General features: G+C 33.8%; 5 protein-coding genes across 7 annotated transcripts; 4 read left to right on the top strand and 1 right to left on the bottom strand.

Moving 5' to 3' along the window:
- The first annotated feature begins 31,523 nt into the window (after positions 1-31,523).
- Positions 31,524-31,958, top strand: LOC107637091 (S-protein homolog 3-like). Its single transcript, XM_016340540.1, has one exon. The coding sequence runs from the start codon at positions 31,524-31,526 to the stop codon at positions 31,956-31,958; it is 435 nt and encodes a 144-aa protein (XP_016196026.1).
- A 4,384-nt stretch (positions 31,959-36,342) lies between these two features.
- Positions 36,343-39,144, top strand: LOC107637090 (S-protein homolog 3-like). Its single transcript, XM_016340539.1, has 2 exons — positions 36,343-36,703; positions 39,086-39,144. The coding sequence occupies exons 1-2, from the start codon at positions 36,343-36,345 to the stop codon at positions 39,142-39,144; spliced, it is 420 nt and encodes a 139-aa protein (XP_016196025.1).
- A 4,211-nt stretch (positions 39,145-43,355) lies between these two features.
- LOC148569282 (succinate dehydrogenase assembly factor 2, mitochondrial-like) lies at positions 43,356-45,572 on the top strand. 3 transcript variants are annotated; one of them, XM_088483512.1, is made up of 5 exons: positions 43,356-43,629; positions 44,079-44,331; positions 44,406-44,532; positions 44,982-45,050; positions 45,158-45,572. In XM_088483512.1, the coding sequence occupies exons 2-5, from the start codon at positions 44,153-44,155 to the stop codon at positions 45,302-45,304; spliced, it is 522 nt and encodes a 173-aa protein (XP_088339638.1). In that variant the 5' UTR covers positions 43,356-43,629; positions 44,079-44,152; the 3' UTR covers positions 45,305-45,572. The 3 variants fall into 3 exon arrangements, with proteins under 3 accessions (XP_088339638.1, XP_088339637.1, XP_088339636.1); XM_088483511.1 differs by having other exon boundaries at positions 44,076-44,331; XM_088483510.1 differs by having other exon boundaries at positions 44,068-44,331.
- Positions 45,158-46,630, top strand: LOC107635001 (uncharacterized protein At4g14100). The gene is made up of 2 exons (XM_088483509.1): positions 45,158-46,121; positions 46,209-46,630. Exons 1-2 carry the CDS (start codon positions 45,641-45,643, stop codon positions 46,379-46,381), a joined length of 654 nt encoding a protein of 217 aa, XP_088339635.1. The 5' UTR covers positions 45,158-45,640; the 3' UTR covers positions 46,382-46,630.
- A 5-nt stretch (positions 46,631-46,635) lies between these two features.
- On the bottom strand, positions 46,636-47,844 carry LOC107635002 (uncharacterized). Its single transcript, XM_016338364.3, has 4 exons — positions 47,331-47,844; positions 47,183-47,241; positions 46,995-47,112; positions 46,636-46,920 (listed from the first exon to the last, which is right to left on the bottom strand). The coding sequence occupies exons 1-4, from the start codon at positions 47,576-47,578 to the stop codon at positions 46,842-46,844; spliced, it is 504 nt and encodes a 167-aa protein (XP_016193850.1). The 5' UTR covers positions 47,579-47,844; the 3' UTR covers positions 46,636-46,841.
- Between the last annotated feature and the right edge of the window lie 24,245 nt (positions 47,845-72,089).

The raw sequence follows: 72,089 nt of genomic DNA, 5'->3' as shown, positions 1-72,089 counted from the left end.
TATGGCTGTCATTGAAGAAATCAGAAAGTTATTGAAGTGGACAATAAAAAAAGTTAATCCGGAAAGACAAAGCATCTCCGAAGTCTCAACCGTTCTCATACCATTGATTCCCCACCTATCTAGTAATGTTTTATTTATTTATTTATTCTGTTTTATGCGTTTTTCGTGATAAACTATAATTTCTATCCGCCTAATTAAGATCTGTAAGGTAACCACTGCTTGCTCAGACCAACAATCTCCGTGGAATAAACCCTCACTCACCGGAGATATTACTTGGACGACCCGGTATACTTGTTGGTCTATCTGTACGAAACGTGCGGTGTCAATTTCGTCTACCAGTGACACAAAATTTCACAAAACATTCATGATCATGGAATTCAAAAAAGCATGAATTATCTTGTACAAATTTTTTCACACTATTGGGTAGGTGCTTGTGTATAATTTGCTTTAACAGATCCCTAGTCTGTTTTTCTGAATCTTTCATTCAAATCTTCATGAGCAAGTAACAAAGCTTCAACTTCAAAGAACAAGAGAGATTGAATCTGGTTTGGTCATAACTCGGGATATAATGCTTTATGTTCTTCAACTGTGTTTTCAATATCTAAATCTTGATCTTGGAAATTTTAAAAAAATAATCTTGAATTGTAGTCCAAGCCTGGTGACCAAATTTACATTTTAACATTTGACTCTTGAAAGAATAATGAATAAAAGAGAGTAACCGTGTCATTAATTAATGATCCTTCAATTTTCATTCTCTGTATGCTTTTGATTTTGTGCCTTGAATCCTTGCAGCTTCTGATTGAAGAAGATGATCTCCCAAATCATTTCCATTGATAACGTGTAAGGCAAGTTGTCGCCATGTTTGGAAAGAGTTTTCATCCAATTTATCTAACACTGGTGTTGTAAAACCAGAATTGGTTGTAGTGTTTGATTGATGAGGAATAAGAGCACCAGCCATGGATTCTCAACTTGAAGCTTTGACACAATGAAGAGATTCATGTATGAGATGCGTGAATTTGAAGAAGGATGAGATTTGTGAATTGAAACTAAACTGAAATTCATATGAGATTATAGTGTTGTAGTGACGTCAGCTTAGCTTTCTTATTATATATAAAAATGCGAAGCTGTTAATCTGTTACGAACTACTAGCTACAGCAGTAACGAATTCTTCTTGATTTTTTATCTTGAATTCTTAATCCGTTTCTTTATTAAATTATTTATATACTTTCTCTCCTGCTTGTTTAAATTTTTATTAATAGGAATATGAACGCCTGTGTAAAGAAACTTCAAAATTATATTCTGACATTCTATGCTATTTAATCCTAAATATTCTCTTTGATTAGCTCTTCTATCTTTGTGTGTTGCCATATACAGCAAGATTGTTTACATTGTTTATGCAGGTTTTTTAGCCTCTCAGTTCAATAATCTCCATATCACTCTATATTATTATTTTTATTTGCTCTTATATATATATAACAAACTTTTATACACAGCAATAATAATCTCTAGATCATTACTAAGCTAGTACTATAATATGGGTCGTATTGCTACAAGTTTTGTCATGCTATTAGTTCTTCTTTTAGGCAACACTTTCTTATTAGGAACACGTGTGAGCATCCAAAATTGTTTGGAAGGAAAAGAGGATCTAATACTTCATTGCCAATCCAAAGATGATGATCTTGGGGAGCAAAATGTGAAGCATCTCAAAACTTTTGAGTTTGAATTTCGACCTAATATTTTTGGGGGCACACTTTTCTATTGTAGCTTTCAGTGGCCAGGTGCTTGCAATTGGTTTGATATATACAATCAAAATGAGGAGTATAAAGCAGATTGCGATCTTTGCACTTGGGAAATCTTCAAATATGGACCATGTACTTATGTGCCTGATTCTCCTTATTACCTTTGCTATGCATGGAAGGAAGACACCTCATGTATTTGATTAATAATGCTATTTATATACTTAATTAATATAACTTTTTATTTATATACTCTTAGTTTAACTATATGCATGTAATAGTGATTCTATGTAATTCTAATAGAGAAAATAAGTGTAATTCATATTTTTTTATACAGTATTTTCTAACTCGCTATATAGGTAAAAAATTAATTCATATATCCGAAGTCCATTTATAAATTGTTATATATACATAAGTGGAATTTAATTTAAAACTCCTATACTTGCTTAAGTTTGTTACGGATAGTTAGTTAGTTGAGTGCCAAATATTTTAAAACCTTAAAAAAAATAAAATAAAACAAAAACCAGACGCTTATTATCATTGTGAATCAACATGAGGTGTCTTCCTTTCCTTACACTGCAATCATAACTACTACCCTAACCAACTTTTATAGATGTGTTTGAGAGTTTACCTTGGAGAAAAGAAAAGCTCGTTTGAGTGTCTTGAATGTTTTATTTTTATATTTGGCAACTTTTTAAAATTCTGAATAGAGAAGTACTTTTACCTCTGAATACATCTTCACGTAAAGCTAAAAATTGTAGCTTCTGTGTTCATCGTTGGAAAAGATTGATTACCATTAAAAAATTAAGTAAAAAATTTATTCATTTTCTATCAGTTCTACTCTTCATTTTCTTCTCTAAAAAGATATAAGTAACCAAATAACTTTTATAATAGTTCGTTGTGTTTTTTGTTTCAATTTTATTTTCATCAAAATCTTTAAATTTGTTTCAATAAATATTTTAATTTTTTTATTACTTTTAATATTCTCTTTTATATTTTGATTTTTATTTCATATGTAGTAAAAATAATAATATTCTTATGTACTAATTTTATATAAGATACTATTTTTTATGTATTTTATTAGTATTTTATTTTTTAATTTAATATTTATTAGTGTTTTTATATATTAAAATATATTTTGTCAACTTTTATATGTTATTTTAATTAATAAATAAATATTAATTATATTATAAAATTAATTAATCTCTATTCAAATATTTAAAATAAACTTATAGAATAATATAAAAGATTATTTAAATTAATATCTCTATTAATAATTTTTTATTTAAAAATAATTTTAAATATATAATATAATCTAAATAATATTTATTTTAGTATAACCTATTTTAATATAAAGATTGTCAAAACATATCCAAACACACACTAAAGATTCATAAAAAATATGTGTATTACTTTCTAGCATAGAGCTCAATACCTCTATATATAGTATACTGATATATCAGCTACTTAGCTGTACTTAACCGGCTTGACTCACTTAACATAATATTAAATTCCTAACCGCCTATTTATAACTAATTAACTGATTCTTAGCTTCATCCCTTCTCTTTATTTACTTTGATTACCCTTGACAAATTGAGTAATACTACGTATTTAAATTTTTTATAAACTAAATCTAATTAAATTAAATAATAATAAAATTTAAAATAATGTTAGTAATTAAATTTTGTTAATAAAAAAATTTAAATGCGTAACATTATCTAACAAATTAATATAACTTTTATTAATACTCTTAATTTGACTATATATGTTATAGTGGTTATGTGTAATCTTGAGAAAAAAATTAAGTTTTAATATTTTATTTTACAGCATTTTCTAATTGAATAGATAAAAAATTAATTTATAAATTTAAATTTTATTTATAAATTGTTACGTATACAAGTGAAATTAAAAGTTATAATATTTGTTTAAACATATATGAGTAAACTAGCTATTCAATTAACCAAAATTAGTTAAAATAAGTGTAATATTAGTGGGCACAAATAAATTATTGCTTGTACATGACTCCCCGTCTTATATTTCCGGTTGTTTGGGCATGGCCTGCCTAAAGTAATTCATTGTATATATGTTAGTTCTTCTTCGTTGGGTGTTTCAATAATCTCGTTGTTAATAAAAAAGTTAATTATATCTCGTTGTTAAAAACCTATTTGCTAGTAACTTATTTGTTATCATAATTCTTAATTAAATATTTTGAAAAAATTTTGTTAGAAGGTTATTAAATTTATAAAAAACACAATATATATGAGAAAATCATCAAATAATTAATATAAGAATTTAACTAATATATATTCTAAAAGCACACATTAAGGTTACTAATTGAATTTTTTTATAAAAATTATACAAATTTTAAGTGTTTAATATATTTGTTATGCACTCATCAAAACTTTAAAAAAAAATAATAATCATGTGTGTCTTGAGAATACACCTTAGTTAAATTCTTAATATAGTAAATAATAATAAAAAATAAATTCAACCTCATTTATAATAGATATATCTTTTTTTTTTTTAGAGTTACTTAAAATGGTGATTTAGACCTGAAAGTGAGATCCAAATTTTTATAAAGATTGTGTCCGACTTTCACTATTAGGATGCTATCATCGGACGTTTTAGTGATGATAGGGATGATACCTATAAGAAATTTCAATATTTAAGTTAGCATAGATTTTACAAACATGTTTTTAATAAATTGAATTCGAAGAATACTTAAAAGTGTCAGAATATTTATAAATATAAATATAAAATCAATAATCATCTTTAATAGTAGATTTATTACTTTTTTTTGATAGAAAAATTATTAAGATCTCCTTTGTAAATAAGTAAAAGAAATTGTAGAAATTATTATGATCTCGTATTTTATTAATAGAAGCCGTTCTAGTCCTGTTAGAGAGTCGGTCCAAAAAATTCAGACGTGTATTTTATGGCTTTGAGTTTTGTCAGTTTGTTGGGTTTGTAATATAATAAATGTTATTAGTCATAGAAATTTGTTAGTTGTTAAATTAACATTTTTAACATTTTAGTTAGGTAACACGGTACAGATGTCACTTCACAATTAATTAGTCTAGATCTTAAATCTCAATTTGTTAAAGCTAGTTGTGTATATATATAATAAACCTTTTAAAAACTTGTATTCTTTGAGATTCACCATTATTCAAATGATGAGTTAATCTCTTTCTCTCTTTTCCCTGCTTCTTCTCCAAGTTCATTCTCAATATGCTTGCTGCAACTTCCTGGTGCTCAGATAATTCTCAATGGGTGTTTGTATTAGAAGGATTTTCATGCTATGGCTTATTATGGTGATGCTGCAATGTTTAGGCAAAGCTATTATATTTAGTGAGAAAAGATACATAAACATTCAAAATGTTCTAGAAGACAATGAAGATCTAACACTGCATTGCAAATCAAAAGACGATGATCTTGGGGTGCAACATCTCAAACCACTTGAACATTGGGAGTTCCAGTTCTACCCTAATTTTTTGGGGCGAACGCTTTTCTTTTGTAGCTTTGGATGGAAAGGTTGCTTGCCATTGGTTTGTTATATATCCTAAATATAGGATATGGGGAATATACCTTGTGATAATCATTGTGATTGGCAAATATTCAAAAGTGGACCCTGTAGGTATATAGAACATAGTCACCGTCATGATCTTTACTTTGAATGGAATAAACCTACATGTTAGAAATTAATTGATTGTTATTATATTATGAATATATAACCATACAATAATACTATATTCTTTGTTTTGAATTTATGTATGTATTATGATGTTCTTCGATTTTGTAATAATAATATCTTATTGTTGGAATAAATTTGGTTTAGAGATTATGTTCGATTTTGTAATAAATTTGTTTTTAAGTTGGATTATGTATTTTTTTTTCTCTAACAATTAAAATCGTCTCCAATCTTTTTTTTATTAATATCATCTACAATACTACAAAATATTATAAAATTATCATTTTTTTTAATTTTTGGACTAAAATATCTTTCTTCATCGTCTCTTTCCCTCACCTTTCTCACTCTACTAATCACTTCACCCCTACTACCGCTGCTACATCCACTACCACCTATATTGTAATACCCTAACTTTTAGCACGTCATGATCGTACCAAAAGTAAGGCGTTACTAACTCGTTTTTCTTATTAACTATTTAATATTGAACCTTTAGTTCGATGTCGCGTTTCAGTTTTATAGAAAATGCCAAAAAATTTTGTTTTTAGTAATTAAAATCATATATCAAAGATCACCAAGTAATAGTAGTCACATAGTTATTACTAATAATAAATGCCATACAAAAAAATTCAATATAAAACTCGAATACAATTTCTATCCCCCTGGATAAAGTAAAATCCTAATCAATAAAAGCGAGGGAACTCTATGAAAATAACTTAACTTTGAAACAATTTCCAACTATTCGTCCGCGGCCTCGTACTGAGTCTTCGAACCTGTATCACTGAAAGGGTGGAAGATTTTGGGGTGAGAACAAACCACACGTTCTCACTAGGGAATGAGAATGCCGTAAAAGTAATGAAATAAAATGCAAATAATTAACTTTACTCAATAAAACTATATTTATATCAAACCCTTTGAAAATACTCTTGGTTCTACTTTAGCTAACTAATTCCCTCTTTTTTTTAAAAAAATCTCTAAACTCAAAATAAATTTTAAATATAAAACTGTCACATTACCCATCTCTCAGCCACATAATTAATTCTCAATCAAAACGTCAGTTCGTAATCACTTTAATACATTCACAAACAAATAGTACAAACAAGAGATTTAATTCAATGTACAAACAAGTCACAACAAGACAAACAGCACAATCACAAAGAAATAAGACAAGCAAACACAATCAAATGCAAATGTGCAAACAACATGATGCATGTTTATCCCTAACGCATGCCATGAGCTCATGTGTCGGTTGCCTACCAGTTCCTGACATTACCCGGGCACGAGTCCCAGATATAGCTTTCCAGATGCATACAATGTGCTTATAAGTCTTACGGCTAGACCGCATACAGTGTGACTTTCAAATCAATGAGCTTACATCTGGAAAATAGTTCTCAGTGTGTGGCGCGTTCCCACTATACATTTGGCACTAAGGCCCAAACAAAGTCGCATCTACTCTCCTGTGGCAGAAATTCCTTTAACTAATATATTCCTTTAATCTTTGTTCTCTGCTCTCCTGTGGCAGACTCTCTTTTCTTTACTTTTCGTTCTTCTTCTTTTCTTTCTTATCAAACTGAACTCAAAACATAACTTAAAGTAAAATTCCTTCCCAAAAAGATTGAGTTTAAAACACTATACTTTTTTTAATAAATCAAATTGAAAATAAAACTCTTTTTCCAACTAAATAAGTCTCAAATAATTTAACTTTCCAAAACCAAATCTTTTAAAATAGCATTTCAAATAAAGTCCCAAATTTTATAAAAATTTTGGCAACATTTCGCCTAAAATCCAGGCTTTACCACCCTTCAAGGGTCCCAATAAGTCATTTTCGATTCTCAAAGATCATTCCTAATAAACCAGACAATCCAAATCCAATGCCAAATCATTTTGTAAATCTGAAGGCTAACCAGGTTCAATTTTAAAATCTTTTCTCAAAATAAGCCTGTAAATCATATTTTTTATACAAAGTTCCTTTCTTAATGTAAATACATATTTAAATCAAGTTTTCAAAACAAAACCACTTTTTCGTATGCTTTTTACAAAAAATTCGAACCAAACATCCTCTTGGAAGTTAGACTTCACCGCCCCTTCGGGCTTCCTCATTTCCTCAACAATTCACTAGTCTGATTCCACAAACATCAATACAGCATAATTCTCAACAATCAATTTACTTTATTTTAATTTAGTAACCAACATTTCACTTTAACATTCAATACAATAATATCCAATCAAGCTAGCATCTCAGTTAACAATAATTTCCAAACCAGCTTGCAACAAAACCCACTATCATCAAATAAATCTCAAATCAACAACCAACCGAGAAATTGACATGACTAGAAATTTCGGTAACAATCACAACGTCAATCAAAACCAATTCATAAAACTTAATTCATATTTCAGTTTAACAAATAACACCAAATTGAACACCATCCACAACCACAATTCAACCAATCCTCATCAACTAGTCATACTATTTATAAATCGTTTGCAATTATTCAATAAGCCTTTTGGGCATTCTTAAATTGAAAACTATTAACTTTAAAATAAAACCCCCTACCTCAGTTAGTCAAAACCGTAGAATTTAAATGCGACAAACCCTCTTATTCTAAATTCACAACAGCAGCGGCTTAGAACCAGCAGCAGCAACAGCAGTAACATTATCAATAATCATAGCTATAGGGGCTGAAATGAAATAAAACGAGAATAGGGTAACAAATGAAATAGCAACAGAGCAAGAATGGAAACAAAGCAAATTACAGGAAGGGATCTAGACCATATCAAAGGTACTTCGACGGCATCTCTTTTTTTTTTGAAATCGCAACGGTGATCATTGCAGCAGCGGTGGTGGCTGAACAGCCCTCTGCCTCTCAACACAAGCCTCACACGACTCCTTTCCTTGTTCTCAAGGCCCCTCTCTCCTTTCGCACATGCAACAGATGATGGCGGCTATAGTAGCAGCGGCAGCGCTAGAGCCTTCGGTGGTGGCGACGGGGTCACGGCGTGGCAGTGGTGACGGAATACAACAGCAGTGACAGTTCTAACGGAGACTGGTCCCTCAGCGGTGGCAGAACGCGATGGCTCTTCTCCTCCGACGCGGGCTCTCTCCTACTCGCAACAACGCCGGCGACGACTACCCACGGACGGCGACTGGGCGGCGCGATTACTTCCTCCATTGCAGTCCTCTCTCTTACCTCAGTTCTGATCCGTGATGAATATGACTTCGCAGATAGCAGCGGCAGCCTCCCCTCATCCCGGTGACGGCGATGCGACAACCCTGAGCAGTGCAGCGGCAGCGAGCTGCGGGATCTCCCTCTCCCGTCAGCAATCTCTCTTCTCCGTTCCTTTTCCTCTCTTCTTCGTGCGTGCGTGCGTGCGTGCGTGCGTGCGCGCGCGTGCGCATGTGTGTGTGTGTGCACGTGTGTGTGTGTGCGTGTGTGTGTGTGTGTGTGTGAGTGAAAGTGGATGAGGGGTTAGGTGAGTAGCGGTGAGGCGATAGGGTAAAAGGGTTAGGGTTTTCAATTTGGGAATTAGGGTTTTGATTGGGAAAAAGAGTTAGGGCTAATATAGGTATTTTTAATAAAATTAGGGTAATAAAGTAATAATTTGAAATCAAATTTAATCAGATAATAATATCTAAGAAAATACTATTTAATTATCAACTTACAATTTATTTTTCAAATAAAGACTCTAATTCAATAATTAGATATAATCAAATTAATTTTCTTTAAAATTATAAAATAAAGTTCAAAATCTAATTATTCAAATTAGCGCATATAAAATTCTCATTATTTTAAATCACTCTTTAAATCAATAATAAGAAAGTCCTCAATTAATATAAAAATCTCTAAAAATATATTCTCAAATAAATAAAATAAATCATCAATAATTTATTATTTAATTTTTAAAATCTAAGGTCTTACATATATTGCCACAATTTCACTCCCCACTCACCACCATAAAAAATTTAGTTCACATGATTTCCATTAGTCCTATTTGAAATAAAAAAATCCATCAAAATCAAGCACTGCACAACTTGAACAAAAAAGACAGAAAAACAAAAGAACACTGAGAACTTAAACATTAAACCTATTAGAATATCACCATCAATGCCATTATATTATTGTTGCTATTGACGATGGTGATGGTGGTAATGTTGTTTCCCTTATTAATTTTGAATCCTACCTGTGCACATACAAATCTTCCTCAAAGATACAAGAAAGAGGAACAACACCACAAGGGTAAGGCTCACACAAATTACAAAAAGAGTAGATAGCGGAGAAAACCTGATCGAAGTCTTCTGGCTTATCTCAACCTCAAGCTTCGATTCGAATAGGTCATATGCAGATTTGCCACTTTGAACAGTACCAAGATTGGTATCGCCAACAACCAAGTCCCCCTTCCCCCTCCCCCCTCTCCGATTCCACCTCTGATGCTCGACTTCAACGGCCGCATTGACAAGCTCGACTTCAACGACCAGAACCAGAACCCCAACCTCTCCCTCGACACCACCGATCCCCTCTCCTCTACTGGATACTTCTATGACCCTCTCTCTGCTCCCTCCTCTATTGGATACTTCTATGATCTCCTTTCCAATCAACAAACCGATAAATCACATTCTCCACTTCGCCATTGTCAAATCCGGACGAGATGATCACGCTAAGGCTGCGTTTGGCTCTGACATCCTCCCCGTTGACGACAACGTTAGGAGATTGGCTGGTCAGGTAATCGCCAACGAAGACACGCTTCTGATTCGAAGCACTTCCCCTCTCAGGGGGTGATTGGTTCGAAAAAAAGTGTGTCTTTTTGAGAAAGGATAGAATGTTTAGAACAATTTCCGAAGTTCTGAATCCGAACAATAATCCACTTCTTCAAGATTCGGATTGTGTAAGTGCTTCTGGGTTCATTAGGGGTTATAGGATCGTGCAGAAACTTTGGGTGGAAGAAGATAGGAGCAAAATTATCATGTAATTAATATTTTATGAGTAGAAGATGATTTTAAAACGATTTATAATGTTAAAGATGATATTAATAAGAAAAAAAATCAGAGACAATTTTAATTTTGATTCAAGACGTTAGGGACGAAAAAAGTATTTAACTCTTTTAAATTCGTTTTTGACTCAAATGATTTATCATTTCTCTTCCTTACAAGCTCAAAGAGAATTCACGGAAAAAAAAAAAAGAAAAAAAATTAAAAATTTATTAATTGATATATCATGTCTTAAATTTTTTTGATCACTTATTTTATAACATATGATATTAATTTATTGTATTATCATCTCATGTAATATTTAGTATAATATATTATTATCTAATTAATAGAAGAATCATTTAATTAACAATTGTATTTTTTAAAAATTAGTATGATGAGTAAAATTTTTTAAAGACTAATTTTTTTTTGGTGACTTTTAAAGACTAATTAAAATAATTAGTTATTTTTTTAAGCATAAAGTTTAACATTAAACTATAATTTCTTTTCTACGTAATATCGTATAAAATCGAAAGTGTACCAACCCAGGGACGGGTTGTTCCCATTAAATTTTTATAAACAAATATTAAGTATATACATACATAAGTATAAAATGTCCCCCTTAAAATAATAAGTTTATCCCTATATTTAATTTTTTTTTTTTAAATGTATGTGTGAAATATCTAGGTTATTAAATAACAACACAATGATAAAAATTCTCGAATTATATAAAATAAATATGCTCGATTAAATAATAATAATAATTTAATTAGTTAATTATCCAAAATCAAATTTAGTTTTACAAATAAAAACGAGACTGTTAGTGTTTAATAGTTTTTTAATTTAATTGAGATAATATATATTATATATCGTTTATTTATTTTTATTATTTATTTAATTTAGTTTTGGTATTATGTATAATAATTATTTTTATAAAAAAAATTACCATGAATATTATAGAGTGTCTACAACAAAAGCAGCACTTAGCGGTGGTTTCTGGAGCCGTTTATCGGCGGTTTTGAACCGCCACAAAACTTTTCGTGGCGGTTTAATGAAACGCCGGAAGATGGGGCGCGAGTAAACGGATAGCGGCGGTTTTAGTTAACCACTGGAATAACCGCCACTAAACGTCTATCAATTTTGCAAACCGCCGCTAAATAACAAATAAACGAAAATAGCATTTGTTTTGCGGCGGTTCTAAACCGCCGCCAAATTTTAGTATTTTCGTATAGTTATCAGAATCGGACTCAATCATTAAACCCACGCTTCCACCAATAGACCCACAACGTGTGGATCACTGTAGAATATCAACTATGTAAAGCCTTCCACAAATGAAGAAGGTAGGACTCGAACCTGGAACCTGAAAGAAGGAAAAGTTTTAACAATGTCATGTTACCACCAAGCCAAATGTCTCTTCAATGTATATAGCGCTAATAATTATAATATCATATGAACACAATTGATTGCCACACAATTTTTTGTTGTATACTTTATATCTATTCATAGTTATTATAGGAACCATATATATTGGGTAAAATGCACAATTAAATCAAATGGAGGACCAAATTACACAATTTTACCAAATTGAAAAACATTACCAGGATCTTTCAAAAGCACATTCTTATGTAATTCAAATCAGTCTCATTCGAATTAGACAAACCAACACTAATTCGAATTAGTCCTATTCGAATTAGTAGTACTGCTTGTAATTCGAATTTGTCCAACTTGAATTATGCTTGCATGTAGTCTTAGGGTAGTTCGAATTAGGGTGATTCGAATTATGCATGCTAGGACGTCCGTAGTAATTCGAATGGGTCTGTTTCGAATTAATTTTGGACCATAGTAGATCGAATTAATTTACATCTATTTATATTTGATCCAAGCGTATATATAAAGAGTACAATAAAGAATACATTTAATAATATCCATAATGAATTCAATAAAGAGTACATTCAATCATAAATAAAAAAATAATTATAAATATTTTTTATAAATGATTAAAAATCATATATTTTCTAAAAATATTAATTAAGATTTAGAATTTAGTCTTTAATATTTAACATTAGTGAAATATTTGCCAAAACATTATATTTTGTTGGTCAGTTATTAAATCTATTAACCACGATAATATGCAGATGATTGATTGGTTTTTATATAAAAATATTTTTATTCTATTTAGTATTTAGTTTTGATAAAATATTAATTAATTTTAAATTTAGTTATTATGAATTCTTATATCTAAGAATACAAGTTAAGATTGTTATTAAAAAAAATTTAAATTTTTTATTTTAATAAATGCTCAACAGATTATTAAATTAAAAAAATTAAAATTTATAATTATAATTTTGGTAAAATTATAAAGTTTTGAATTTTTAATGACTTGTAGAAAATATTTTTAATTATTATTTTTAATATTTTATAGAAAATATTTATAATTATTATTTTTAGAAAATGTTAGATTTTTAATTAGTTCAGAGTATGATTTTATTTTCGTCTTTTACATCCATGTTTGAATGCAAATTTAAATGCCAATAAAGTAAACAAGAAAATCTTATTGATAAATTTGTTCACATGGGTTAATATATATAGCTTATTTAACTTGTGAATTTTTTTTACGTAAAATGAATGTAGAAAAAGTGTTACAAGTTTAAGTAACAATGATTTAAACATATGTAACTTAAGATAGTAGTGTTTAATTAACTAGATTATACCCAAATGTTTATTACTAAAGAAAACATTACAATATGTGGTAATACGTATTTTGCAGCGGTTTAAACAAAACCGCCGCAAAATGTAAAACAATAACTCACCCGACGGTACATTTAGCGACGGTTTGAGAAAAACCGCCAATAAATGTTGTCCTGATTGCAGCCCCAACCAATAACCGCCGCTATATGTGCCGCAGGTTGCTGTTTTGCGGTAATTTTATAAAACCGCCGCAAAATTTTTGCCACTATTTGCCGGAATTGTTGTAGTGATGTCAACTATGTAATTAAATGGCAAAAAATATTTAAATAATTATTTTATAGGAAAAAAACATTATTTGTATTTATATATAAAGAAAAATGAAAAAATGTGGTTGTTTGATTTGAATTTTCATTTTTTTTGTAATTATTTTTGTGTTTTTTTATTTTATATATTTTTTTATAGATTCTTTAATTATTGAGCTATAATTTCTTTCATATTATATATATATATATATATATATATATAATTAATAAAATATGAGTTGATGAATAGTTTGGGCTCCTAGAATATGGCGCCCTTGGGGCTTTCTATTTAATTGTATCGAAAGGCCCAATGAATTGGGATTTCCCTATTGGGCCAGGTCATTTCGGGGCAAGCGGATCATTTATGAGGAAGAGGATGAGCTTCAAGAGAATGATTCGGAGTTCTTGCAGGGTGGAACCATGCAGTACCAGACACGAGATAGATCTTCCAAAGAACAAGGCTTTTTTCAAAACCATGTGTACTTCATGCCAAACAAACCTGAATACCCTTCTTTCCAGCATTAAGTCATTAACCATAGAACCATAGCTATAGTCTGCTTGCCACTTGCAAAGAAAGAGCTTTTTAGAGTCAAGTCAGGCAGCAAAGCACAGACATGGCATGCGGAGAATCCGTTTTTACAGCTGATTCTGTCAGATACAGAAAATATTTGACAAAAAAATACTTTTAAATTAATATATTTTTTAATGTGTTAATTAAATTATTTAAAGTTTGATTAATATATTTTGAATTTTCAATACCTAAATATATTTATATTAAATTTTTTTATTTTTATATATTATTTTTGTCCGTACTACTAAAATTTTCGTAACAACCTAACATAAAAACCAAATATTTTTACAATGATCACAATGGGATGAATTGTGGATTTTTTATTTAAATAAATAAAATAAATGTAATAATTATTCAAATAAACAATTTTAAAAATATTTACCGTTTTGTATTCTCCAGTCATATCTCGTTTACAACACGTCGGATGCACCGTTGCTATCTCGTTTACACTGTAAACGAGATAAGGCCGTACCGCGCCTATAAATATAACTCATTTACAGCGTGTGTCTGGGCCCCAATTTGACTTAGTCAAGCTCTTTCTCCACTCTTTCAACCCTTTCCTACCCTATTTGAGACTGATACGGTGATGGCACACCAGGCGAGGAATGACGGAGACATCAACAGACTGAACGAGACGTCGCATTACGCCAGGGCAGCCGACTTCGAGGTTAATTGCGTACTATTTGGTTACTCTAAGTATGTGGACATTGTTAGGGTAGTCCCGTAGTGACAAGCATTGAGTAAAATGCTTTAGGGATTGGTCTGTAGGATGAATTTAGAATTGTATTTGTTTGTGTAAGATTGTTATGACTTAATTAGGATTTGTTTACTAGCATATGTGCAGAATAGAAACATGGAAGTATGTTCTTAAGTAGAAGTAGTTCTATGTTCTTAAGTAGACTACAGAAATTTTTTATTATCTCTATATAAGTAAAATTTTTTTTATTCCACAGAGGCCTCGCCTTCTACTGTCCCGGCGAGTCAGCCATACCCTTCCTCCACCGGACGCCATCGTCCCGTATCTGGATGAGGCCAGATTTGGCGATACGGTTCCCCTCAAGGACTTCACTTTTGACAATTCCCTTATATCGGCACTCGTGGAGTCATGGCGTCCGGAGACGCACACATTTCATCTCCCGTGAGGTGAGGTTACTATCACCCTGCAGGACGTGGCGTACCACATAGGCCTATGGGAACACGGGAACCCCGTTGGGGGTGCCTTCGTGACTTCGGTAGGTGGTACGGCACGGAGACGTGGGCCATGGTGGAGCAGCTGCTTGGTGCCAAGCCTCCGGTGGCCGCACAGTAGGTTGCGCAGAGGAAGGAGTCATTCACGCTGAAGCTGGTGTGGTTTCGTGATCGTGTTCGCCAGATGTCCGCGACCGACGATCCGAAGACCCTCCGACAGTACGCCAGGTGCTATATTATGTTACTGATCGGAGGGTATCTGTTGATAGACAAGTTCAACAACCTGGTGCACATACATTGGCTACCGCTTCTCCGGGACTTCGCAGAGTGTAGGGCGTTATCTTAGGACTCGGTTGTGCTGGCCTGGACGTACCGGTCACTCTGTTTGGTGGCACAGTGGGGCATCATGGACATTGCCGGTTGCACTCTGCTTTTGATGAGCTGGATTTATCAGAGATTTCCTCGGTGGTGTCCACCGAATAGAGGAATCTATCAGTATTCGCTAGCTGCGAGGTAGCCTAATATTATTTTTGTATTTGCATTAAATATTGTTGTCAATTCGTATGGTTTGTTACTTAATGAATCGTATATATCTCTGTTACTGTCAGATTGGTTGGATTGTAGCAGCAGAGTAGGGATCAGCATCAGGCCAGGGTCCTGCATTGGAAGGTTTCAATTGATCGGTTACAGTTCGATGAGGTTAGTCATGAAATTAAATATATTGTGATTTTAAATACTTGCTATGTTGTAATACAGTATATTTTCGACGGTTACTTATGTAGCGTATGGTTACTGATGTTGGACATATTTTTTTATTCAGTTTGCGTGGAGAGTATACGATGACCCTGTGATGCAGTCCCTGTGCCTGCACTGGTTCCGTGAAGAGGAGGAGTGGGGTACTTGGTTGTCGGCTGGCCCGCTTGTCTGCTTCAACATTGTCCAGTTTCACCACGTTGATCGGGTGAAACGGCAGTTCAATAGGGAGCAGCAGGTGCCAGGCATTCCAGGGAATCTTGACAGGTATGAGTGGTGGTTAATTTCTTGAAAGTTATATGTCCGTAGTTGTTTGTTATTCTGATAATGATACTAGTTTATTTACTTACTGTGTTGAATAATAGGTATCTGACCACCACTAGCCGTGGTGAGAATGTCTGGTGGCCAGATCGACTCCAACAGTGGTACGATGGTTGGAGGCAGAGGTTCGATCCCAGTCGCAGGATCACGGTGCATCATACGTTTGACACCAGGCCTACCGGAGAGTACTACGATTGGTGGTGTGGCTTGCCGTGTGCGGCATCTATCGGGGCAGGAGGTTTTGGAGGACCCCAGGCTGGTAGAGTTGCCCCCTAACGTCCAGCCCACTGCCAGCCAGCTGAGAGACAATCTCACCCTCCCGAGGGGTGTGCCGGATCGGAGGAGACGTGCGAGGGAGGTGAGAAAGGACTAGTGCACGAAAATTACTTCACACTATGTAATTCCACACAACTAACCAGCAAGTGCACTGGGTCGTCCAAGTAATACCTTACGTGAGTAAGGGTCGATCCCACGGAGATTGTTGGTCTGAAGCAAGCTATGGTTATCTTGCAACTCTTAGTCAGGATATTAATTAGTGGCTATTAATTGACTTGCAAATGAACAAGAGAGCATGAATTAAAGGTTACTTGTTATGCAGTAAATGAGAATATGTTGGAGTTTTGGAGATGCTTTGCCTTTTGAATCTCTGCTTTCCCTCTATCTTCTTCTTCACGCACGCACGTTCCTCCTATGGCAAGCTGTGTGTTGGAGGATCACCGTTGTCAATGGCTACCATCCTTCCTTTCAGTGAAAATGGTCCAGATGCGCTGTCACCGCACGGCTAATCATCTGTAGGTTCTCGATCATACCGGAATAGGATTTACTATCCTTTTGCGTCTGTCACTACGCCCAGCACTCGCGAGTTTGAAGCTCATCACAGTCATCCAATCCCAGAATCCTACTAGGAATACCACATACAAGGTTTAGACTTTCCGGATTCTCAAGGATGCTGCCAATGGATTCTAGCTTATACCACGGAGATTCCAATTAAGGAATCTAAGAGATACTCATTCAATCTGATGTAGAACGGAGGTGGTTGTCAGGCACACGTTCATAGGTTGAGAATGGTGATGAGTGTCACAGATCATCACATTCATCATAATAAGGTGCAAATGAATATCTTAGATAGGAACAAACATGATTGAATAGAAAACAGAAATACTGGCATTAACTCATCGAGGCACAGCAGAGCTCCTCACCCCCAAAAATAGAGTTTAGAGACTCATGCCGTCAAAAGGTACAAAGTTTTTTTTATCTAAAATGTCATGAGATACAAAATAAATCCCTAAAAGTTGTTTAAATACTAAACTAGTAACCTAGGTTTACAGAAAATGAGTAAACTATAACAAATAGTGCCGAAATCCACTTCTGGGGCCCACTTGGTGTGTGCTGGGGCTGAGACTAAAGCTTTCACGTGCCTGGGGATGTTTTGGGCGTTCAACGCCAGCTTTGGATCCTTTTCTCGCGTTGAACTCCAACTTGCAACTTGTTTTTGGCGCTGGACGCCAGAATTGGGCAGAGAGCTGACGTTGAACGCCAGTTTACGTCGTCTATCCTTGAGCAAAGTATGGATTATTATATATTGCTGGAAAGCCCTTGATGTCTACTTTCCAACGCAATTGGAAGCATGCCATTTGGACTTCTGTAGCTCCAGGAATTCTATTCCAAGTGCAGAGAGGTCAGAATCCAACATCATCAGCAGTCCTTTTTCAGCCTGAATCAGATTTTTGCTCAGCTCCCTCAATTTCAGCCAGAAAATACCTGAAATTACATAAAAACACACAAACTCATAGTAAAGTCCATAAATGTGGATTTTGCCTAGAAACTAATGAAAATAAACTAAAAACCAACTAAAACATACTAAAATCTATATGAAATTAACCCCAAAAAGCGTATAAAATATCCGCTCATCACAACACCAAACTTGAACTGTTGCTTGTCCTCAAGCAACTAGACAAATAAAATAGAAGACTAATAGGTCAAGAAGCAATAATATCTCAGAGTTTTTGAGTGAAGCTCAGATTCTAATTAGATGAGCGGGACTAGTAGCTTTTTGCTTCCGAACAGTTTTGGCATCTCACTTTATCCATTGAAGCTCAGAGTGATTGGCATCTATAGGAACTTAGAATTCAGATAGTGTTATTGATTCTCCTATTTCAGTATGATGATTCTTGAACACAGCTACTTTACGAGTCTTGGCCGTGGCCCTAAGCACTTTGTTTTCCAGTATTACCACCGGGTACATAAATGCCACAGACACATAATTGGGTGAACCCTTTTAGATTGTGACTCATCTTTGCTAAAGTCCCCAATTAGAGGTGTCCAGGGTTCTTAAGCACACTCTTCTTTTTGCTTTGGACCTTGACTTTAACCGCTCAGTCTCAAGTTTTCACTTGACACCTTCACGCCACAAGCACATGGCTAGGGACAGCTTGGTTTAGCCGCTTAGGCCAGGATTTTATTCCTTTAGGCCCTCCTATCCACTGATGCTCAAAGCCTTGGGATCCTTTTTATTACCCTTGCCTTTTGGTTTTAAGGGCTATTGGCTTTTTCTACTTGCTTTCTCTTTCTCTCTCTCTTTTTTTTTTTTTCTGCAAGCCTTGTTCTTTGCTGCTTTTTCTTGCTTCAAGAATCATTTTTATGATTTTTTTCAGATCATCAATAACATGTCTCATGTTCATCATTCTTTCAAGAGCCAACATATTTAACAGTCTTAAACAACAAATTCAAAAGACATATGCACTGTTTAGGCATTCATTCAGAAGACAGAAAGCATTGCCACCACATGTTACTAATTAGAATTTTTCTTATTAAAAACTCGAATTTTATTGCCTCTTATTCAAAAGATCTACTATTTTATTCATGTTTGCTGATGATGAGAAAAATAGACTATAACTTAATTGGAGATAAAATTAAAATAGACACTAATTACTACTATATGACTCCTAAGGTAAACTCTTATAACGACAACTATCACAGAGTTAAAGCAGAAATTGGAATTTAACAACCTTTGTTCTGGGAAGTGGATGTTCCTCGGATCTGTGGGGTGCTTGGTCCTTCAAGAGATATCTTCTGGCGCTTCAATTCCCTCAAGTCACGCCCTTGCTCCTCTTGTTCTTTAATCAAATAGCAAAGAATTTGACTTTGTTCCTTCTGTTCTTTTATTATTTGTTCCATAGCTTCTTGCATCTTGGTGATGGATGTTTCAAGTTACTCCCAGTATTCAGATTGAGGGATTTCTGGGAGAAATTCCTGTGTTTTCTTCTTGATGGGATCATCCTGTGCTTGTTGTTTTTCCATTGATGCTTTGGTGATTGGTTTCTCAACTGAGATATACTCAGTTATTCCCATCCTTACTCCAGCGTCCTTGCAGAGCAGAGAAATCAAGCTTGGATAAGCCAACTTGGCCTCTTTAGAATTTTTGTTAGCAATTTTGTAGAATTCAGTTGAAATCAGTTGATGAACTTTCACTTCTTTTCCCATCATGATGCAATGGATCATCACTGCTCTTCTAACAGTGACTTCAGAACGGTTGCTAGTGGGCAGCAGAGAATGCCCAATGAAGTCCAGCCATCCTCTGGCGACTGGTTTGAGATCTTCTCTTTTGAGTTGATTTGGGACACCCTTCGTGCTGGTGGTCCACCTGGCTCCAGGGATACATATATCCTCTAGAATCTTATCCAGGCCCTTGTCTGTTCTCATCATTCTCCTGTTGAAAGAGTCTGGATCATCTTTCAGCTGAGGTAGCTTTAAGATCTCCCTGATCTTGTCAGGGTTGGTATGAACAACCTTTCCTCTGACCACGGTCCGATATTCATAGAAGGCAGTTCCAGATAGTTTTTGCTTGTCTGTCTGCCACATATTAGCATAGAACTCCTGGACCATATTCCTTCCCACTTTCGTTTCAGGATTAGCTAGCACCTCCCAGTTCCTGATTCGAATTTGCTCTTGGATCTCCGGATATTCGTCTTCTTTCAGATCGAATCTAACTTCCGGGATCACTGATCTTAGACCCATTATTTTGTAATAATGGTCTGAATGTTCTTTAGATAAGAACTTCCCTTGATTCCAAAGTGGTTTTGGAACGCTCTCTTTCTTGCCTCTTGAAGTGGGTTATTTTCCCTTAGGAGCCATGATCTTAGTGATCACGGATAAACACACCAAACTTAGAGGTTTGCTTGTCCTCAAGCAAAAGAAAAGAAAGGAGAGGGATAGAAGGAGAGCTAGGTGCAATTGTTGATGGAAGGGGAGGGAGGCCGAACCCATATTTAAAGGGAGGGGGTGGGTTCGAAAATTTAGAAAAGATATGATAAAAAAGATTGATTTGGAAAAGATAAGATAGAAGATATGATAAGAGAGGATATAGTTTAAAATTGAAAAGATATGAAAGATTTTTGAAATACTGGCGTTCAACGCCCAGTGGATGCTTCTGTTGGGCGTTGAATGCCCAAAATAGACTTTTACTGGCGTTTTCTTGCCAGTGAACTCTTTTTCTCTGTTTTGCGTGCAGAATCCTTCTGTAACCCTGTGAACTTATACAATTGACTCTTTACCTTAGGATCAATAAACTTTATATAAACAAATAAAATCAAGAATAGGGCAAAATGCTTAGAGGAAGTGATGCCCCATGGCTGGGTTGCCTCCCAGCAAGCGCTTCTTTATTGTCTTTAGCTGGACCTTGCTGAGCTTTTAATCTAGCTTCAGCCTTGAGCACTCTTGCTCAACATTGCCTTCAAGATAGTGCTTGATTCTCTGCCCATTAACAATGAACTTCTTATCAGAATCAATATCTTGAAGCTCCACATAACCATATGGTGATACACTTGTAATCACATATGGTCCCCTCCACCGGGACTTCAGTTTTCCGGGGAATAGCCTGAGCCTAGAGTTAAACAACAGAACCTTTTGTCCTGGTTCAAAGATTCTAGATGACAGCTTCCTGTCATGCCATTTTTTATTTTTCTTTATAAAGCTTGGCATTTTCAAAAGCAGTGAATCTGAATTCCTCTAGCTCATTTAGCTGGAGCAATCTTTTTTCTCCAGCTAATTTGGCATCAAAGTTTAGGAATCTGGTTGCCCAGTAGGCTTTATGTTCCAGTTCCACGGGCAGGTGACATGCCTTACCATACACAAGTTGGTATGGAGAGGTCCCTATAGGAGTCTTGAATGCTGTTCTGTATGCCCACAGAGCATCATCCAAGCTTCTTGCCCAATCCTTTCTACGGGTGCTTACAGTCTGTTCTAGGATTCTTTTTAGCTCTCTGTTAGAGACTTCAGCTTGTCCATTAGTCTGTGGATGATATGGAGTCGCCACCTTGTGGCGAATCCCATACCGGACCATGGCAGAGTAAAGCTGTTTGTTGCAGAAGTGAGTGCCCCCATCACTGATTAGTATTCTGGGGACACCAAACCTACTAAAGATATATTTCTGGAGGAACTTCAACACTGTTTTAGTATCATTGGTGGGTGTGGCAATGGCCTCAACCCATTTTGATACATAGTCAACTGCCACCAGAATATAAGTGTTTGAGAATGATGGTGGGAAAGGTCCCATGAAGTCAATTCCCATACGTCAAACAACTCAATCTCCAAGATTCCTTGTTGAGGCATGGCGTAACCATAAGGCAGATTACCAGCTCTTTGGCAACTGTCACAGTTACGTACAAACTCTCGGGAATCTCTATAGAGTGTGGGCCAATAGAAGCCACATTGGAGGACCTTGGTGGCTGTTCGCTCACCTCCAAAATGGCCTCCATATTGAGATCCATGGCAATGCCATAGGATCCTCTGTGCTTCTTCTCTAGGAACACACCTACGGATTATTCTGTCTACACATCTCTTAAAGAGATAGGGTTCATCCCACAAGTAGTACTTTGCATCAGTGATTAATTTTTTCTTTTGTTTCCTGTTGTACTCTTTGGGTATGAACCTTGCAGCTTTATAGTTTGCAATATCGGCAAACCATGGTGTTTCCTGAATGGCAAATAAATGCTCATCCGGAAAAGTCTCAGAGATCTCAAGAGAGGGGAGGGACGTCCCTTCTACTGGCTCTATCCGGGACAGATGATCAGCCACTTGATTCTCTATCCCTTTTCTGTCTCTTATTTCTATATCAAACTCTTGCAGAAGCAACACCCATCTGATGAGCCTGGGTTTTGAATCCTGCTTTGTGAGTAGATATTTAAGAGCAGCATGGTCAGTATACACAATCACTTTTGATCCTACTAAGTATGATCTGAACTTGTCAATGGCATAAACCACTGCAAGTAATTCTTTTTATGTGGTTGTGTAATTTTTCTGGGCATCATTTAAAACGCGACTAGCATAATAAATGACGTGCAGAAGCTTGTCATGCCTCTGTCCCAATACTGCACCAATGGCGTGATCACTGGCATCACACATTAGCTCAAATGGTAATGTCCATTCTGGTGCAGAAATAACTGGTGCTGTGACCAGCTTAGCTTTCAGCGTTTCAAACGCCTGCAGACACTCTGTGTCAAACACAAATGGCATGTCAGCAGCTAGCAGATTGCTTAGAGATTTTGCAATTTTTGAAAAATCCTTTATAAACCTCCTATAGAATCCTGCATGCCCTAGAAAGCTTCTGATTGCCTTAACATTGGCAGGTGGTGGTAATTTTTCAATTACCTCTATTTTTGCTTGATCCACCTCTATTCCCTTGTTTGAGATTTTATGCCCAAGGACAATCCCTTTAATCACCATGAAGTGACATTTTTCCCAATTTAAAACTAGGTTGGTCTCTTGGCATCTCTTCAGAACAAGTTTCAGGTGATCAAGACAGGAGCTGAATGAGTCTCCATATACTGAGAAGTCATCCATGAAGACTTCCAGAAATTTTTCTACCATATCAGAGAAAATAGAGAGCATGTATCTCTGGAAGGTTGCAGGTGCATTACACAGCCCAAATGGCATCCTTCTATAACCAAACACTCCAGATGGACATGTGAATGCTGTTTTCTCTTGATCCTGGGGATCTACTGCAATCTGATTATAGCCTGAGTAGCCATCCAGAAAGCAGTAATAATCATGACCTGCCAGTCTTTCTAGCATCTGGTCTATGAATGGTAAAGGAAAATGATCCTTTCTGGTGGCTGTATTGAGCCTTCTATAGTCAATACACATGCGCCACCCTGTAACTGTTCTTGTAGGAACCAGTTTATTTTTTTCATTATGAATCACTGTCATGCCTCCCTTTTTTGGGACGACTTGGACAGGGCTCACCCAGGGGCTATCAGAAATAGGATAAATAATCCCAGCCTCTAGTAATTTGGTGACCTCTTTCTGCACCACTTCCTTCATGGCTGGATTTAGCCGCCTCTGTGGTTGAACCACTGGTTTAGCATTATCCTTCAATAAGATTTTGTGCATGCATCTAGCTGGGCTTATGCCCTTATGGTCACCTATGGACCACCCAAGAGCTGTCTTGTGTGTCCTTAGCACTTGAATAAGTGCTTCCTCTTCGTGTGGATTTAAAGCAGAGCTTATGATCACTGGAAAGGTATCACCTTCTCCCAGAAATACATATTTCAGGGATGGTGGTAATGGTTTGAGCTCGGGTTTAGGAGATTTTTCCTCTTCTAGAGGAAATTTCAGAGGCTCTTTCATCTCCTCTGAATCCTCCAAATCAGGCTGAACATCTTTAAAGATGTCTTCCAACTCTGATTCGAGACTCTCAGCCATGTTGATCTCTTCTACCAAAGAGTCAATAAGATCAACTTTCATGCTGTCTTTTGATGTGTCTGGATGCTGCATGGCTTTGACAGCATTCAACTTAAACTCATCATCATTGACTCTCAGGGTTATTTCCCCTTGTTGGACATCAATGAGGGTTCGTCCAGTTGCTAGGAAGGGTCTTCCTAGAATGAGAGTAGCACTCTTGTGCTCCTCCATTTCCAGCACTACAAAGTCAGTGGGAAAGGCGAATGGCCCACCTCTGACAATCATGTCTTCAATCACTCCTGATGGGTATTTAATGGAGCCATCAGCAAGTTGGAGACATATCTGGGTTGGTTTAACTTCTTCAGTTAAGCCAAGCTTTCTGATAGTGGATGCAGGTATTAGGTTGATGCTTGCCCCAAGATCGCATAAAGCTGTCTTGGTGCAATTACCTTCTAATATGCATGGTATCAGAAAACACCCAGGGTCTTTAAGCTTTTCAGGAAAGCTTTTTAGAATGACTGCACTGCATTCTTCAGTGAGGAGAACTCTTTCTGTTTCTCTCCAATCCTTTTTATGACTCAAGATCTCTTTCATGAACTTGGCATAAGAAGGTATTTGCTCAAGTGCCTCTACGAATGGAATCTTTATTTCAAGAGTCCTGAGATAATCTGCAAAGCGAGCAAATTGCTTATCCTGCTCCTCTTTCCGGAGTTTTTGAGGATAAGGTATCTTGGCTTTATATTCCTCAACCTTAGTTGCTGTAGGTTTATTGCCTACGGAAGTGGTTGAAGAAGCCTTTTTAGAGGGGTTGTCATCAGCACTTGTGTGTGTCTGATCCCTCACTGGCAATTCAGTGCCAGAGTTAGAAGCTGGAGTGACGTTAGACGCCAACTCCTTGTCTGTTCCTGGCGTCTGAACGCCAGAACTGTGCCCATTTTGGGCGTTCAACGCCAGATCCTTGCTTGTTTCTGGCATTGAACGCCAGTCCTTGCTTGTTACTGGCATTGAACGCCAGTCCTGAGCATGGTCTGGGCGTTCAGCGCAAGCCTTCCACCCAACTTCTGGCGTTTTGGCGCCAGAATTATTTTTCCCTGGGCTCTTACTGTCCTCAGATGGATTTTGGGTGGTTTGCTCATTTCTTGGTTTCCTGCTGCCTTGAAGAGGGGTATTTAGTGCTTTCCCACTTCTTAGTTGAACTGCTTGGCATTCTTCTGTTATTTGTTTTGACAGCTGCTGCCTTGTTTGCTTTAATTGTACTTCCATGTTTATATTAGCCATCCTTGTCTCTTGTAGTTTATCCTTGAATTCAGCTAACTGCTTTGTTAGAAAATCCAATTGCTGATTGACTTCAGCAGCTTGCTCTGCAGGACTGAGTTCAGCAGTTACTGTTTTAGCCTCTTCTTTCATGGAAGGGTCACTGCTTAAGTACAGGTGCTGATTTCTAGCAACTGTATCAATGAGCTCTTGAGCTTCTTCAATTGTCTTTCTCATGTGGAGAGATCCACCAGCTGAGCAATCTAAAGAGATCTGAGCTCTTTCTGTCAGCCCATAATAGAAGATGTCTAACTGAACCCACTCTGAAAACATTTCAGAGGGACATTTTCGTAGCATCTCTCTGTATCTCTCCCAGGCATCATAAAGAGATTCATTATCTCCTTGTTTAAAGCCTTGGATGTCCAACCTTAGTTGTGTCATCCGTTTTGGAGGAAAGTATTGATTCAGAAATTTTTCTGCCAGCTGTTTCCATGTCCTTATGCTAGCCTTAGGTTGGTTATTTAACCACCTCTTGGCTTGGTCTTTTACAGCAAATGGAAACAGTAATAATCTGTAGACATCCTGATCTACTTCCTTATCATGTACTATGTCAGCAATTTGTAAAAACTGTGCCAGAAACTCTGTAGGTTCTTCCTGTGGAAGACCGGAATACTGGCAGCTTTGCTACACCACGATAATGAGCTGAGGATTCAACTCAAAGCTACTGACTCCAATGGAGGCTATGAAGATACTACTCCCATATGAAGCAGTAGAGGGGTTAGCATATGACCCCAGAGTCCTCCTGGACTGTTCATTTCCACTTAGATCCATGATGGAGAAAGGGAGATAAAAAAAATATTTATTTTTATTTATTTATTTAATTATTTCGAAAATAAAATAAATTAAAATAAAAAGAGGTGAAAATTTTCGAAAAAAATGAGGAGAGAGAAAGTGGTCAGGAAGTTTTGAAAAAGATATGATTTGAAAAAGATTTAAAATTTTTTTTAAAAAAATCTAAATTTTTAAAAATAACTTTCGAAAATTTGTTTTAAAAATAGAGAGAAAAGATATTTTTGAATTTAAAGAGGAAAGAGAGAAACAATAAGATAGCCCAAGATTTAAAAATTTTTAAATCTAATGCTCCTTGTTTTCGAAAATTTTGGAAGGAAAACACCAAGGAACACCAAACTTAAAAATTTTAAGATCAAGACACAAGGAAAACTCAAGAACACTTTGAAGACTCACAAGAACACAAGAGCATGAAGAAAGAACACCAAACTTAAAATTTTTAGAAAACCAAAATAAATTTTCGAAAAACAAAGGAAAATCAACAAGAAAACACCAAACTTGAAGTTTGGCACGAGATTTAATAGAAAAAAAATATTTTTTTTGAAAAATTCTTGAAAAGAAAATAAAAGACTCTGACCCAAAAAAAAATTTCCTAATCTAAGCAACAAGATTCACCGTCAGTTGTTCAAACTCGAACAATCCCCGGTAACGGCGCCAAAAACTTGGTGCACGAAAATTACTTCACACTATGTAATTCCGCACAACTAACCAGCAAGTGCACTAGGTCGTCCAAGTAATACCTTACGTGAGTAAGGGTCGATCCCACGGAGATTGTTGGTCTGAAGCAAGCTATGGTTATCTTGCAACTCTTAGTCAGGATATTAATTAGTGGCTATCAATTGACTTGCAAATGAACAAGAGAGCATGAATTAAAGGTTACTTGTTATGCAGTAAATGAGAATATGTTGGAGTTTTGGAGATGCTTTGCCTTTTGAATCTCTGCTTTCCCTCTATCTTCTTCTTCACGCACGCACGTTCCTCCTATGGCAAGCTGTGTGTTGGAGGATCACCGTTGTCAATGGCTACCATCCTTCCTTTCAGTGAAAATGGTCCAGATGCGCTGTCACCGCACGGCTAATCATCTGTAGGTTCTCGATCATACTGGAATAGGATTTACTATCCTTTTGCGTCTGTCACTACGCCCAGCACTCGCGAGTTTGAAGCTCGTCACAGTCATCCAATCCCAGAATCCTACTAGGAATACCACATACAAGGTTTAGACTTTCCGGATTCTCAAGGATGCTGCCAATGGATTCTAGCTTATACCACGGAGATTCCAATTAAGGAATCTAAGAGATACTCATTCAATCTGATGTAGAACAGAGGTGGTTGTCAGGCACACATTCATAGGTTGAGAATGGTGATGAGTGTCACAGATCATCACATTCATCATAATAAGGTGCAAATGAATATCTTAGATAGGAACAAACATGATTGAATAGAAAACAGAAATACTGGCATTAACTCATCGAGGCACAGCAGAGCTCCTCACCCCCAACAATGGAGTTTAGAGACTCATGCCGTCAAAAGGTACAAAGTTTTTTTATCTAAAATGTCATGAGATACAAAATAAATCCCTAAAAATTGTTTAAATACTAAACTAGTAACCTAGGTTTACAGAAAATGAGTAAACTATAACAGATAGTGCAGAAATCCACTTCTGGGGCCCACTTGGTGTGTGCTGGGGCTGAGACTAAAGCTTTCACGTGCCTGGGGCTGTTTTGGGCGTTCAACGCCAGCTTTGGATCCTTTTCTGGCGTTGAACTCCAACTTGCAACTTGTTTCTGGCGCTGGACGCCAGAATTGGGCAGAGATCTGGCATTGAACGCCAGTTTACGTCATCTATCCTTGAGCAAAGTATGGACTATTATATATTTCTGGAAAGCCCTGGATGTCTACTTTCCAACGCAATTGGAATCACGCCATTTGGACTCCTGTAGCTCCAGAAATTCCATTCCGAGTGCAGAGAGGTCAGAATCCAACAGCATCAGCAGTCCTTTTTCAGCCTGCATCAGATTTTTGCTCAGCTCCCTCAATTTCAGCCAGAAAATACCTGAAATTACAGAAAAACATACAAACTCATAGTAAAGTCCAGAAATGTGAATTTTGCCTAGAAACTAATGAAAATAAACTAAAAACCAACTAAAACATACTAAAATCTATATGAAATTAACCCCAAAAAGCGTATAAAATATCCGCTCATCAAGGACACTCGACGACCTGTGAGGAGGGAGATGGGCCACAGAGAGCGCCGACCAGGTGAGCCGGTCAGGAGGGAGAGGGCCAGGCCTTGACAAGCTAGGGGTGATGTGGAGTCTGAGGAGGAGGCGGAGTACGACCACCAGGAAGATGACAGTGACATCCCACAGCACGATGTGGCTTCACCTACGGGACCGACTCTTCCACCTCCTCCCCGTCCTCCAGGGCACCGAGCGTGGCATTCATTCGGTTCCGATTGGCAGTAGTCTCGGCCAGCTTGGGATACATCACCACCAGGTTGGTATGAGGGAGGTCCATCCGGGACCCAGCAGGAAGAGGAGGTCCTCCTTGACGAGATCCTCATTGACGATGCCTTCCAGCTTCACACTGTCTCGCCCATCACGATGGATCGGTTAGCCGAGTCATTCCGCATAGGCAAGGAGGTTGGCATCGGGGATTCCCAGCACCCATCAGCTCCCGCCCAGACCTCCTCCTGAATTCCCCAGATTTAACTGGCTTTTAGCTCGTCATACGGGACGGGTCTTCGGTCAGGTAGCCAGTACGCGACACCCCCTCCAACGACTATGGTATGTACCTGACCCAGTCCCAGCCTCATGTGACCCCACCGGCAACTCCGCATTCCCAGACTCAGCTTCAATTACATTAGTATGCCACAGCTCCACCGTCCAGAGGGCTCCAGCAGTATCATGCTCAGATTCACCAAGATCTGGCTGCCCTGGGCGTAGATCCTCGACTGTCTCGACCTCGGCGCCAGGCTCAGCCTCTGCCATGTGGCACCGGGCACAGGCGCCACTACCAGGATCCCCACCAGTGATGATGACTGTAGTTTTGTATGTACTTTAGTGGGATTAAGCTTATGTATATACTTTTGGATTTTAGTTGGATTGCACTTTAGTTGGATTGTAGTTGTGTATATTGTTATTTATGATAAGGTTCTTTCTTATGAGTATTTCCGTATATCTTACTGTCGTAGTTAAGAAAAATACCAAAATATCATAAAGTAACACTGAATCATAAAATAGTTCATTTGGAGTTAAAATATTACACATCCAAAGTTACTAGAATATCACACTACAAGAAAAAGACCAACACATGCCAACTACAGTAAACATAGAAGCCTAGTACGACCTAGACATCTCCCGTGGGCTGATTAGGACATCCCTTCTTGAATGACCGACTTGCCTACATAGGCCATATCGCTTCTCATGTCGCTCGGTCTCGTCCATGTCATTCCGGAATCTGGTGGATGTTGCTATTCCCATCTTGTGCCACCGCAATAAACAACACTCCACCATACCTGCCATACAGATGCGTACCGTCTACAGAGACAAAAGGGTTTGCAATGCTTGAAAGCCTCAACACATGATGGGAAAGCCCAAAATACCTTGTCGAACATACTGCAGTCGCATACCAGGAGGTGTCCATCATAGAACAGTTTGATGCGTAGATCACAAATGGTACCAGGAAAACAGCTCTGCAGTGCCTAAAGCAACTTTGGAACCTTATTGTACGACTCTTTCCAATTCCCATATATATGTGCAATTGCCTTCTGCTTGACTATCCAAACCTTTCTGTTGGATGGTTTGAAGTGATAGCTTGCTTGGACCGCACCTTACAAAACCGAAATACTTATAGAGAGGTTGGACTGAATCAACGGCAAGATGACCCTGCAGATCAGACTGCTGTCTAACTGACGATGGTCTTAAGACATGGTGGGTGCTAGACAACTGTGCACTCCACCCACCCTCCGAACCTCCTTGAACACAATAAAACAGTATTGATTTAACCATGTCGTACACCTACTTAATATATCGTACAGAAGTACTGAAAAGCACAAGTAAATTTAAGCTTACCAATATCTGATGTTCTGCCGAAGGGCCACACGGAGGCTCCATTGACACCCATTCTCAGCTTGACGACACTGCACGTGATACTTTAACCGGTCCGATTCGATAACCCGGTACTCCGCACTCCTCCGAATATTGTAGTTCTTCACACCCTGAAGCACTGCCTCTCGGCTTCTAAACTTGTGGCCGACCTGAAACTCTACACCGCCATCTAGGTTGTAATCCTCTTCACCCGTGTCAAGAAATGGAGTCCTCTCATGCATGGCATCCAGATCCAGACTGTGATAGTGAGATGGCACTGCCGATAGCGCCGGAATTGAGTGAGGTGGAGGTAAGACATGGCACACCACAGTTTGAACAGGTGTCTCCGGAACACACTCATCCTCATCCCCACTATCGGACAAGTCGTTGTCCGCAGTGTCTGCCACGTAATCCTCGTCCAACTCCTCCTCACCCTCCTCTGCCTCATCCACTGGAATGGCGACATGAATGGGCGGTGGTGCGAGGGATCGGTCGTCCTGTACATAGGTCGAGTGTACGGAACTCCCACCACCACTGTGTCCCACCTCTGCAGAAAGCTCCATTACCTAGAAGTCGTACATGCTCATCTCCTAGAAGTCAGAATAATCGAAATCGGAAGATTTCGTTACCCATGGGTGCCAGCAACCTATACGTCACCCTTTCGATTTTCCTCATTTGTGTACCACCGAGCTTGCTCAATATCAAACTCTTCAAATCCGACAACGCCTCCACACGCTGAGTGCGAAACAATATCGGATCCTCACACTCAAATGTCACCCCGTTGTTGCCATTTCTCATACGAAGATTGGAATAAACAAGCACAACTATGTATGGATTATTACTGGCCATTAATGCCTTGTATTTGTGAGAAATATGAGACACAAAAAGAATAGAAAAAATTTGTGAAGAATACCAAGGGTTACACATCATTTTATAGTTGCTAGGATTGTCTTCTATATATCTCGTTTACAGTGTAACGAGATAAACACATTGCAGCTGACGTGTCATATCTCGTTTACACTGTAAACGAGATACATGGATTGTCATCTCGTTCACAGTATAAACGAGATATGACTACGGAATGTAAAACGATAAATATTTTTAAAATTATTTATTTCAGTAATTATTACTTTTATTTTATTTATTTAAATAAAAAATCCGATGAATTGCTAATTTAATAAACCAAAAACTTAAATTTAATTTCTGCTGTATACTCCCATCATCATGCACTCTTTGTGTGGTGCCATATAACCATATTGTCTACAATATTCACGCCGCAGTTTTTTCAAATTTTTTAGTTCAACCATCTCTTTTACTCTATAGACTATAGTCTATAATACCTTAAATTCTAGTTACTTGATCCTATATATAAACATAACAATTATTCACAATTTCATATTAAAAAGGATAAAAAAAAAATTAGTAGTCCAAAAAGCGCGGTAGCAATGGCTCATCTTGCTAGAAGCATTTTCATCCTATGGCTTCTTACTATGCTTCCATTTTTTGGCAACGCTTTATCAAGGTCATCGGAAATATCTGTGGCAATTCAGAATCTTCTAGAAGACCAGGACGATCTAACGGTTCATTGCAAATCAAGAGATGATGATATTGGGGTGCAATATCTAAAGTCTCGTGAACATTTCTTGTTCCATTTTAGACCTAATATCTTTGGAACCACACTTTTCTATTGTAGCTTTGCTTGGGAAGATGGTGTTTGCCGTCGGTTTGATATATATAAATATGATAGGGACAAAACTTATACGGATATCACGTGGCAAATATTCAAAGAAGGACCTTGTAGGTTTATTGAAGATGATGGTCATGATGATAAACATGGAGTTGATGACATTTGCTTTCAGTGGAGTCACGATTCCTGTTGATTATTATTATTATTTGGAATATGATAGTAATTGAGCCATGAACAAGATTTGAACTCATGAGAAGAAGCTTAATTCTAAATGATTAAAAGAAAATCATATATACGTTGCCGTAATGTTAAGAAGAAGAAAAAAAGCCAGAATATTTAAATAAGGCAAATTTTGATTGATTTTTGTTAATTTTTTTCTGTTATCAAATATTTTTTATGTTGTTAATTATTAAAGGAGAAGAGCAAAATTGCTTAAATAGTTTTAATTCTAACAACTAGTTAGTTAGTTACTCATTGCACAGTAGTTAAAGATGATGTTCTTGGTATTTCTATCTTGATGTGAAGAGTTAGTTTAGACTTTAGACAATGGTTATAAATAGTGGCTGCAATTCATTGTAAATATACACTAATATACTGAATGATATTCACAGTTTAGTTTTGTTTATTCATTCACAAGTTACCTTTTTGCTCTCAAATTCTGTGTTCGTCTTCTCATCACAGTTTCATGTTTTGATCTGTGGTGCTCCTAATCTGGTTTCTCTTTAGTTCTTTTATTAATTAGTCTTTTGCTTCTACATAAACTAAACCCCCAAAACAAAACAAAACCCCCTCCTCCCCCAAAAAAAGTAAAATCTAACTGCTAATCTATGTAGGGATCTGTTCAGTGATCTTAAGATTAGTTATTAAATATTAGTTGTTAAATATTGGTTGTCGAAATATTTTTCTTATGCAATATTTGGTCATTAAATTTGAAAATATAATTTAGTAGCTGATTATTTTTACTAACAACCACTTAGCTAGATCCCAACAAATTAGACATTAAATTGTTATCTAAGATTGTAGTACAAAATTAATTATTTGCCACTGTTATGTCACTAAATTGCGATCACATTATCAATAATCTATTCATCACTAATTCAGTCGATATTACTATTAATATTTTGCATTTGTTGTTAGTCTAGCTAGACAAAGTCTCTAATAAACTATGACTATATATATATATATATTACAAAGAAGGTGGGATTTAGCGGGATCTTTTAAAGAGATTTGTGACGGTTTTAAATACTATAAAATAGATTATCAGCGTTTAGGTGATTATCGTCCTTTAAAGCATTGAGAAATGGATTTATAATAATTTCGATAAAAATCACCGTTATGCCAGAATATAGTGTCAATTTAGTTTGCTCGTTGAATTTCAGTTTTAATCTTGTTGGTAGATTCAATTATTTTAAATATGGTTATATACATTATCAGTTTAATTTTTTGAACAAGTAGTTTGATGACATATTGGTACATAATTAGAGGTTTTAACTTTTTATAACTTAAACGTTTAGAATTTGACTTTTATTAACTAAGAAAAAAAAAAGAATTGTAGTATAAAATAAATATATAAAAAAAAAGAAAAGTATTAAATTAATCCCTTACGTATAATCTTATTTTGATCCTTAAAATTTAAAATATTCTATTTGAATCTAAAAAAAATTATTTAACTTCAATATAGTCCCACCGTAAGGTCAAAGTTAAATAATTAACGAAATATCCTACATAACAGCAGTACAAGAATAAGGTCGATAATGTGAAAAATAAGTACAAGCTCCAAAGACACAAAATAGAGAGAGAGAAGATGGTGACTTTGTGATGGTGATAAGAACGGGATGAGGTTTGAGATGAGATTAGAGCAGTGAAGATGGTGATGATGAAAATTAGGGTAGAATTAAAAAAAAAAAGTTTGGCTGACGGTTGACTGTAAAAAATTTAATGGTAGAGATAAAATTAAAACTTATCAAAATGTTAAGGATAAAATTGAATCAAACTAAATGTTAAGAATATTTTTAAAAAAAATTCAAAAATATTAAGAATAAAAAATATACTTTAACCCACTTTTATATTAGACTTGTGGAATCTACTCTTATTTTTTACATTTATTCAATTCTTTTTAATTTTAAACATTAACATCTTGGACATAGAATTTGATGGACTTTCACAAATTAAAGACCTTATTAACTTATTCATATACAAATTAAAATCTCATTCTCATTATCATTTATTATTCTCATTATCAACAATATTTTATAATTTTAATATTATAATTAATTATAGTAAAATTAATTTCTTTTACTATATAGTTATTTATTTTATAATAATATTTTAAATTTAAATTACAATAGATTTTTACAAATTAATAAATTTATTAGTTTATTTATACAAATTAAAATCTCATTCTTATTATCATTTATTATTCTAATTATCAATAAAATTTTACAACTTTAATATTAAAATTAGTTGTAGTAAAATTATTTTTTTTATCAATATAGTTATTTATTTTATAATATCTATTTATATAGTTATTTATTTATTGTATGTCATATTAGTAATAAACTTAAAAATAATTATATTTATAAATTTTATTTTAATATAAATATTATTATATAATTTTTATGTTAACATTTTTTGTTCTCCAAAAATTTTTTCAAGCTTTGGTATTGACTTAGCTAATAATTTAATTTTTTTGAGATAATTTTTTTAATTTAATTATTTAATAATATATTTTATCTTAAATTTTTAAATATTAATAATTAATTAATAATAAAAAATAATGAATTTTGGCATTTTTCAGAAAGTAATATGCTATTTTAAGAAAACTTAAAATATGCGTTAATTGCGCTAGTCACTATGTTAGTATTCCCTCGATGGAACTACTTTTCAGAAACTATAATATATATATATATATATATGCAAACGCATTTTGTATGTTACCGTATAATGAGAAAAGCTTTATGCGTGCTTTTGAGACCTAAATTTGAGTTCAACCATAACCTTAACTCTATATACTTTTATATGTGTTAGTCTAAACAATGTTTAATTTCATCTAGTCATATATATAGACAGAAAAAGAATATATATATATATATATTATGATTAATATTTCGGATAATTTACGCATATAAAACATCTCTATGGAGATATTACATAAATATCCTAAATGAAAAATCGTTGCATGTATATATCCTAATTTAAATCTGACTTGTAAAAAACTTGAGACTTTAGAAATTGGAATTAACAGGTAAGTGATTATAGCTACACGAAAAACTCAATAAATTATTAGGACACAAATAAGAATAAAATTACGTACATGTTCTCACTTCCCATGTGGGTAAGTAATTTTTTACTTGTTATTTTAAAATCTAATGTGTTATTTGTGATTTTACATTTAAAAATGTGTTTCGAAATTCTAGATTTATTTATAAAAATTTTTATATCGGACAAATTAGTATATATAATAATATAATTTAGATATTTTTTTACAATTTTTCCCAGATTGAAAATAAATATTATATATATGGAACAATTTTTATGATTCCCACTCTAAAATTTAATAGTAAAAATTTTAAAGCAATGGTCCTTTTTTTGTGTGTATTATAAGTTTAGTATTTGTAGGAACAATTTTTATGTGTATTTTTTGCATAATTATTTAATCAATATTTTAAAATTACTGCTTAATAAAAAATTATTATATATAACAGTCATAAAACTGTTTTTATAATATTCTAAGAGAATAATTTTATTTTGTTATTATAAAGTACTAAAATTTGAACTTCAATAGTATAATATTATAAAAATTGTTGTTTAAAATTATCTAATTCAATCATTTTAAGGCATAGTAAATTTTGGTGTTATTAATTTATCTGATAAAAAGATTAATTTAACTAATAAATATAGAAAAGTGTTACTTAATTATCTTTTAAAATTTAATTTTTGGTCAATCTTTTTAAAAATTTATTATTATTTAATTAATTTAAATATCCACTTTCATATATCAATTATTTAAAAAATTAAGAAATTACTTATTTTTTATTTTTTTTTTTAAGATTGAATAAAAAATCATATTTAAAGGATATTGCACTGATAAATATACTTTACAGAGATTGATAAGACTAACAAAATTGTTTAAGAACCAATTCAGATAGCATATTATTTTTAATTTTCAACAACTAATTTGAACGTTAATCCATAATTTTTTCTGGTAAAGTAATATCGGTATAAAACCTAAAGTGCACCAAGTACCAACTTAATAACATAAAAACCAAATATTTTCAAAATTACAACAATGGGATGAATTTCTATTTTAGTAAACCATAAAGTTAATTAAATTTGTGTGTTCACTTTAATAATAATAATCTATATGAGGCACTCTTTGTGTGGTGCCATATAACAATATTATTTACAATATTTACGCCGCAGATTTTTCAAACTTTCGAGTTCAACCATCTTTTGAATACCTTCAATTCCAGTTACTTGATCCTATATAAACACATTACAATTGCTCACAATTTCACAGTGAAAACAAAAGAAAGAAGCTGAGAGGGAATAATAAACAAAGTTTCCAAATAGCAGTAATGGCTCATCTTGCTAGAACCATTTCAGTGCTATGGCTTCTTTTTATCACTACTATGGTTCCGTGTTTTGGCAGCGATTTAGCAGTGTCACCGGAGACATCTGTGGCGATCCAGAATCTTCTAGAAGACCAAGAGAATCTAACGGTTCACTGCATAGCAGGGAATCATGATGTTGGGGTGCACACTCTAAAGCCTGGTGAAAATTTCTCGTACCATTTGAGACCTAATATCACTGGAAACACGATTTTCAATTGCAGCTTTACATGGAATGGTGGTATTTGCCGGCGGTTTGATATATATGAACATGATGAAGACAACATGTTTACGAATATCAAGTGGCAAATTTACAGAGATGGACCCTGTATGTATACACCACATTCTGATCTTTATTTTGATGATGAAGATGATGATGATAGTGATGATGATGATGATGATGATGATGATGTACTTGATGACATCTGCTATGAGTGGAGTGACGATCCCTGTTAATTATTATTATTATACAATAATAACTTATATATAGACGAGAGAGTATGTATGAGAGAGCAATTATAGATGTTGTTCTTATAATAACAATAATAATAATAATAATGATAATAATAATAATAATAATAATAATCTAATAATATTGGAATAATATATTTGGAGAAGGTTATTGATGATGATATATGATGTACTATGCTGGAAAGCCTTAATTGTGCTTGTAAAAGCTAATTCTAAATGATCAAATGAAAATCATATATATGTTGTTAATTAGTCTTTTATTTCTCTTATATCAATATTTGGTCATGAAATTTGAAAAATTATGTGGTATCTGGTTCTTTTTCACTAACAACTACGTCACTAAGCTAGAACCCAACAAATTAGTCCTTAAATTGGTATCTAATAAGATTGCGGTATACATAATTAACTATTTGCCACTATTATGTCACTAAATTCTGATCGCATTATCAGTCAATTGATCACTAATTCAGTCGTTGTTAATATCTGATATTTGTTATTAGTCCAGACAAAGTCTTATAAATTATGACTATATACTACAAAAAAAAAAGAAGCAGAATTTAGCGGTGATTTTTTAGAGATTTAATTTGTAGTGGTTCCCAACTGCCGCAAAACGGTTTCAAACTACTGCAAAATAAATTATGAGCATTTTGGTGATTGATTCAATTTGGTTTGCTCACTAAATCTAGTTTTAATTTTGTTGGTAGATTTAATAATTTTAAATATAGTTTTGATAATGATTAGATATATAATTATTTGTATATATTTTTTACTAATTTAAATTTTAATTCTAATAATTTAAAAATTTTAATTAGAATTTAAATCTTATTAACCTAAAGAATTTCAATATAAGACATATATATATATATATATATATATATATATATATATATATATATATATATAAGTCTATGTAAAATTCACACAAATTTAAAATAAAATTCTTATGTGAAGGAGAATATTAAAGATAAAATTATTCAATTTTTTTTTATTAATTTAAGTTTTAGGACAAATAATTTCACTACGTTAATATTACTAAAGAAAATATCCATTAATAATATTATATCATTTGTGTCTATTAAATTTATAAATATAACTAAACAATATATATGATAAAAGAGTCAAATAAATACTCAAGAAAGAAAAAATATTTTTCATCCATAATTATTGAAAAAGATTTTTTTTATATAATTATTATCTACACAATTTTTGTAAGGTAACATTTCTCCTTGAAAGTATGGCAATTGATTGATAATTTAAGAAAGGGTTTAACTAACTTATATTCTTGTTAGGAGATATATTAAAGTTATTATCAGTAAAAAAAATTTAATTTTTTAATAAATAAATAAAAACTTTGTTAGATAGACAATAATTTTTGTGAACAATATAAATAATAAACTCTAAAATTGACCCAATAAAGTAAAAATACACTACACCTCAAATTACCCTACTAAATTTTAATATTAGGATAACCATTTGCACACCTAATGAATTAAACATCTGATATATCTATTGTTTTCACATTATTTAATATTTTCATTGTCTACCTATACTTTTTCATAAATAAATAACAAAAATAATGCACCAAAATAAAATTTAACCTTTATATTTTTTTAGGTTAACATTACATAAATATGTGAGATTATTTTGTTTTAAGAATGTGTATGTAGTTTCAAGTTAGATAAAATGTACCAAAGAAGTGTAATTCTAATTTAACTATGTATAAAGTAATATGCTATTTTAAAGAAACCTTATAAAATAAGTGTTATTTGCGCAAACGCGTTTTGTATGTTACCGAATAATGAGAAAAACTTTATGCATGCTTTTGAGACTTAAATTTGAGTTCAACCATAACCTTAACTCTATATATACTTTTATATTATGTTAGTGTAAACAATAATGTATGTTTAATTTCATACAGTAAAAATAATAGTAATGCATGTCTCTCATTTTTGCTAGAACTTATTTGATGTTATGGGTGGTTACTATAATTATGTTGCCATTATTAGTAGAGTGGATAATATTAACTTAAATTTAGAAGAAGAAATTTATTAATAGAATGAATAATATTAACTTTAAGAAAAGTTTTTGTAAAATTTTTATGTGTTATAGTTTTATTTTATATTTACTGTGTGTAACTTATAAAAAGTTATTAGTTTGAGACAACAACGACAATTATATTACAGATAGAATAGTTAAAATATTATATTTTACCTTTATGATTGATATTTATGTTTTTCAGGTCATATTGAGGAATCACATCACCAAATCCTCAAAAGATATGCTGGAACTTTTGCATGACCAAATATATGTCATAAATATTCTAAGTATTTACTTTTTTACTAACTGAAAGATAATTAATTTTCTTCATGAAAATTTCATTGATAATATTATCTGAGGAATCAAAATATATTTTCAATTGAGGATTTGATAATTGAATCGTCATTCAGAACAATTTCAAATATTCTGACTTAAAAGAGTTTAATGATTGCTAGGTTATATATCATACAATTTTGTATGTTACCGAATAATGAGAAAAACTTTATGCATGCTTTTGACACGTTGAGTTCAACCATAAACTAAAATCTATATATACTTTTATATTATGTTAGTGTAACAATGGAATGTATGTTTAATTTCATATAGTCATATAGACGGTAAAAATAATAGTAATGCATAGCTCTCATTTTTGCTAGAACTCATTTAATGCTTTGGGTGGTTACTATAATTATGTTGCCATTATTAGGCAACACTTATTCAATAATTCCAACTACACATTTTGAAGATAGAAAATGCTTTGGAAAGCAAAGATGAGCTAAAAGTTCATTGCAAATCAAAAGATAGACAATGATATTGGGGAGAACTATCTGAAGCCTCATGAGACTTTTGAGTTCCATTTTCGACCTAATGTTTGGGGCAGCACACTTTTCTATTGCTGCTTTTCATGGAAAGGTGGTTGCTATTGGTTTGAAATATATAGCGATACAAGGGACAATGCAAGACATTGTGTCGAAGTTTTTGCGCTTGGCAAATTAAGAAAAAGGGACCATGTTTATATATACCTAAAGATAAGAAGTCTGGTTGTTATGATTGCAATGCAAAACCAGGTCCACTTTGATTATTATTATTATTATTGATCTTTATATAATATTAGCATATGTTATACATGTAGGTTCAATATGAGAACTTGATAGATGATGTTCTTGCGCTGATTTCTTATTGAAATATAACAATTATATTATGGCCACGATCCATGATGGCTACAAATATGGTGGTTATGGGTGACTAGTTTTTTACCTGAAATTCAAAAGTAACACCTGTCAAGACTATTCTTATATTTAATTTTTTTTATTTGAGATTTTTTTTTCAAAAAAAAAAGTGGTACTTCATTTATTTCAAAAAGCCAAAAAGGGGATAAACCCAAGTGTCCTTAAGAAACAACATTAAGAGAAAGAAAAAAAAAAAGAAAAAGAAACTAAGAAGTGAGATGTCTTTAAAATTCCTCTGCCATGGTCTTAACTTCCGTCACTACTTGGTAAAGTGAAATGGTAGTATTCTCGAAGACCCTGACATTTTTTGCTCTTTAAATCTTTCATGGTAGTATCGATGTAAGTGCAGTCTTCTCCTTCCAACCCACTTCCTTCTTCAATTCATTCAAGAGCCAAGACCACCATTTCCAAAATTGATTTGGGAGAATTGGTAAAATCTAGTTTCTGAGACTGATTTCCGACCAAAAGAGTTGAGCTACGGAGCATGAAAGAAGACAATGAATGATAAATTTTCCTAGTTACTGACAGTTAGGGCAAAAGTTTTTGATAGATGAAAATCGTTGCTTGAGCTTACTTTTGACCGACAGACCACCATGAAGAACTTTAATTTTTAGATGAATGTTTTTACCTTCCTTGAACATGGTATCTTCCATGTTGCTTCCCAAATTTCTTTCTTGCAGCATGTTTCTGGGAGTTCATCCGATATGGATGATAAAATTGAAATGCAACTCAATACTCCGAAAAATTGAATAGTAGTCATTGTTGTCTAACTTCTAGGTAATTTCAACTTCATTATCGCTGGTTTTTGTCTATAGAATAGCACTTGCAATTGCTTGTGGATGGGAATCTATCTTTAATTACTTGCTCATTCCACTGTCTGTTGCTGGCATATAATTGATTAACGCAAATTAGATTTTGGTATATGTTAGACTGACAATGCACTGCAATTGGATTAGAATTCTCCAACTGCGGGTGCTCAAATATCCTAACACCAATGTATAATGGAATCATAACAACAACAACAACTCGCAAGGAGGACGAGGAGCAGCAACGACTAGCGAAGAATATCAACGAACTGGAGACCTAGCGACGAAGAGGAGTAAAAACGGCGAGTGGCGCGCGACGTCTAACCTCATGGATCTGCTGGCGTCGACGTCGAGCGAGGAAGAGGAGCAGCGCGAGATCTGGCGGTGAGATCCAGCAGCAAGGACTGAACGACAAGAAACAACGGCGGCAGCGAGAACCCCCCTCTTCTTCCCCTTTCTCTTTCCCACCTTCCCTTCCCCCTCTTCACCCCAGCGTGATTTCCTTCTCTTTTTTCGTTTTTCTTTTTCTTTTTTTATTTTATAATTTTTTAGTTAAGAATAATTTAATAATAAAAATAAAAAATTTGATAAAAAAAATTTTAAAACTAAGTTAAAATTTAATTATTGTGATATGAGTTTGATCAATTTATTTATATTTAAAAAGTAACTAAAAATTTAAATAAAAAAATTTTAAAATTTAAAATTTGGATGAACATAAACAATCAAATTTTAAATTTTTGTAATTTAAATTATATTGTATACAAATTTTAAAATTTAAAAGTTTTTTAATTTAAAATTTTGCATCTTTTAAAATTAAATTAGCCGATCTAATTCCATTCAAATTATAATAATTTGAATTTTTTTTTTGGTGACATAATAATTTGAATTGAATAGGATTAAAAATGAGGTAAATACTAAATTGATACCCAAAAAATTTTGTCGCCGATAAAAATAGTATTTGATTATTGTTATTGACAAAATAATCCTTGAAATGTTTTAAAATTTAACAAAAACACCAAACATAAAAACATAAAGTCACATTCAACAAAAATTTCTGATTTGACAATTGAAAAAACTTAATAATGATAGCAGAGAACTCTGATGGCATTTCCGGCGAGGAGGAGAGCTTGATTCGCTAATCTCTTCTCTCACCTCTTCACGCCCAACCCAAAACCCTAATATCTTCCCTCACCTCCTCTGTCGTTACTCGCATCGGAGACCTTCTTTCGTGATCAACCTCCGCTGTTACCCCCAAACCTATCTTATTCAAAATCCTAGTCAACCTCATCCCATTGTCCTTCTTCGACAGCCACTGCTCTAGCCCCTCCACCAGGCCCCTCTTTGCTGCTATCTTCGACAACCGGTGCCAACTCAAGATCCTCGAGATAGGCTTTGGGACATGAATCTTCAAAATTGTCACCGCTGCCATGCTTGATAGCAATGTGACCCTCACAGACCTTTCTTACATAGTTCTGAATATCCGATTCAACATTGACACCACCAAAGAAATTATAATGTCCACTAACGACGCCATAACTATGAAAGCGCTGAGGTGTGGTATTGATAATGTAGCGATAGGACACTGTTTTGATGTTGTTTCTGCTTTGGATCTGGTTTATCACGACGTGTACAAACTACTCCTCAAAATGATTCATTTGTTGTTTTTAGGGTTTGAGGAAGAGAAAGAGATGGCATTTGTGATAGTTCACATGAGGAAGAAGAAGGTTGACCACGAAAGAAAGTGAGGGAAGAGATTAAGGTTTCGGGTTGGGGGCGAGAAGGTGAAGGAAGAGATTAGCGAATCAAGCTCCCCTCTTCGCCCGAAAACGTTGTCGGAATTCTTTGTCACCATCATTAAATTTTTTTGATTGTCGGATTAGTATTTTTCGTTGAATGTGACATCATGCACTTTTGGATATTTTTGTTAAAATTTAAAATTTTTCGCAAATCATTTTGTTAATAACAAATGTCAAGTACCATTTTGTCAACGTCATAATCTTTGGAGTATTGATTTGGGTAGTATTTGTTTTGAGTTACTTGGATGAAAACTGAGAGATTGAGATTCAGTATCATGTTTGTTAGTCTTGGAACGAAAGCTGAAAATTTAATAATATTTTATATCTAAAATATTCCTATTTCAATTAATTAATTTTATCTTTATTTTTTGTGCAAATTAAATTAGAGCTTCATTTTTATTTCAATTTCTGTTTCTCATTTTACACTAAATATAATATTAAAATTTATTTCAGTCTCTATTTTTTAATATCTATTTTTTAATCTTTATCTCTTAGCCTCAGTTTGTTTCTATTTCAAATGCTACCTAAAGTGTTTAGTGTTTATCTCATTAAAAGATAAAAACCGATTACTCAAACCGGGTTATATAACCCGAACCGGGTCACGTTAAAAAAAAAAAAAAACTCGAAAACGGCGTGTTTGAACTTTGAAGGAAAAAATCCCCACCCCTGCACAGCCCCTAATGCCCTAATCTGATCAGTGATCACGCAGCCCTCAATCCCTCAACCGCTCAACGTGCTCTTCTCTGGAGTCTCTTTCTCGTCACACTCTGACTCAAGCTCAAGCTCTCTCACGGCTGCTGCCACACTCAACCTCTCTCGTCTCCGTCTCGCTCACGCACTCACTCTCTCGCACTCAACCTCGGGTGGTGGTCGTTGTCGTCTTATTGCTTCGGACGTCAGTTGCTCCCTGAGCAGGTGAGCTTCCTTCGGCCCTGTTCTTCTTTTTCAATTTCATTGCCCTAAATCATCACTACACCTTGAATTTGTTGCTGAAAATATCACCGAGCTCATTTTTTTTCTGAAAATAATCACTTGTTGCTGATTATCAGCACTGATAGTTGAATTTGTTGCTGTCTTGCTGAAATAATGATTTAGCTAAATTTTTTGTTGCTGTAAATCATATTTGTAGGTAAAGTATTTGTTGCTGGACATTATCATGGTTGAATTTGTTGTTGAAAATTATCAATCAGCTGAATTTGTTGCTGAACATATCACTGAGCTAATTTTTTTGTTGCTGGAAAAGATGACTGAGTTGAATTTGTTGCTGATTATCATTACTGAACCTTGAATTTGTTGCTGTCTTGCTTAAATAATCACTTAGCTAAATCTTGTGTTGCTGATAACTATGGGTAGTACTGTAGCAGAAGAGGAAGGCAAAGTGCAAACCGTTACAAATACAACTAAAACACAATTCATTAGTTCCAATTCTCCGAATCAAATGGGTTCTCTGAGACGAGGCTTAATCAACCTCCGGAGATTCCTCACTTCATCTAATCCCACCGCATCTCCTCTTCCTCGCTATTCTCTTTCTTCCCCTTTCAGCTCCCTCCCTGCCGATCCTTTCTCCCTTCATATCGATTTATCTGATGAAGAAAGCAAAAGGCGCTTGTTTAACAGGTTCCCCTCCCCCCTCTTTCTATTCTTCTCTTTTAGCTGTTCCTCTGTTGATTTTGTTCTTTCTTTCCGAATAGGCTAATTTATAGAAGCAAACAACGAGGGCTCTTGGAACTCGACTTGGTTCTCGGTAAATGGGTGGAGGACAATATTCACTCCTTGGATGAAAGCCGTGTTCGAGCTCTCGTTCACATGCTCGACTCGGTAATCCCCCCCCCCCCCTCTCTTTCGTTATCCTTTCTGCTTGCTTTTACATCCACCGCCATTAATAGTTTCCTTCACTCTAGTATTGATTGGTTGTAAAGATTACCTAGGATCATCTCAATTCCACTTTGATCCATTGTACAATTGCACAAGTTTGTTATCTTCTAATTTCATTGGTACACCTAAACTCCATCGTTATGGTCTTATGGAATGGAACTCTTTGGTTTACACCAACTTGATTGTAATTATTTTGGGGGGAAATTTGGGTGATAAGGTCAGGAATTTTGAAGTTGGCACACCTATCCATTAAAATTGTATATAAGTGTGTGTTTTGATAGGGTCAGGAATTTTGATGGAAAATAAATAAATGGAGAGCTGTTAGGCTAGCTTGGTTGATAAATTTCTTTGCTCGAGTAATGACACTTCAAAATCCTTCTTCTGTTCTATAGGAGAATCCAGACCTATGGAAGTGGCTATCTGGACAGGAGAAACCCCCAGAATCAGTTAGCAGTAATCCAGTGAGTTTCATTTCATTATTTAATTGATGGAGTTCCAAGTTACTTATTTGATTTGATTTTTGCTTTTCCTGTGGGTAAAATTCACATTTGAGTTATCTATTGCTTAGGTTTTTGCTGCAGTGCATGAAAGAGTTATGAAGAACCTTGAGAGCCATTCTGCCCCAGAAACAAGAGCAACACCTGGCCAACCATGGGTAAGGGGTTGGGATGATATCAAGAAAGGTCGGGACGGTCCCATTGTTGGCAATCAGTAGCTTGAGAACTCAAGATCTTGTCATTTGTAACAATGAAAAAAAATGCATTTTTTACCATTTTTGTTATTATAAAATAAGTGATGGGTAACTGACTAACTGCAACTCAAAGGTTTGTATTAGCAAGTGCATATCAGCACAAAGGGAGAAAAAATAAAACTAGAACTAGAAGATTTGGACTTTTTGGACTAAATCATTATTTTAGTTCCCAAAAAGATTCGTGTTCCGATAGAAGATCGGGAAGAAATACTAGACTTCTTGTGGACCCGAATTTTGCACGTGTCTTATATATCTCAAATTTCTTGACGTCTTGTTCTGACACTCACACAAACCACGTGAATGGCCTCTGCAACTGCATTAGACCCCGTTTGTGTGTTTCTGCTACTTCTTCCTCTGTTTCTTCAGCTGTCGCCGTTAATGGCAGAGGAGCCAGTTCCATGTCCAGCAACATGGCCTGATCAATTCCACTCGGTGCTCTTCATCAACAGAAGCAGTTCCCTGCAGAAGGTAGACTTATGGTACGACTGGCCCAACGGCCGCAACTTCAACATCATCCAGCACCAGTTGGGTGTCCTCACCTACGACCTCGAATGGGACAACGGCACCTCCTTCTACTACACCCTCCACCCATTCAACACCACCTGCAAGGTGGTACATTTCGATGTTGGCATTCTACGCCCCAACTGGCTCGACGGTGCTACCTTTCTTGGTCATAAGAATGTTGACAATTTCCTCTGCAATGTCTGGGAGAAGGCTGATTTCATCACCTACTACGAGGATGTACTTACTCAAAGACCTGTTATGTGGGTCTTCTCCTCTGGTTGGTTACTTCTTCGGTATACTTCTTCAATTATAATATCATTATATGTTATTTGTAATGAATGCTGTTTCATTTGGTTGATTCCAGGAATGGTTGCTCATGTGATGACATTTGAGGTTGGTGCGGTGCTCGAGGATACGAATTGGCAGGCACCTGTGTATTGTTTTAGTGAGACAGATACCAGCAGCTCACTCTTAGAATCATCTATTGATGTTTCTCATGGGACATTGATCAGAGGGATACCCCATACTGCTGCTTAGTGGTTGTTAAATTTCCATTAAATGTATGCTGTATTCCAAAATAAAAACATGTTGCTATTTGCTTCGTTGAGTTGAAGCTATTTTTATCAATGTTGTTTACTTGTTTAGAATGATAATGAACCGTTAAGAGTCCTTTATGAACTTCGTGTATCTGTTATTGAAGCTGATACCATAGCTTCATTGCATGTCATTTGAAGAATGTTACTGTATAAATAAGAAATTCTTGGCATCGAATCTTAGAAAACTCAACCATGTTGAAAATGTAAATATAGATTATTCTTTTTAAAAACGTGAATTGAGAGAGTGAAATCAACTCTTCCACCTTGATTAGGCAGGGTTTATAAACATGACCAATAATGTTCTCCTCTATGAATGAAACACAGGGTACAAAAAGAAAGAAAGAAAAGAAGACAAGAGTACCACTTAAACTCCACATTTCAGAGGTAACGGGGAGTGCAACCTAGTACTGGGTGTTGAGGTAGAAATACAATCCAACAAGCGCTGCAATTCCCACCAAAATTGCAATAGGAAGTGCCTTCCTGTGAACAAACAAAAATGAAATCCAACCATTTTTCTTGCATATGCTTGGAAACGAAAAAGATGGATGACTCACCCAACCGCTTCATCCCTCTGGAGCTCGGCCTTTCTTGCCTTTCTAACCGATGTATCATTTGCATCTCTTGTGACGGATGGTGCATAAGGCTTAAATCTTCTCTTTGGAGCTCCACAAACTGCAAAGTACACCCTTTCTTATTGTAATCAAGTATTTGTTGAAATTAAGCACAAGAAAAAAAGAATTACCGGGGCAGAAGTAGTTATCAGGCAACTTGTCAAAGGGTGTTCTATCGTTATATATATACCTGCATCATATGAATCACCATGAATAATTTCCAAGTTGAAACAAGAAGTGTATCATATCATCATATCATGATTGAGAATGAGATAAGACCCGCAATCTCGGCAGATATAAGCTTGCTTGGAGGCCACCCGCATGGAAATCCTTGGTGCTGCTGATGTAAGGTGTTTCTGGTTGGGATGATGCAAGAGGTTCAGTGAGCCTGAGAAGAACCATGACTTGGGACCCAGCGCCATCGGCTTCAATTTCAAGGTTGGTCGTAATCCACCACCACCATTTACTGAACAAGGGCCACAGTTTGCGGCGGTGTTAAGGCCACTTGCTGTGGCTGCCTGTGCCATTTTTTGCTACTTTCTTACTTTGCTCTTCTTTCTCTCTCTCTCTGAAGAAGATGAAGAAGAAGATAAGAGAATGGTTTTGTGTGGAAAGAAAGGAGGGTGTGTGCGCGAATCCGTAATTGACATGTGTGTCCCTATTCCTACGTGGAAAGTGTGCCACTTTTACTTCACACCACACACACGCTCTCTCATAAGGACAAGTGGACACTATCCTTGCCTTGTAAGTTCTTGATCTCGAAATTTTGCATATCCCATCACACAAATAAATTAAGCGAAAATTGTTTCTTCTTTTTTCCGTTAATTTTTGTTTGTGGGAGGGTTTCTTGGGAATGGGGCAGCAAATCAGCTTCAACGAAAGGCAAAGAGAAGAGAAAGAAATTAATTTGCTTTGAATTTTGGGTTTCGAAGGGGATTTTTCTGGTTTAGTGCGGTTTCACTTACCTTCTTCCATTTTTTCTAGAGCTTGCTCCTATCAAAACTTCTTTTTTGGGTGGGCAGAAGTTTAATGCTGTAGCATAATCCATTTATGAGCTGATGTTGTCTTTTTCCAGTGATTGACAATGCTATAATTATCTATTACTATTAACAATATTGAGTAACTTCAGAATTGATGGATTGGCTGTGCTGACTCTTGTTTTTTGTAAAATGGTCTGCATTTAGCAATAATAAGGTATGCATTGAAATTACTTTGATTAGTTGAAGAAGAATTTCACTGGAAGGGCATGCCATAGACAGAATCTTGTCTTGTGTAGTTCTACTCTAGTTGGTATTCTAGTTACACATTATTACACTGGGAAGGTTGAAAGTTTTTGTTTACTCTAGAGGACTTTTTTATGACGTTGGAAATGACCCTGAAGGTGGATAGTACGCAATGTACTTCTTTTACAAGTTCAAATGAGGAGTATTTGCATTCATTATTTTCATCTTGTGAAGAATGAATGGCTTTAAGGACAAGCCACTATTTGACATTTCCACTGAGACTCACATCCATCCCACCAGAAGTTATACTTAGGAAACAAAGTTGCTTGCTAACCCTTCAATGAAGCAAGAATGCGTTCTTGAAACTAGGACTCCTGGACCTGTGGCCTGTGGGTGATCTTAAACCTTGGTAGCAATTGTAACAGTTTTCTGAGGTTCAGAGGGTATTCTCTCAAATCGAGATGCATTTTCTTTGCTTTTATGCGGACGACAAGGATAGTGATCAAGTCACAAATACGTTGGCGTTAAAGGAAGAGACATCGACATCGATTGTACTGCGGAAGATAAGGATAATAATCAAACTACAAACGCATCGCATAGTGTGGTGGAGAGAGGTGGATGTAGTGGGGAGTGGCGAATAAAGGGTGATGGAGATAGATTGCATAGTGTGGTGGAAAGGGAATGGAGTTTCGGCTGGGGAGGGGCATGACCGCATGAGATTCGGAATTCTAAGTAGAATTGGAGCAGAAAGATTTGGTGTGTTAGCTTGCAGGAACTCGAGTTCAAGAAGCCGAAAATTTAGAAAAGGTGACATACCAAAGTCAGAGTATTAAGTTAAAGGGCGAAGTAGTAGTGAAGAAAAAATGTGATTAAGATGGTGGCAATTGAGATGTGAAAATTTGAGATTTGGAGAAAATATAGTGATAGAATTGAAGTTGAAGAAAAAAGAGTGGTAATTATTGGATATTTTATTGAAACATCAACAAAAGTTTAGGATTTGGTCTTTTTGTTAACAAAATCCATTTTTTGTAAGTATAACTTTAGTTTTTTTTTTTATGAGTGTTTTTGTCAATATTTACAAAGTTTATGAATACAAATAGTTATTTTTCTATTCATTAAATCACTTATTTTGTTAATTATAATGATTATGATTTGCTGTTTTCTATATTCTAGATTCTGATGGTTGGATAGATTAAATCCTGATTGTTGTAATTGTAAAAAAGAATTCAATTGAATTAACTATTTAACTCTGCTGATTAACTGATGAAGAAAATCTGGTTGCTGCCTCTTTTGTTTTATGACTTCCGGAGTATTTTTATTGATATTTTTTATGGCTGGAGATTTATTTTGTTAAATGTAATTTATACTGTGTGATTTCTGTGTTTATTTGGTTTAAAATTTATTAAATTTAAATATTGAAAATTATATATTAATTTTTTATAATTTTATTTGAGGAATGTTAGGGAGCAACAACTTTTGTGATTTGTAGCCATCAAATAGCCATCAATGATGGTTTTAATAGTGTGAGATTGGTGTGAGATTTCATCCAATAGTTCACTTTTTTTTGCTGGTTACATGCTGGCCAGAATTTAATAATTTTATTTTATATTTAATTAAACCGGTTAAATTCCAGTTAAACCATGATCAGACTACTGAATTATTGAACCGGTCATTCTACTGGTTCATTAATCGGTTCGATTTTTGCAACCTTAAAAAATAGACACATGTCCAGAATGATTGACCTTTAATATTTTACTTGATCTACTCTATCTAAATTAATTATTATAAATTATAAATAATAATTTTTTCGTTTAGATCTATGTTTTGATTATTACTATTATACCTTTTTTTTACTTTTAGTAGCTATGATTTATATAAGAAATTATTTTATTTTTGATAGAATTTAAAAATACATTTATCTCGTGTCAATAATATATTTACTTTTTAAAGATTCAGATACTCAAAATAACAGCGGGTATAAATTATCATTCTTTAAAAGTTTTAATTTATAATTAGTAAACTTTTAATTATTTCTAATATAATATGTTACATATATTTATAATATAGTGTATTATGATTGATAATTGTTCACTTAAAAAATTTATACTATTAATTTAATATTTAAATTTTTTTATTATGGTATTGTTTTAATGTACTCTAGATTTATTATGTATTTATAATTTTGATGAAAATTATTCTTAGAAGAAATATTAATCTTATTTTTTAATTTTTTTGTCCAGACAATATTAAATTATTTATATTAAAAGATTTAGATAATTCAAAAAATATTATTTATATGTTAATAATCTGTTTTTTAGATATTCATGTATTAGAATTAATCTAAATAATATACTAAATGATGATAACATTGGTTAGTTGTGTATATATATTTCATTAGTTTGTTAATTTTATCTTTTAAATTATTTTTTATTATGGTAACATTTTAATGTACTTTACTTTTTTATTGTGTATTTATAATTTTAAAAATCATCATTCTTAGGAGAAATATTAATTTTATTTCTTAATTTTTTTAGTTCTGATAATATTAAATAATTTATATTAAAATATTTTGATAATTTCAAAACTATTATTTATACTACAACAAAATAACAATATACAAAAAGATATAGGAGTTTGATATTCAACTCTTTTTTACTATTCAATGAGTTTTATATGGCAGTTGTTATATAAAATATTTATTTAAAAATATTGGTCATTTTTTATTTAATTTATACAATAAATAATAACGTTTTATATAATTTTATTTTATTTAATATCTAATAAATTTAGATTAGAATTTTCTTTTATTCTTTTCGACATGGTTGAACTAAAATAGTCTCGTTGTATGATTGACAACTTTAATTTCTATCATAATAACTATTTTTTCTACTAACTTTTATTTATTATTTTTTTTTTAATTTCTGTCATAATAACTATTTTTTATTCTAATAATAATTGTTTCATACAAAAAAGTGCATCTTGAATTTGAAATAGAAGTAAAAAATAAAACAAATTAAAAAATAAATTAATAGAGTAAAGAATTGAAAAAAATGTTACACATAATTTTTCTACAACTGTTACGGAAATATAGATGAAAATGAGATAGAGAATATGAGTTGTCGTTTACTGTGGATGTGGTTTCACGTAACTGACGGATATATACGGTAGAAGTTCTATCATAAAAGATAATATTAAAACTTAAATTTAGACACTGAAATTTTGAAGTGAGTCCTGCTTTGTAAACTATGTGCAATTACTCTCACGTGCAATAGTAGCTGTTTTATAAAATATTTATTTATTTATTTTTAAAAATATAATTTTTTTAATTCTAAAAGTAGTGGTATTTTTTTATTTAATTTATAGTGTAAATAATATTTTATTTTATTTTATTTAATACCTAATAAATTTATATTCGAATTTTTTTTCACATGATTAAATTGAAATAGTGCTATTGTATGATTGACAATTTTAATTTTTGTCATAATAACTATTTCCTCCTACTATAATGATACGGATGAAATATTTTTTAATTTAATTTATACTGTAAATAATAATATTTTATTTCATTAGTTACCTGATAAATTAAAAGAAATATAAGAGTTTGGTAATCCAATTTTTTTTTCATTTTATTTCTATCACTATAATCCAAAACAACTGAAGCAGTTATCATTATTTTTACCATCATAAGAGCAGCCCAAAATAACCCATACAATCATCATTATTTCTATTATCTTAGAAGCAGTTTATTCTCGTAGTTATTGTTATTTCTACTATCTCATATATATTATTTCGTACTCTTTTATTATATTATTATCGTTATCTTTTTTTATTTTTATTCTCATTCTTTTCTGATATTTTTTTATTTATATTGACATAATATATGTTTATTATAAAAATAAAATTTTTAAAATCAATAAAAGATAAAGGTATATTTTAGTTAGAATGTAACTTTATTTAATGTTAAAGTAATATACAAAATACTATTGAAATATATTGTGATACATATATATAATAAATAGGAAGAAGGATTCTAACCGTTATAGAGTGTATAAAAGGATGATCAATTAATTGTATCAATGAGACAAATAAATAATAAATTAAGTATTACTATATTAACGATCGTGATAATTATATTGATGTTACGTATTTTTATTTTAATATTAATAATCAAACGTGATATTAAATCAGTCCACTCAAAATTTATTCTATTGGTTAGGAAAATACAGTTAACGCAAACAAAATTTAGAAAGATGATAAAAAGAGAAGATAAATATTGAATGAAAAGAATGAAAGGTAATGAAATAAATTTAACTTATATAATAATAATACTAGATATTTGGACGTATATATTAATTATGTTAAAAATTTAACTTTTTTTTTTTCAACCTAAACTCAAAAGAGCACAACTATCTCATTTTGGTGACAAATAAATATCATTATAGGTAACTGTTATTAAATATAAATTCCTAATAAATTAAATTTAATGTCATTTAATTTGTATTTTGTCATACATAAACAAAGATTAATGTCATTTTTTGTTTGTCTTTTCAGAAAATTCAATGCAAAACAAGATATCTCAATTCTACTAGTTTTAATTGAATTAATTGAATTCGTCCCTATAATAAGAAATTAATTTAATTGAATAATCTTGAATTGTTTATATAGTTATTTTTATAGTCAATAAATATAACAGTTTTTCAAGATTCAAGAAGTTATTGATAAGGAGATGTATAATGAATTATCAAAAATTTTGTCAGGTACATAATTTTTATATTCTCCTATTTTATTTATTAATTATTCTTATAGTTTGATATTTAAAAATAAAAAAATAAGCATTCTCATTTTTTTTAGTTTTTTCACTATTTATAGAGAAATGAATGTCTATTCAGATTCAAATCTATATTTTGGCATACCATTTAAAAAAATGAAGACAAATATAAAAATCTATGATATTCAAATCTATATCGTTAGTAATATATAATATTATTAATCTAATATTTAATATTATGCATTTTATCTTAAAGTTTAATTTATTTATTTAGGTGAATAAAAAAAGTAATATTTCAAATTATTTTTTAATACTTGTTTCAAAGAAATTAATCTATAAAATATTAAATTAACCTTTAATCTTTTAGAATGTTAGATATGTTAGCCTCTAATAAAAAATAAATTAATATGTAGTATGTTTTAAAGAGTGACAAGTTTCATTTACTATTTTAAAAGTAATATGATAATTTGGGAAAAGAAAAAATTAATTTATCCTTTTATATTATTTAAAATTAATTTATTTTAATAAAATGTCATGAACTAATCTTTCAATATTTATATATTAAGTATTAATTTTTTGAAGCAAAATTATTGAAAATAATTTGGAATATTACTTCTCTATGCTTATTCGTTAGTTAAAATAAAATAAATTCGTGACAAAAAAATTAGTTAATATTAAATTAGCTTTATTTTTATCACTTATTCTATTTAAGTTGCAATGTTCGAACAAATTTAAAAAATACCTTAACTATTGATTTAAAATATTATTCTTAATTTATATGTACAATTATTTTTATGAGTTTAATTTTAATGTACTAACAGTATTTTATATTATCGTTCAATCACACCTATTTTTTTGATAATTATTAACGCGGACAATAAAATAGTAATTATTTTTTATAATGTGGTGTTACGTAATTAGATATATATATAAAACTACTTTATATTGATAGTGTATTAAAATTAAATTTTTATTTTTCTCTAAAAATACTATAAAGGTTACTTTAATAATAAATTTTATTGGGTTAACCACTAAATTGCCCCTAAATTATTCAAACGCAGACAAATATTAAAATTATCCAAAAATGCATTTTTGTCAGCATTTAAATATTTCGAAAGTATTTTTGGTGGTTAACTCAAATTTCATTTAAAGATTAATCCGTAGGATTCAAATTCTCAATACTTATTTAAGCGGACTAATAAGCTAATCACTAGATCAACTCAATTTGATTACTTGTATCTAATTTTATCAGGCCCAGCCGCTAACCATGCGAGTTGTGCTTTCCTCCAACACATTCACTTTTTTTCCCTATTATCTATGGGCTCTATAATGAAAGATCAAACCGTCACATGGCCCAATGACCAATAACGCCCAACTGTCGAAGCTGACACTTAAAGATGTACATAAGTCCTAGTTGAAGCTAGTTGTTGTTTAAAGAACTCATAATATTAATGTAGCGAATGTGAGTGTGTTATGTGGATGTGTAAAATATGGATGTGTAATGTTGAGGATTGGGAGTTGTCTAATTCACTTGACCAAAAAAATATATATATATACATAAATTCTTGACAAAAAAAAAAAAAAAAAAGATATATATATGAATCGAGTGAAATTAAATTCGTCTTAATTCAAAATTAATTCTAAATAATAATAGAGTCTATTTTTAAAATTATTATCCTTTAAATTTAATAAAATTACACTAAATTAATTTTCAAAATATTTAGAGCTCAAACTAAATCGAGCTATATACACCCCCTACGGACAAAACCCAACACAATGAAATTCCTGCTTCAATTCATTCTTTAAAAAAAAGTCACACGTGTCGAAAAGAGATATAACAAAAAAAAAATCTATGTAAATACATACATATATACAGTTATTTTACTTTTTTTTTTCACCAAAAACATTTTAGGTTAACATTACTTAAATATGTGAGATTATTTTGTTTAGAAAACATAATATCAAAGAAAACAAAATGGACAAAATGAAGGGCATTTTTAATTCTTTTATTTATTTATTTATTTATTTTTTGAATGAAAGTGCAATAATTCTAATTTAACAATAGAGTCGTGCTATTTTAAGAAGCCTTGAAATAAGAGTTACTTTTCAGAAACTATAATCTATGTGCAAACGCATATTGTATGTTGCCATATAATAATAAGAAAATTTTATGCATGCTTTTGAGACTTAAATTTGAGATCAACCATCTCCTTAACACTCTCTCTATATATACTTTTATATTATGTTAGTGTAAACAATTTTTTTTCAATTTCATATACAGCAATAGTAATAGTAATGGCTCTAATAATTTTTGCTAGAACTTATTTCATTCTATGGGTGGTTACTATAATTATGTTACCATTATTAGGCAACACTTTTTCAATATTTCCACAGAAAACACATGTGAGGATCCAAAATGCTTTGGAAGGCAATAAGGATCTAATGGTTCATTGCAAATCAAGAGATAATGATATTGGAGAGCAATATCTGAAGCCTCATCAGTGTTTTGAGTTTCACTTTAAAACTAATTTTTGGGGCTCCACACTTTTCTTTTGTGGCTTTAATTGGCAAGGTGGTCGCCATTGGTATGATATATACATACGTGAAAGGGATTTTACAGTGTGTAGCAAACTTTGTGCATGGCAAGTAAAACAAAAAGGACCATGTTTATATGATCATAAAACTAATTCCTACACTCGTTGTCGTATGTGGAATGATCAAATATTTCGTCGTTGATTATTATTTATTGATCTTTATGTAATATTATTATATGTTCTTCTACTACTAATTTCTTATATTATTGGAATAATTATATTGTATATGTCATTTTGTGTGGCATAATATTGTAATTTCATTAATTTCAAAATAAATATTTTGTTTGACTATCACCAAAAAAATATATTTTGTTTGACTTTTAGTGTATATATCATAGTTGTAAAAACTGGATCGGACCAACAAATTCGATCGAAAAATCGATGCTGATCTAATTTAATACACTGACAGTTTAAGAAAATAAACCGATCAAAACTGATACGAACCGATCAAACCGAATCAAACCCCTCAAAACCGGCACAGAATAAAATCGAACCAATCTAATCAACAACACAGTCAACGGTCAACCTACGTGTGATGACATCAGCATGCGTGTTGTGAAATTTAAAAAAATGCATTGTAAGGAGTGGTTGTCAATTTGGTCTTCACTAACCCTTTTGCTTGGTATCATTCATGCTTTTTATAATATATATTTCATTTTGTTCTAACTAATATATATACACGAAAATACTTAACTCAATATTTTTTAAATTAATTATTTTTTATTTGAAGTACAAATTAATTAATTTTAAAATAAAAAATAATAATGAATATAAAAATAAAATAAAAATTACTTATTCTAAAAAAAATAAATTTATATAAATTATTTAATTATATAAAAATATTTAGATCTTGAAATTATTCTTTAGATATAATTCATAGATTGTTATTTTTATTGTATCTAATTAAGATACTATTATAATAGTATGAACTAATTATATGTCTATCTTTATATTAGTTATTTATAAAATTCGATTTAATTATTTTTAAAATATTAATAAAAATATATATTTTAAATTTTAATTTTAAATTTTTGACTACTTTTTATTTTTTATTTACGTAAGACCGGTTTTACTAGTTGAACCAATAACTCATTAATTGAATCAACAAATCAATAAATTAATAATTTGACTAATTCGATTACCAGTTCGATTTTAACAACTATGATATGTGTATATAATTTGGTATATATATATATATATATATATATATATATATTGGCTGTGGTGGTGAATGAAACAAACTAAATCTTAAGGGCCAAACTTGGATGGAAAAGAGGAAGGCAAGCATCAAAGCAAATACGAGAGGAGATAAGAGAGGGTATTCATTGTAAAAGAGAGAGGGATTTATCTGATCTTTAAAATTTGACGATTTTTGTTTTTTGTGAATAGCCAAAAGAAGCAATTTAAAAATTAAAGAGCAATACCCCCAAATTCGTTTTCAAAAAAATTTTTTAGTTAAATATTTTAATCTTCAATAAATTTCACATACTAAATCAATTTCTAACATTTTATTTTATTAGACAAGTTAATATTCATATTAAATTTTGATAAAAAATTTAAACAAATCAGTATATATTATTTAGATTGTTATTTTTTGTCATTAATGCATAAAAACAGTTCCACTAACATAAAGAAGAGAACGAATCAAGATTTAATTTTTTAAAATGAAAAAATTAATAAAATAATAAAATAAAGAACTGATCACTTTTAAATTAAAATAATAGAATAAACATGTTATAAAAATTATAAATTTAATAATAACTAATTTTTTATTTTGTCATTTTACTAAAATTTTTATTTTAAAGGATCTAAATTCCTCTTCTTTTATACATTTCGAGCTGAAAACAATTGTTGATTCACAGTATATGATGAACACAGCAATAATAAATTTTGTGTAAATTGCCATTGGTCTATACATATTTTTGGGCCCTGTAAGGATTTTTAATATCCACCGCCAAGACCTCGTTGCCTATATTCGGATCCACACATATGTTTTTGAATATATTTCTATATCTATATAATGTGAGAATTCAATATATTGCTCTTGCAATATCTTATTGGAATAAAGATTTTCTCATCGCTGGAATGTAGAGAAGAATTCATGTCATTTCATGTTAATTATTTTAGAGGAGGCTGACAATTAGGTCTATAAAAATTTTGTGTTCGAATAATTTAATTAAAAAAATTGATAATTAAATCTTTTAAGAAAAAAAATATGGATACGTTACAAGTTTATGTTAGTTTTTAATGTAAAGACTAATAGTGCTTCTGCGTGTACGGTTAAGGTGAATGAGGTATCCGTTAAATGGCACATTGAATTTATTCGGAATGATGAAGATAAATTGATCTTTCAATGTTGTTTAATTTTAATATATTTCAAATTTTAGTGTGTAGTATAGTAATAGATGCAATGGTATATGAAAAAATTGGTGAGTGTATTGAGTTTGAAAAATGTTTATTTGGATATGTGAGTGTGATATGTGTGGGTGATTGCAAATGATGTGTGGATGGTATATTATATTAAAAAAATCAATGCATTATGGAGTACGAGTGGATACCCCGAAAATGTCAGTGTTAGTAAAATGTAAAAATAGAAAATGAATTTTATAAGAAGTTATATTTTTAAAGGAGTATTTATCCATTTTGGTCCTCAAATAATTTCGGACCAGACACTTTAGTCCCCAACTAAAATTAATTACACGATTGGTCCCTAACAATTAATTCTGTCAGTCACTTAGGTCCTTTGCTCCATCAACTTTAACGGAGGATAAAATAGTCCCTGGTAACTCTAACAGAGGACAAAATGGTATCTGACCTCCTCTGTTCGGAAACGACATTGTTATCTCCCGATTTCCATCATATCTCGCATAACACTAACAGTTTAACACTGTAACTTCGAGCTACATAATACACACTCTGCAACTTCAATGTTCACAAGAAAAAAAATCTTCAACTTGTTCTCAAGCAATTCATACTTAGGAAACTAATGACTATGTCTCTCAAGTACTTGTCATCTTCGATGGATCCCATGAATCTAGACAGCAAGTCTGATTTGTTAAAACCCGTCGTCATCATCACCATCTCCCTCCTCCTCTGTCCTATCATCTCCATGACCATATTGCCCACCACTCTGATCGCTTCCTTCAGCTTCTTCTTCGAACCAATGTTCAGTAATCGCTTTAGTTTTCATATGAGCAACAACGACGACATTGCTCGTTGTACTGATAGCTTGGATGCGAGGTCGAAGCGGTCTACCAACTTGGACTCCGAAAAATAAGGAATGAAGCACTAGAGGTCCATTCCAAATGAGAATTTGCATATGATTTCGAAGGAGAATCTTCTCATGATGTCCTAATGTCCAATAATCTATATTGGTTGTCGGAGAATGGAGAATGACGTGCCCTTGGTGTAGTTATGGAACTTGGTCTTGAGGATGTGGTGGACGCTGTTAGGGTTGGAGGTGATTTTGTTATCGAGGACATGGATGTGGATGCTTCTGGTGGGTGAAGTGCGGAGGAGGTGGGTGCCAGTCACAAAGATTTAGGAAGTGTGTGGTTCATGACATGTTGAGGTAGCACGCATGTTGCACCATGGCTTGATCTTGTAACTGAAGAGGAGGAAGGAAAAGATGGAAAAGAAGAATGTGAAGGTGAAGAAAGAGAGCATGAATATTAGGATTATTCGAGATATAATGAAAATTGGGAAAGAATAGTGTCGTTTTTGAACAAAGGGTCAGGGATCATTTTGTTCCCCCGTTAGAGTTATCATGGATCATTTTGTCCCTTGTTAGAGTTGTCAGGACCATTTTGTCTTCCATTAGAGTTGACGGAGTCAAAGACCTAAGTGACTGACAGAATTAATTGTTAGGGACCAATCGAGTAATTAATTTTAATTGGGGACTAAAGTATCTGACCCGAAATTCTTTAAGGACCAAAATGGATAAATACTATTTTTAGATATAAAAATTTGCTTTGATTTTAAATCAATAAGTCAAAAACTCTTTGTTCTTAGTTTAAAACCGAGAAAAGCTATTTTTCTGGCTCTTGGGTCTAATTTTGTTCTTGAATTTGTTAATGTGGAGGCATATGCAAGAGAACCAAATACTCTTAAATATGAAAGGTTAGGTAAGTTACCATACAAGAGCTTATAAGGACTAGCATTATCCAGTTTAGTGCTGGGCAGCCTATTAATTAGGTGAATAGCATGAGCAACTATGTTTTGCCAAAAACAACGTGAAATTCTTGATTGAAACAATAGTGCTCTAGCAACACCAAAAATGTACTAGTGTTTTCGCTCTATAATCCTGTTTTGCTATGGTGTTCTTATACAAGAAACCTGGTGTAAAATGTCAGTGGATGCAAAAAAAATATTTTTAGAGTGAATTTTGACCTATTGTCAGTCTTTATACACTTAACTTGTTTTTCAAATTGTACTCTGACAAAATTCACAAAATTAATAACCAATTGTGATGACTCAGATTTGGGTTTCATAAAAAAAAATCCAAGTGAATCTGCTTTTGCCATTCACCACAGTAAAAAAATACCTACGTCCTTCATTGGAAGGGACAGAAATGAGACCCAAGATATCCATATGAACTAAATCAAAACAATCTTTTATTTCAGTTGTACTAAGATCAAAAGATAATTTCTTTTGTTTTGCAAAATGACATGAGTCACAAGGAAGTTTTGAAGCAATACAATCTATAAAAGGATAATATTTCTTAAATAAAATCAGTATATGCATGGGTGATAAACCACTATTTTATGGTTTATCTTATGCTAATTTGAGTAGTTTTTATCAATCTTTCATACACTTGTTCATACAAAATGCATGGTTCTGCAATTTCCTTCTTGATTTTGTGCTATGATTGAAAACATGCTTCGTGCTCTTAAATTTTACTATGTTTAATCCTCTTTTATTACCATTCGATGCCGTGATATGTGTGTTAAGTGATTTCAGAGATTACAGGGCAGAAATGGCTTAGAGAATGGAAAGGAAGCATGCAAAAGTGGATGGAATGCAAGAAGTTGAAGGAACTGCAAAGCTGTCAGCCTGACCCTCTCGCACTAAATCGATCATAACTTGAGCTACCAAGGTCCAAACGACGCGGTTCCAGTTGCGTTGGAAAGCTAACGTCTGGGGTTTCGATTTAATATATAATTTACTATAGTGTCCATACAGATAGGCGACGCGAACGTGTGCTCCACGCGGACGTGTCGCAATGACAAAAATCAGCGTGGCAGATTTCGCTCCGAGCGATTTCTGGCCTAGTTTTTAGCCCAGAAAACACAGATTAGAGGCTATAAAGTAGGAAAATTCATTCATTCATGGGAGGACGGGGATATTCACATAATTTTAGGTTTTAGATGTAGTTTTCTAGAGAGAGAGGCTCTCTCCTCTCTCTTAGGATTAGGATTAGGATTAGGATTTCAACTTCTCAATTTCCAGGTTCAATGTTCTTTTAATTTAAGATTCTTATATTCTGCATTTATTCCATAATATTTTTCCATTTAAATCTATTATTTGTTTAATTGTTTCCAATTGAATTTTAATTACCATGTTCCCTTTTTTACTTCTTTTATGATTTATAAAAATGGCATTCATATTAACTGAGTAGACTCCCAACTTGATTTTGGAGTTGATTAATATTTGGAGACCCTTGAGTTAGAATACTCAAGAATTAATTGGTAATTGAAAGTTGTTGGCTAGCACTCTAGTTACTACGCTAATCCTTCCCAAGGGAGAGGATTAGGACTTGTGAACAGAAGTTGGCTCCCAACTTAATTTTCCTTTATTTAGTAAAGGATAACCAAGTAGAAATAACAACCTATTACTGTTAATCTTGAGAAATCCAACAAGGATAGAACTTCCGATTAATCTTTTCCGGGTCAAGGCTTTTTAATTTAATTACATAAAATCTCTTATTTATTTTTATTGCTTTAATTTATAATTATATCTGTGCCCATTGCCCAAACTCCAAAACCCCAATTTACAAGACTCATAACCAATAATAAGAACACCTTCCTGCAATTTCTTGAGAGACGACCCAAGGTTTAAATACTTCGGTTATCAATTTATTTAGGGGTTTGTTACTTGTGACAACCAAAACTTTTGCACGAAAGGATTCTCTGTTGGTTTAAAAACTATACTTACAATGCGATTATATATTTTTATAAAATTTCTTTACTAAGCAGAAACCCGATCGTCAAAATGGCGCCGTTACCGGAGAATTGCAAACGTGTGCCTTATTATTGGTTATTGTAAATATTTTCTTTTACCTGTTTATTTATTTTTATTTTTCGTTTTAATTTTTATTAGCTATTATGAGTTCTCACCCCCGTCGCTTTGAGTTTAGTTATAATGATGTTAAAAGGAATAGAAGCTATAACAGGAACATGCATCAAGGTCAAAACAATCAAAGATGGAAGGAGCCATGAGGATCTGATCAACCCTTTAGGCAATAACACTTTCCAAAGTACCATGGATGACGACCATTCCAGAATGCATGTCAAGACAATAGTTATGGTGGACCCTTCCGTGACAACCAACACCCACCAAATTACTATGGTCAAGAGCCATTCCGAGGTGTATACCAAGATGATAGATATGGTGGACCCCCATCATATGTCTATGAACCACCTCCTCGACACAGCTTTGAACCACCACATTCACAAGCCCCCTACCACCATTCACCTCCATACGACCTTAACCCATATCCACCCCAATTCCAACCCAATTACTCCCAAGAACCACCACTTCCCTATGCACCATGTCCATATCCATCGACCCAAGAATCACGGGAGCACCTCAAGAAAACAGTGAAAAAATTTCATGCAACCCTTCACCAATTGAATCAAGCAATAAATCGATTACCTTCCCAATGTTCGGACACTCAAGGAACTCCCATGGCTTCATGTGGACAATCTAATGAAGAACTTAGCATGAAGGAGATACTAGAAACCCCACTGGACAGTAAGGAGCATGACTTTGTACTGGAACAAGTGGAGGAAGCTATAATCATTGAAGAGGAAGAAGTGGTCGAAGACTTAGGAGATACGGAACGTCCATGGGAAAGCCCAGTCATAGAGCCCCCTTCTAAGGAGTTTGAATTTGATGTTGAGGAGGGTGTACAACCTCCAAGGCATATCATGGTTGAAGACTTTGAAGAGGTTGATCAAGAGATGGATTCAATCATTGATGAATTCTTATCTGCAATTGAATCCTCTCCCATTGGACTTGACATGGAGATCAAAGAAGAAGAAACACAACCTCCCATGTCCTTGGTGAACAATGAAGAAGAAATCGAATTAGAAGAAAGCTACCAAGAGGAAGAGATTGAAATTGAAGAAGCTTACAAGGAAGTAGAAGTTGTCAAGGAAGAACTCAAGGGAATGGAGCTGGAAATCACCTTGCCAAAGCTGTTGGAGACCTCTCCCCCAAAGCCATCACCATCTATCCCTTCATTCAAGTGGGTAAATCTCTCATCTCTAAGCTTAATTAGCCCACTTGAATATGCTTTGCTTGAGACAGATGGGCAACTCAGAGCTCTTTGTGGCTATAAGAGTAAGAGGGAGATGATTAGTGGTTGGCAACACAATCCTAGGTTCATTGTGGTAGGAAGCTCACGGCTAAAGTATCATGGTTGGAAGAATACTAAATTGTATGGGTCTGGGAAGCTGTTTGGATGTCTCAGGGAGAATTTCGATTGTTCACCACCCAAGTGAAAAAATGATGATCAACAAGAAGACGGATGCAAAAGCAAAGTTTGGGACCCCGGAATTCATTCCAGCAATCAACACTCATGGGGTCTTGTCAATTGCTTTAACTTGCTTGAAGGCTTTTTACGCCTAGTTTGGGATCCCGGAGGCCGTTGGAATTACAAATATTGGTGAAGATTCCTGGATGAGTTTAAGCACAAGCCAACTTAACAAAGGACTCCCCAAATGTCCAACTTAAGGACTTTAACCAAAAGTGCTAGGTGGGAGACAACCCACCATGGTATAATCCTTCCTTTTATTCCTAGTTTATTTTATTTTAATTTTACTAGTGTTCATTCATAATTTCTGCATATTGACCTGCATTCTGCATTTGCATCTGCATATTGCATAAAAAAAAACGCACGCGATGCGTAAGCGTCACTGACGCGTCCGCATCATAGTTGCGTTGGGAAGAAAATAAAATTGAACAGAAAGTCACGCGAAAGCGTGGCTGGAAGCATGCCTTACACAAAAACATGTCCACGCGACCACGTCACTGACGCGGCTGCGTCATTTGGAAAATAAGCCTCCCACGCGTCCGCGTCACCCACGCGAACGCGTGCCCCTAAAATTCGACGTAAAAGAGGTGTATGGCAGCAAGTTATGATGGAGTGGGGATGGAATGATGCTAAAAGCACCAGCCCTATCACACGACCGCGTGTCCCACGCGGCCGCGTCGTTTTCAAAATATAGCCATCCAGGCGATCGCGTCACCCTAAATTTTTGGCAAAATGGGTTTAAAACAGAGAGTTGCGCGAATGCATGGCTGCCCTCGCGCCATTCGCATAAATCAAGTCACGCGACCGCGTAACCCACGCGTCCGCGTCACTTGGCATAAATCACTTACCACGCGACCGCGTGACTCATGCGTCCGCGTCAAATGCGGCGTACAGCTTATTCAGATCAGCCAAAATATCTTATCTTTTCTTCCCCAAATCTTAATTTTTCTTACCCCTTCTTACTTCCTTCATCTCTCTTCTTCCTTCTCTATTCTTTCTTACTTTTTCCTTTCTCCCTTTCCTTTTTCACATCCATTATCAAGGTTCTTTTCTTCTTCCTTCTTTACTTTTTCATTATTATTCTTTTATTCATGTTTTCTTATTTATTTTTCTTTTTATTCTCATTATCTATATTTTTTTCCTTCTTTTTATTCCTTTAATTGGTGTTGAAAATTTATTTGGGTCATTATTTATTTCTATATTTTGCTTGTGGATTATTATGAAATTGTTTGACAATTAATGTTACCTTTTAAAGGGTTGCTTGCATGTTCTATCTTATATTTTCAACAACATATTTACCATGCATGCTAAGTGTTTGTGAAAAAGCCCGTATGGCATTGTGCATTATTTTAAATTACTCGACTCTACTACTTTAATGCCTGTTTTTCACAAAACCCCTTTTATATTTTATTAATTTAATTTAATTGTCAATACAAACAGATTATTAGTTTGAAAGGCTTGGTAATCTAACTTGGACATTGAATGCTTGATCTATGCTACTCATGTCTTTGCCAGCATGCCAATAAACATCTTGCATTTAATTGTCATCACATGCACTTGCTATGTTACCTTTGATGAACTTTTCACATGTAGTCTAGACCATGTGTTAACGACATCCTTCTTTACCGTGCATTGATTACCACCCATAATATTCGCTCCCTTGCTCGAACCCTTAACTTTACATATTACTTTATCTTTCTTTTTCAGGATGGCCACCAAAAAAAGAAAGGAGAAAACTACTCCCAAACCACCAGTAAGGAGAGGAACAAAAAGAGCACTAGTTGCGGAGCCACCCATCCACTTGTACATCTCTGTATGCTCCGAGGATGGTGCAATCTTTAAGTGTGGGGAGGTCGATACCGATCTCCATGGGTTAGTTATTTTCTTCTCAACACCAATATTTTATTTTCTTTGTTAATTCATTGTTGCATTTGTATATTTGATTGCATGTTTGTTTGATTTTATGCATTTAGTTACTACTTGGTTGAAGTAATATTATTTTTCAAAAATTTTTTATAGTATTTCACTAATTTAAATTGAAAAATTTTTGTTAAACTTGTTTGAAGACTGTAAATTGGAACATGGTTTAAAGCTAAGAACACATAACCTGTGAGGTTTTCAGCTTATTTATATGGTTATATTATTTAACCATAAATTTTTATTCTTGTGTGTTTTCTTCCCTATGATTGCAATCTTTGCTTTGTTCCATTCTATATGTCCAATATTTAGTGTATTTATATGCATGCATATGATTGAGGCCATTACTTGTTTAGCTCACTTATCCCAAATAAGTCTACCCCTTCAATCACCTTTGTTAGCCACTTTGAGCCTTGAAAATCCCATTTGTTCTATATTTTACCACATTACTAGCCTTAAACAGAAAAATAATTAAATATCTCAATTGAATCTTTGGTTAGTTTAAGATAGAAATTGTGTGTTAATTGAGTATGGGAAGATTGTGGGAACAAGGGTTAATAAGGGAATGTGTCATGATAAAATAATGGAAAATTGGGTACCTACTCATGTGAGACCAGAAAAATTAAAAATCCATGTGCATTGATAAGTTACGTTTATTTTTCTATTTAAAAAAAACGGAAAAAGAGAAAAAAATATTCAATAAATAAGTAAATAAATAAGGGGACAAAATTACCTTAATGCTAAGTTAAGTTAAGGAAAAGATCAATGCATATGTGATAAAAATTAAAAGAAGAGTTGATGCATGAGTATGTAATGCAAAAGTAGGAATTTTGGGTAGCTAGACATGATTTTAGAGTTACATAGAGAGTATGTGTATGTTAGGTGGGAGCTTATGTTAGTCAAAGATTCAATTTATAGCTCATTTAGCCATATGTATACCCTTACCCTTACCTTAGCCCCATTACAACCTTAAAAAGACCTCATGATATTTGCATTGGTACATTAAATATTGTTGATTGGTTAGGTGAAGAACAAAGTTTAGAAAGCATGATTAGAGAAGAATAGAGTGATTACCCCATACACTTGAGAGACTAGAGTGCATATACACCATCAGTGAGGGTTCAATGCTTAATTCTATGTTCCCTGCTTTCATGAGTTGTCTTCTTACAATTTTACCTGTTTTTACTGTATAATTTGAATTAGTGGAATTTGATTTATGTTTGTCCTGAAGAACTTATTTACTTTTAACCAAGTGGGCAAGAATCATATAGTTGCATTCATATAGATAGGTTGCATTTCATACATCCTACCATTCTTCTTCACTCTCTTATAGCTTCTCTTGAGTTTAGCATGAGGACATGCTATTGTTTAAGTGTGGGGAGGTTGATAAACCACTATTTTATGGTTTATCTTATGCTAATTTGAGTGGTTTTTATCAATCTTTCATACACTTGTTCATACAAAATGTATGGTTTTACAATTTCCTTCTTGATTTTGTGCTATGATTGAAAACATGCTTCGTGCTCTTAAATTTTACTATGTTTAATCCTCTCTTATTACCATTCGATGCCGTGATATGTGTGTTAAGTGATTTCAGAGATTACAGGGCAGAAATGGCTTAGAGAATGAAAAGGAAGCATGCAAAAGTGGAAGGAGTGCAAGAAGTTGAAAGAACTGCAAAGTTGTCAGCCTGACCCTCTCACACTAAATCGGTCATAACTTGAGCTACCAAGGTCCAAACGACACGATTCCAGTTGCGTTGGAAAGCTAACATCCGGGACTTCGATTTGATATATAATTTGTCATAGTGGCCATACATATAGGCAACGCAAATGCGTACTCCACACGAACGCGTCGCAATGACGAAAATCAGCGTGGCAGATTTCGCCCCCAGCGATTTCTGGGTTGTTTCTGTCGTCCCAGTTTTCAGCCCAGAAAACACATATTAGAGGCTATAAGGTAGGAGAATCTATTCATTCATGGGAAGATGGGGATATTCACATAATTTTAGGTTTTAGATGTAGTTTTCTAGAGAGAGAGGCTCTCTCCTCTCTCTTAGGATTAGGATTAGGATTTCAACTTCTCAATTTCTAGGTTCAATGTTCTTTTAATTTAAGATTCTTATATTCTGCATTTATTCCATAATATTTTTTCATTTAAATCTATTATTTGTTTAATTGTTTCCAATTGAATTTTAATTACCATGTTCCCTTTTTTACTTTTTTTATGATTTATAAAAATGGCATTCATATTAACTGAGTAGACTCCCAACTTGATTTTGGAGTTGATTAATATTTGGAGACCCTTGAGTTGGAATACTCAATAATTAATTGGTAATTGGAAGTTGTTGGCTAGCACTCTAGTTACTACGCTAATCCTTCCCAAGGGAGAGGATTAGGACTTGTGAACAGAAGTTGGCTCCCAACTTAATTTTCCTTTATTTAGTAAAGGATAACCAAGTAGAAATAACAACCTATTACTGTTAATCTTGAGAAATTCAACAAGGATAGAACTTCCGATTAATCTTCTCCGAGTCAAGGCTTTTAATTTAATTACATAAAATCTCTTATTTATTTTTATTGCTTTAATTTATAATTATATTTGTGCCCATTGCCCAAACTCCAAAACCCCAATTTACAAGACTCATAATCAATAATAAGAACACCTCCCTGCAATTTCTTGAGAGACGAACCGAGGTTTAAATACTTCGGTTATCAATTTATTTAGGTGGTTTGTTACTTGTGACAACTAAGACTTTTGCACGAAAGGATTCTCTGTTGGTTTAGAAACTATACTTACAATGCGATTATATATTTTTATAAAATTTCTTTACTAAGCAGAAACCCGATCGTCAATGGGTATATGTCCTAATTTAAGATGCCAAATATTGCTGTGCTCATTGTCTGAAGGTGTTGTGGGATGAGTAGTAGTCATAGTTGCTGCCAATGAAGCTTGCTTTGTTGGAGGAGGGAGAAAGTGAGAGAATTCTGGTTCTCTACTCATTATATATAACCCTTCGCTACACTTAGCAATGTCAATTATCTTTGATGTGGATCGATCTTGTATCTCACAACACTTATCATCGATTAACAGTTGGCAATGTAAGTTTGAGGTTAATTTTAACATAGAGATTTGTTTAAAATCAAAAGAAGGAATGTATAAAACATTTTTGAGAAAAAAAATTTTAGAGAATGTGATGATGCCAATGATGGTGCTGACAGTTTTGGTCCCATATGGCAATATCACATTGATTGGAGCAATATTTTGAAAGCTTGCAAAATCTTTTAAGTCGAAAGTCACATGATCTGTTGCACCGGAGTCAATGACTCATAGTGCATATTTTAGAGTGATAATACTCATAATTCTTGCATTAAAATATAATGCAATGGTTTTACCTGGAGTGGAGGTCTAAATGGAATTAGTCAAATTCGGTTTGCATTATGAGGTTGTTGTTACACACTTTTGTCTTTGATAAACTCTAACAAGGCAAATCTTTGCTCTTGAGTGTACTTAGATCTTGATATTCCAGTATTTTCAAAGAGACAATTGAGCTGGCATTGTTTGTCACTGAGTATATCATCATACTCCTTAGTAATCATATGATTGATTGTGGTGTTATGTTGCTTGTACTTCTTATAGCACACATCTTCTGTACAACCTTGCTTGTTACAATGAGAGCATGGCATTGTAGCTTTACGACCTCTACTACCTAGATTTTTTCTAAGGTGGAGAAAATAAGGATTTGATTGATCTTGAATCGGACTCGTGTTGCTTCGAAATTTGAGATTGAAGATTTGTGAGTTGATGGAGGAGATTGGCATTACCTTGGTTATCAAAACCACTACTCCAGGATCTGTTTACCATGTCTACTATTTTGAGAAATCAATGAATCACAGAGTAATAAGCATTCAGATCTTCTTCTTCCTTCCAACTCGTTGATCGGAATAGCTATGTTCACCAAGAAAGAATATTGTGAAATAGCCTCTCATCAAACTCTATTGGATGAGTTTGAAGGAAGAAGTAAGAAAAGGGAAAAGAAAATGTCGAAAGAAAAATAAGAAAAAGAAAGAAAACGGCGTCATTAGCAACTATTGGCAATTCACAACTAGGTTGCTCTCTACACTCACCGTACCATGAAGAAAATCTCATGTCCTAAACTATTCAAGCTGTGACGTTAATGGATTGATGAACCAGAAGAGAGAGAAAAAGAATGAAAGTTGAGAGATGGAGAAAAATTGATTCTTCTCATTTTAAAAATTTCAAATGAATGAAAACAGAAAATTGAAATATGTGGTTAACCTTATGTACTCCTCTCATACTATAATTAATTACCATCAACATTAAACTAATAAAAAAAAATCTAGGTAACAATCTTCAACTTCAACTCCACCTCTATATCTTCTTTCGTAGATCTCAAATTTTCACAATTTTCCATTGTCATCACCTTAACTACCTTGTCTCTTCTCTTCTACTCCACCACCACTACCACTGCCACCACCATGACAGCATCGACATTAACTACCTCAACTCTTCCACCCCATCAGCCCCACTTTCCTCCTTCTTGTAACACCCCAATTACCCTAAGCCTTACCTCTAGCCATAAAGCCAAGGTTAATCAGAGGTTACGACGGTCCAAAGGCTTATACGTATTTATATATAGAAGGAAGTAATATATTCTAGAAGCCTGATGAAGAATATAGCTCAAAATCAAAATTTGAAAAGTGCAAAACGTACTAGCAAAACTACTAGCTTAAAGCACAAGAAATAGATACAATATAGCAAAATATCATAGCATAATATTATAAGAATCTAGCCACAGCTCACGGAGTTTAAGCTGGCTAGCCATATATACAGACAACTAGAAGACTGTAGTTCAAAAAGGGCTTATACAAGTTTCGTTCTCTCAAATAAAAGTCTCTAGGAAAAATAAAATACAAAAATGAGAGTACAAGTTAAAAATAACCAAGATGACAACAAAACAGAATAAGATCCTCCGCTCTGCTACCATCACCCAACTCACTGCGGTGGGTTACGACCTGTATCTGAAAAACAATAACAACATATGGAATGAGAACTAGAGGTTCTCAGTATGGTAACAGTGCCCAATGATGTAAGATATAAGGCTCTGGGACGCCAAAAGCAATCCTAGAACTTTACATCACATACGGATATTCAAGCTTAGAATAAAATAAATAAATAACTAATAAACTTAAACCATAAACCGGGTTATCTAAACTTAGGGGAATTCTAACTAATACTAATCACACCACTGTATCTCATAGCCCACGCCAACCTAACCTCCGTGCGATCCCATCGCCATTGCCTACCTAACCTCCTCAGCACCAGACAATCACAATTTATGCAAACAAGTAAAACACAGATAATATTCATATACAACAAGTAGTTCAAGAAGCAGATAGGCATGTTAAATAATTAGGCAAACTCAGGTAAACAAAGCAGGCAAGCATATAGAAGATGCACATGATGAATGTCTACCCTATTGCCTGTGATATCACATGTCGGTTATCGCCAAACCCGACAGAAAATCCGGTCGACAACTCCCGGATTAGTCTCTCTATTGCGCATAAGGAGGAAAATTCCGAGGGATGAGTGTCCTACCACCTTCTCCTTTCAGAGGAAAACATTCCGAGGGAGAGTTCCCTACCACCTTCCTCTGGTTGCCATATGATTCCGTGGGTTAGTGCCCTACCACCTTGCAATTAGAGAGAAATCGCATTTTCAGGAGGAATAGTTCCGACTGATGAGTGCCCTACCACCTTCCTCTGGTTGCGAGAAATATGAGGGAGAAGTTCAACTTCAACTCACACACCCGAACGTAGGCGGGAGACTGCCACAACCCCTACGACGGAAAATAATGCATATCGTAATCACATATTCAATCTCAGAGGCCACTGCTCATAGCACCCTTCCACTCATACTCGTCACAACCATCATCAATTCACAAATTTCTATTCCGAACTCACTAGTTCGTCACTTTCTCAATTCATATACCATTCTTCTTTCGCACTCCACTAAACCCAGCCTCAGTACACCAGAAACCTAAACCTCCGTTCTCTGACTTCTTGAAATAATACCCGATTAAATTCCTTAGGTTCTATCCCATGTTCAAATATCCAAAACTAGGCCCAAGAGCCTTAAAATGGTGTTATAGAAGCTTACAACCTTGTTGGGAAGGTGAAATAGTTAAAAATAAAGTTTAAATCTGTGAAACAGGGCGTGTGTGTTCGCACAGGGGTGTGCGTGCACTCGCCCAGGAAGATTTTTAAAGTGTGCGTACGCACAGGGGTGTGCATACGCATAGGTACAAAAATTCATAAGCCTGTTCGCTCGCACAAGCTGTGCTAGCGCCCCCAACAGACTGACCTTCCTAACGTCTGCGTGCGCACAGGGCTGTGCGTACACATAGGTTGCAATTCCTCATTGGTGTGTGCGCGCACAAGCTGTGCTAGCGCTGCAAACAGCACGCCCATCCCTACCTGTGCGTACGCACAGGTCTGTGCGTGCGCACAGGTTTAAAATCTTCCAGGGTTGTGTGTGCGCACATACCAGAAATCATAAAATTCTGCAACTCTGTAGAATTTCAGATTTTGACACCAAACTTTGAATGATCATAACTTACTCTACAAAAATCTAAATTTTACAAACTTGGTATCGATTTGAAGAGTTTTCAAAGAACTTTAATTTAAAGCAAATTCCAACCAATTTTGAAAACTGAGGCTCAAGTTATGATCCGTCAAAATTCACCAAAAATCTATTTTT

This window comes from Arachis ipaensis, chromosome B4 (genome assembly GCF_059453495.1).
Source record: "Arachis ipaensis isolate K30076 ecotype BB chromosome B4, ASM5945349v1, whole genome shotgun sequence".
Classification (NCBI taxonomy): Eukaryota; Viridiplantae; Streptophyta; class Magnoliopsida; order Fabales; family Fabaceae; genus Arachis; species Arachis ipaensis.
The sequence above is the reverse complement of the archived record's forward strand: the minus strand, read 5'-3'. Positions and strand labels throughout refer to the sequence as shown.

Bases quoted from the DNA above. Each gene is read 5' to 3' on its own strand.
- LOC107637091 (XM_016340540.1), top strand. From the start codon at position 31,524: ATGGCTCATCTTGCTAGAAGCATTTTCATCCTATGGCTTCTTACTATG.
- LOC107637090 (XM_016340539.1), top strand. From the start codon at position 36,343: ATGGCTCATCTTGCTAGAACCATTTCAGTGCTATGGCTTCTTTTTATC. The intron at 36,704-39,085 runs GTATGTATACAC...TATGTTTTTCAG, and splicing joins AATTTACAGAGATGGACCCT to GTCATATTGAGGAATCACAT.
- LOC148569282 (XM_088483512.1), top strand. From the start codon at position 44,153: ATGGGTTCTCTGAGACGAGGCTTAATCAACCTCCGGAGATTCCTCACT. The intron at 44,533-44,981 runs GTAATCCCCCCC...TCTGTTCTATAG, and splicing joins TCGTTCACATGCTCGACTCG to GAGAATCCAGACCTATGGAA. The intron at 45,051-45,157 runs GTGAGTTTCATT...TCTATTGCTTAG, and splicing joins AATCAGTTAGCAGTAATCCA to GTTTTTGCTGCAGTGCATGA.
- LOC107635001 (XM_088483509.1), top strand. From the start codon at position 45,641: ATGGCCTCTGCAACTGCATTAGACCCCGTTTGTGTGTTTCTGCTACTT. The intron at 46,122-46,208 runs GTTGGTTACTTC...GGTTGATTCCAG, and splicing joins TATGTGGGTCTTCTCCTCTG to GAATGGTTGCTCATGTGATG.
- LOC107635002 (XM_016338364.3), bottom strand. From the start codon at position 47,578: ATGGCACAGGCAGCCACAGCAAGTGGCCTTAACACCGCCGCAAACTGT. The intron at 47,242-47,330 runs GTCTTATCTCAT...CATATGATGCAG, and splicing joins TATATCTGCCGAGATTGCGG to GTATATATATAACGATAGAA. The intron at 47,113-47,182 runs GTAATTCTTTTT...TGTACTTTGCAG, and splicing joins TGATAACTACTTCTGCCCCG to TTTGTGGAGCTCCAAAGAGA.